This window comes from Neoarius graeffei, chromosome 10 (assembly GCF_027579695.1).
Source record: "Neoarius graeffei isolate fNeoGra1 chromosome 10, fNeoGra1.pri, whole genome shotgun sequence".
Classification (NCBI taxonomy): domain Eukaryota; kingdom Metazoa; phylum Chordata; class Actinopteri; order Siluriformes; family Ariidae; genus Neoarius; species Neoarius graeffei.
This window is the reverse complement of record NC_083578.1, coordinates 47,246,990-47,319,078: the sequence shown is the minus strand read 5'-3', so window position 1 is coordinate 47,319,078 and position 72,089 is coordinate 47,246,990. Positions and strand designations below refer to the sequence as shown.

Sequence of the window (72,089 nt, the reverse complement as noted above, 5' to 3'; positions counted from 1 at the left end):
CTTTGGTTTAAAAGTAGTGTTTTCATCCAATACTGAGTGAGGCAAGTTCGAGGCAAGCCAGGCAATTCTCGGACCACGCGCGGTTTCACTGCTATTCATATGCAAATAGGCTACCCATTGATGCAGCGGTTTCGCTGCTATTCATATGCAAAAAGGCTACCCCGCGAGCACTGGCGGCTCGTTAATAGGGGCGATTTGGGCGACGCATTCCCAAACAGGGAGGGAGATTTTTTTTTTTTTTTTTTTTATCTACTCCTACTACCACAGCAACAGTAATGTCATTGTCCAATCAGGCTAAGGTCGCGCCTGGTGTAGCCACGCCCTTTTGGGGCGATTTCTGTCAGGTTCAGATTTGCCCCCAAATCTCCCATTGACACTAATGGTACGTACATTTTTTTCGAAAATCCTGCTCCCAATGCATTTTCTATTAGGTTTTACGTGTGTGCACAAGCAGCGTGCTTACATCATACGCCTGTTGCGCCGCGCAAGTGTTGCCAGATTGTGCATTTTGGCGGGTTTTGAACTATTTTGGGCTGGAAAACGCAACTTGCGCGGGAAATGTGTGAACATTCTATGAAGAAGATGGCGAGTGTTGAGTGCAGATAGCGTCTCTGAAAGAAGTTCCCTTTAGTCGTCGTACCAATGAGGAGAAAACGGCAATCAAACAGCTAGGACCTCCTAGACCGAATTTAAACATCAAGCAAGTGTCTACGAAGGGGAGAAGACCTACTCAAGAGGTTTTAACAAGAACTGGTACCACCGGAAAACTTGGCTAGCTGGCTGTGATGTAGTCAATGCTCTTTTTTGCTACCCTTGCGTTCTCTTCCACCCTGGAAGTAGCACAGCAGACGGTACAGTGATATTTGATATTTGAATTTACTAGGCAAAAGTTGTTTGTGTGTGTGTGTGTGTGTGTGTGTGTTACCAATGGCAGTTTAACATTGCCATGTTTTTGTTTGACCAATGGCAGTTTAACATTGCCATGCTTGGAATATTTCAGTAGCCTCAAGTTCTCTCTGACTTGGTGTAAATTAAGCATATTTTCAGTTTTTATATATTGTACAGTATGTGTGTTCATTGGAGCCAGCAGCACCTTACCTTTTTTCCAACTTAAGCCAAGTTGCACTGACTACGTAACCTTGTGTGTATATAGCTAAATAACTAAAGCCTTTTGTGTTCATTGACATGCTTGTAATACTTTAAATTTCCTTTTAAGGCATGGCTTTATGGAGGAATTCTTGGGAAAAAAACTGCAGAATTTATTTGGAATTATTATTTGTTAAAATGGTGCAATTCCATATTAAAAAAAACCCACATAATTAAGCTGCACATGTTTGTTTGATGGTTATGCTTTTCTTCATCTTTTTCAAAACTTAAACACTTGTTTTGGATTTATATCCTGCCACTTTAATTGCATTCTTTAGAATTGAAAAATTGGAATATGTTTATAATTAAGAATTTGTGTCTACTTCTTATAGAATACTGGAATATGAGAAAATAAGTGAGTAATGCAATATTAATTGATTGTGATGCCAGATGTTTTGCTTTGAAGGCTTCACAATGAATCTTCCTTAGTTTTAGCCTGGCAAGCCAGACTAAATGTGAATATTTGCCACTCGTAGGCAAAAATATTTTTGGCCGCTAGGCGGGTGGGTCTAGTTTACTAGGCTACCTTAGTTTGCCACCTTTAACTTGTTTAGTGTTGCCACCTAGTGGAGAGAAGAGATATTGTCTGTATTGATATCTGAATTTACCAGGCAAAAACAAGTTCGGCCAATTGATTTGCTACCTACTGTAGGTCAATTTACTTCAGTCCTGTGGACATTTACGGTCCGTGTAGACATAACGGGGGAAAATTGCCCCCCCTGAAAAAAATTCAGGAGCCGCCTCTGCCCGCGAGTAGAGGGGGGCCGGAGGATTTTGCTATCTGGGGCGAGTGCTCCCAAGTGCTACCTGGTGGTCGTTTGGGTACATTGCAGCTCAGTTCAAAACGGATGCGGTACGTACCGCGTCAATGGAGCACTTGCATGTGACGTCACAGCCGATCCAGATTGTGACAGACGCCATCTTGTCGGTCAAACGCCATATTTCCGCCTTCTACTTCTACCTTTTCTTCTGGAAAACCCTACTATATACAATTCTACTACAACGGCTGCGGCTACAAGCTCTCCCTACCTGTGCACGTTTTTTATGTTTTTTGTGTGTATTTTTGCGTGTTGTTCGTCTGTACCGGACTTCAATATCCACTACAACCGTATGGACTTACTGGACATTGGTTTCCAGCACAAAATGATGGTTTGTAGCGATTTCCATCGCATGCACAACATTCCGGATGAGAAAAAAACATTCCAGACGAGATAGCGAGACCAGCGGGGTCTCCGTGGATTGTTATTGGAAGCAAAGCTAAGGAGGCGGCGCCGGGAGAGGAAGCAAAAGTGAGGCTGCAGAGCCGGCCTGTTGACTAAGCTCAGAAAACAGCCACTCAAATCTTCACTGCTAAGCCTCTACCTCTCCAACGCCAGGTAAACAAGACGGACGATTTGGAATTACAGTTGGAATTACCTTATTCTATTCTATAATCGGCTGGTCAGTGCTATACTCAATACTTAAGTGACTTACCCATCCAGTGAGGATCATTTTCTTGTTTACAAGATGCCACATCTGAGTCGCTGACAAATCCTGAATTTCTGTAAAGATAACTGTCCAGAGATTTATAAGCATGCAGTGCTTCACCACTGAACAGCGAGGGAAAGTTAATGAGGTAATTATACACGTCTGGGTATTCCACCTCTGGCAGTTCCATATCCACTGACACGGTCGTGAAAACTCCGTCCGGAAAGCCATAAGGGTCACTAATCTGTAGATCGTTTATTTTAGACATATATCTAGTTATCTGTTCATTAGAAAAATGAGCCGTGTAGTCCGTCGGTTGAAATTGATCCATTCTGTACACAAGTGCAGCAATATTCAGCTGTGCTGTTGACCGACAAGATGGCGGCTGTGTACTTTCCGGTCACATGACTGCAAGATCTCTATACCACGTGCTTGCCTTGTCAATGCGGGCACATTGAACTCGCCAGAACGGTAGATGGCTGTGTTGACTTTGGACTCGATAAAATACAGTGGACCAACACCAGCAGATGACATGGCACCCCAAATCATCACAGACTGTGGAAACTTCACACTGGGCTTCAAACACCTTGGATTCTGTGCCTGTCCACTCTTCCTCCAGACTCTAGAACCATGATTTCCAAATTAAATGCAAAATGTACTTTCATCTGAAAAGAGGACTTTGGACCACTGAGCAACAGTCCATTTCTTTCTCTCCCTTGCCCAGATAAGACACTTCTGACATTGTCTCTGGCTCAGGAGTAGCTTGATATTAGGAATGCGAAAGTTGTATTCCCTTTCTTGAAGATGTCTGTTCGTGATGGGTCTTGATACACTGACACCAGCGTTAGTCCACTCCTCGTGAAGCTCTCCCAAGTTCTTGAATCAACTTTTCTTGACAATCCTCTCAAGACTGCGGCCATCCCTGTTGCTTGTGCACCTTTTCCAGCCACCCTTTTTCGGCAATGACCTTTTGTGGCTTACCCTCCTTGTGGAGGGCATCAGTGATCATCTTCTGGGCAACAGTCAAGTCAGCAGTCTTCCCCATGATTGTGGTTGTGTGTACTGAACTAGACCGAGAGATACACTGTGTTCATACTGTTTTACTCAAACTCGAAATGAAATATTCTAATATTTTGAGATGGGGTTTTTTTATGTTTTTGTACTGTATGCCATACTGATTAAAATTAAAATAGAAAAATGCTTGAAACATTTTAGTTTGTTTAATGAGTCTATAATATATAACATTTTCACTTTCTTAAATAACTGATGGAAAATATTGAACTTTTTCACAATATTCTAATTTTTTGAGATGCACTAGTATATATTGTGTGTGTGTGTGTGTGTGTGTGTGTGTATATATATATATATATATATATATATATATATATATATATATATACACACAAAATGTGTGTGTGTGTATACACAGTGGGGCAAAAAAGTATTTAGTCAGCCACCAATTGTGCAAGTTCTCCCACTTAAAAAGATGAGCGAGGCCTGTAATTTTCATCATAGGTACACTTCAACTATGAGAGACAGAATGGGGGGAAAGAATCCAGGAAATCACATTGTAGGATTTTTAATGAATTAATTGGTAAATTCCTTGGTAAAATAAGTATTTGGTCACCTACAAACAAGCAAGATTTCTGGCTCTCACAGACCTGTAACAACTTCTTTAAGAGGCTCTTCTGTCCTCCACTTGTTACCTGTATTAATGGCACCTGTTTGAACTCGTTATCAGTATAAAAGACACCTGTCCACAACCTCAAACGGTCACACTCCAAACTCCACTATGGCCAAGACCAAAGAGCTGTCAGAGGACACCAGAAACAAAATTGTAGACCTGCACCAGGCTGGGAAGACTGAATCTGCAATAGGTAAGCAGCTTGGTGTGAAGAAATCAACTGTGGGAGCAATTATTAGAAAATGGAAGACATACAAGACCACTGATAATCTCCCTCGATTTGGGGCTCCACGCAATATCTCACCCTGTGGGGTCAAAATAATCACAAGAACGGTGAGCAAAAATCCCAGAACCACACGGGGGGACCTAGTGAATGACCTGCAGAGAGCTGGGATCAAAGTAACAAAAGCTACCATCAGTAACACACTACGCCGCCAGGGACTCAAATCCTGCAGTGCCAGACGTGTCCCCCTGCTTAAGCCAGTACATGTCCAGGCCCATCTGAAGTTTGCTAGAGAGCATTTGGATGATCCAGAAGAGGATTGGGAGAATGTCATACTGTATGGTCAGATGAAACCAAAATAGAACTTTTTGGTAAAAACTCAACTTGTCGTGTTTGGAGGAGAAAGAATGCTGAGTTGCATCCAAAGAACACCATACCTACTGTGAAGCATGGGGATGGAAACATCATGCTTTGGGGCTGTTTTTTCTGCAAAGGGACCAGGACGACTGATCCGTGTAAAGGAAAGAATGAATGGGGCCATGTATCGTGAGATTTTGAGTGAAAACCTCCTTCCATCAGCAAGGGCATTGAAGATGAAACATGGCTGGGTCTTTCAGCATGACAATGATCCCAAACACACCGCCCGAGCAACGAAGGAGTGGCTTCATAAGAAGCATTTCAAGGTCCTGGAGTGGCCTAGCCAGTCTCCAGTTCTCAATCCCATAGAAAATCTTTGGAGGGAGTTGAAAGTCCGTGTTGCCCAGCGACAGCCCTAAAACATCACTGCTCTAGAGGAGATCTGCATGGAGGAATGGGCCAAAATACCAGCAACAGTGTGTGAAAACCTTGTGAAGACTTACAGAAAATGTTTGACCTCTGTCATTGCCAACAAAGGGTATATAACAAAGTATTGAGATGAACTTTTGTTATTGACCTATTGACTTATTTTCCACCATAATTTGCAAATAAATTCTTTAAAAATCAGACAATGTGATTTTCTGGATTTTTTTTTTCTCATTTTGTCTCTCATAGTTGAGGTATACGTATGATGAAAATTACAGGCCTCTCTCATCTTTTTAAGTGGGAGAACTTGCACAATTGGTGACTGACTAAATACTTTTTTGCCCCACTGTGTGTGTGTATCCCTAGCTGCTTTATCCTGTTCTACAGGGTCGCAGGCAAGCTGGAGCCTATCCCAGCTGACTGCGGGCGAAAGGCGGGGTACACCCTGTACAAGTCGCCAGGTCATCACAAGGCTGACACATAGACACAGACAACCATTCACATTCACACCTACAGTCAATTTAGAGTCACCAGTTAACCTAACCTGCATGTCTTTGGACTCTGGGGGAAACCGGAGCACCCGGACACGGGGAGAACATGCAAACTCCACACAGAAAGGCCCTCGCCAGCCACGGGGCTCGAACCCAGGATCTTCTTGCTGTGAGGCGACAGCGCTAACCACTACACCACCGTGCCGCACGCCCCCAGGGCTTTACGTTAACTTTTTTGCTCACCGGCCACCGTGGCGAGTGGTTTTCCCGAGTCACTAGCCATTCAGCCTTTTCACTAGCCACAATTTTGTTGCCAGGAAATCGAAGTTTTTTTCTTCACCATGATACGTTAAAGTTCGGAAGATCTAGATTTAATTATGAATGGCAGCGTATAATGTATCTCTACAGTAGCACTCAAGTATTCAGTGCTGTTAAGGTAGCTCCCTATATGAAAACATGCAACCAATTCAGGCATAAATATAGAGTATTCTGTTTATTGAACTCAAATTCAAGCCCCTTACAATATGAAATATCATATAATATGAAAAATAACATTCAGTATAACTGAACTGATTCTAATATTAAAAGTCCAATTCAAAACACTTATCATTGAAAAACATTTGATGTTTTGTTATGCAAGTATTGTATTATTATGTATTATCTATTCATAGTGTGTGTGTGAGAGAGAGAGAACATGTGTAGAGAGACATTAAATGTCCTCATTACATTCATCATTAGATGAGTCTGAATGGTCCATGAAAAATGGTTTTCGTGACCTGATGCTTCCAGCAGGCCATAAGTTGATAGCTGGGGCGGGATCAACTTCTTTCCAATTGCGTGAACGTTTCTAAACAGCAGCTCCATCCTCTCCAGCTCAGCCGACTTCATGACAGCCAGGGACTGAAAGCAGTGCTGTCCTTTTGTGACCAGCCGTCTTTGCCTGTTTTGATGTTATAGTACCGATGTGTGCATTCGACTTTTCGTGGCCCTTTATAGTTTCGAGTTTAAAATTACTGGTGCCTGTCTTTGCCAGACTTTCTACAGTCTTCGCAGTACATGGTATTTTCGGTTTTGCTATGAATTAGCCAATCTCACCCAAACTTCCATTTGTCATTGAACTGTCTATTAGCGTCTTGTTCATCTCCATGGCCGCAGTCAGCTCTGAGGCCCCTGCGGTCCGGACCTCGGTCATTTTTAAGAGCTGAAAATACATTTGCACACTAAATATTCAACTGGATAAAAAAATAAAGAATAACATTAAAACGTCTCCATAAAAAGTGCATTGTTAATGATGTTAAACGATTCTGTCTCTGTTTGGTGCACGCGGCTCTGAGACCAAGAACACAAAAGCAAATGAGCACATGCGCGACTCAGGGGAGGAACGCAGTGCAGGAGACCTGGGGTTTCCATGGTAACCATCAGCGCACTTTCATGAAGCTGTTAAATTTACATTTTCGAACTTAGTAGTCAGCTGGGATAGGCTCCAGCTTGCCTGCGACCCTGTAGAACAGGATAAAGCGGCTAGAAATAATGAGATGAGATGAAAAAAGATATTATTTACCAGCTTAAGGTTGGTCTGTATCGTGAAATACCGTGACCTCGGCCCAAAGGCCTCGGTCAGTATTTTCAAGACCTCGGTCACGGTATTTCATGATACGGACCCCCCAGCTGGTAAATAATCACACACACACACATGACGGTACTGTTCCATCCCGGGTTATGAGAGATGCGTTACACTGATTCTGACAACATGACATCGTGGCTACAGCCTACAAAAACAAACAAAAAAACTTACGAATGAGTACGCCTTTTCAACCAACAGGGAACAGGTTCTTGAACCAATTCCATTCAGGATTCTTTGAACAAGAACAGAATCCGTTCTCTGTGGGTCGAAAAGGGGTAACGTCCCAGTTCAGTGATACTAAACATAGGCACTAATGGAACGCTGCTCAGCCAATCAAATTAGAGTCTGTATATTACTGAACTGTTGTATAATTAATGAGCTGATTATAGCTGAACCAGGGGAAAATGGTGCATTCCAGGACCACATTCAGGAACCTGTGGTGTAATGTGAACGTGGCCATGTTTTGCCTCTAGTGGCTTTCCATATAGGATGCGCCATCAAAACCCTATATTCAATATCTTTAAAGAGGAGCTCATATGACTCTCTGAGCAGATCGGGTTTACTTTTCAGGTTTACTCCGTACTGCATGTGCAGCAGCGCAGTTGTATCCTGCCTTGTTTGTGATTTTAAAAATAAATCATTCGATAAGCCAAAGCAATAGAGTGGAAAGTTTCAACTTATGTTTGCCTTGGATAACTTTGCCTAAAACATGGTGGTGTATACTGATTTTTTTTCCCAGATTTTTTTTTTGTGTAGGTGTAACGGATGCCAGATTGTTAATGTATCTTAGTTCCATAGGCTACATGGTTAAGGTATCTTTTGTCCTCATTGCTTGGGCTAGATCAATCCATTAAACAAGCTTAAATTATTCTTACTCTTGCCACATACATGATTTTTTTTTTTTCAAAACTGACGATATTCAGTTCAAACACCATTAAAAGTAATTTCAGGAATACACTGTAAATTCTAATAAGTTGACTTTACTTAGAAAAAGTGAAGAAACTGATTGCCTCAATTTCTAAGTAAAGTAATTCGTCACTTTTAAGTGTGTTGCACTTAAAACTGTTAGTACAGACTACTTACTGTTTAGTAGCATCAACTTAAAATTGCTAGTTGGCTTAACTACTAAACTAAAACATTTTAAGTTTTGATAACTCAAAAAAAAAAATCAGTGTTTCTCACAAGACTAAATGTTGACATTACTTGAAAAAAAATCAGGAAACCGATTGCCTCAAAATTTTCCAGTAAACCTAACTTAAATTGACAAGTTAAGTAAAGACAAGAGTTGTTTGATGACAAAACCAGTGTTTATTTGAACACTATGTTCAGTGTAACTTAACTGTTACACTGAACAATGGCATTGTTAAAAATAAAATTAAATAAATAAAAAAAATAAAATAAAAATCTTGTTCTGTTGATACATAAACCCTTAATGGCATATTTTTTAAAACTTCGTTTTGCATCCTTGTTACGAACTGTTTCTTACCCTTAAATGTCTTGATAACAATCAACATATAAAGCCTTTCTGTATAATAACAAAATCAATTTAAAACAAATCAAAATAGGGCGGCACGGTGGTGTAGTGGTTAGCGCTGTCGCCTCACAGCAAGAAGGTCCGGGTTCGAGCCCCATGGCCGGCGAGGGCCTTTCTGTGTGGAGTTTGCATGTTCTCCCCGTGTCCGCGTGGGTTTCCTCCGGGTGCTCCGGTTTCCCCCACATTCCCCCACATTGGGGATAGATTAGGGATAAAATTAGCTCATGTTTTAAGTCGTTCAAATTCTGTAAAGCTGCTTTGCGACAATGTTTATTGTTAAAAGCGCTGTACAAATAAACTTGATTTGATTTGATTCCAAAGACATGCCGGTTAGGTTAACTGGTGACTCTAAATTGACCGTAGGTGTGAGTGTGAATAGTTGTCTGTGTCTATGTGTCAGCCCTGTGATGACCTGGCGACTTGTCCAGGGTGTACCCCGCCTTTCGCCCGTAGTCAGCTGGGATAGGTTCCAGCTTGCCTGCGACCCTGTAGAAGGATAAAGCGGCTAGAGATGATGAGATGAGACAAATCAAAATATTTTTATAAAATGTCTTGTATATTTGACATTTAACATGAAATATGTTTCTAGATACTGCAGTATGTCTTACGAATGTCATATGAAACACAATGTAAATTTTTCTTTCACATACTTTTAAACTTTGTTGTATAATGTTTTTACATGAACTGCTATTTTGTTAGGTAACCTACATTTTTGAGAAGTAAAGCATTATACAATCTTTATAAAAATAAGAGGGTAAATGTGTTTGTGAAGAAGACTCTCCAAAGGAGGAAAAAAAACAAGTCTATGAAACATTGATACCTACAAACTATGCTTACGTTAGAAGAAGGTTCTTCAGTGACTGAATTTTTGGCTTTAAGGATGTGTCCTATTGAGATCGTCACTGTCTGAATAAAATTGAAGGTGTTCCTGAGCTGTGGGGGATACTCTAAATTTAAGGCATATATCAGTCCAAAAATTAGGCACATAGCTTTTGGAAGATCAAGGCAGTCATCATCCATGGTGACTGCTCCTTCCAAGATGATTGCTGTGGTGGAGGCCTCCAGGTGAAGCGAGTTGGGACAGACCGATGTGTCTTCAGGTATGACTGTTAAAATCCCAATGGGCACATCAGAAATACCCTGGCAGTCATCACAATCTAAGGATTGTGATGACTGCCAGGGTATTTCTGATGTGCCCATCAGCACATCAGAAAGCAATTGGTTAGAACTCTAAATGGGTTTGTTGGGTTGAGTTTGTTTCACGTGTCTGTGGTAAAACAAAGAATATTATGTAGTGGATCCCCCCATTATTTGCCTTTTTGGTTGTTCCCTCCAGGATTCTGTGGCTTTTTATTTTCCCATTTAATGTTTTACATGGCGGCATGGTGGTGTAGTGGTTAGCGCCGTCGCCTCACAGCAAGAAGGTCCGGGTTCGAGCCCCGTGGCCGGCGAGGGCCTTTCTGTGCGGAGTTTGCATGTTGTCCATGTGGGTTTCCTCCGGGTGCTCCGGTTTCCCCCACAGTCCAAAGACATGCAGGTTAGGTTAACTGGTGACTCTAAATTGACCGTAGGTGTGAATGTGAGTGTGAATGGTTGTCTGTGTCTATGTGTCAGCCCTGTGATGACCTGGCGACTTGTCCAGGGTGTACCTCGCCTCTCGCCTGTAGTCAGCTGGGATAGGCTCCAGCTTTCCTGCGACCCTGTAGAACAGGATAAAGCGGCTAGAGATGATGAGATGAGATGTTTTACATTGTTCTGACTGGTTTGAATTTTAAAGTGTTTGATTTTCTAAACGAAGATGTTACTGTTTACCACCTCTAGATGGCAATATAAGACCATGAATAATCCTATGGTAGCCTATGTTAGTGTAAAACAGAAGTGAAGCAGTAGCTAACGTTGAACAAAGAAATGCAGTAGTTACGGCAGAACAGAAATGTAAAGCAAGGCAAATGTGTATAAAACAAAAATTACTCTGTATACGGCTGAAGCTCTTTATCCAAATGTGCAACAATTACATGCTAAAACCAGAGGACAATAGGTGTGTAAAGCAGAGTCTTATACAGATATGGGAGTAGATTTAGTTGATTCAATCAGTAGCCTAAATTTAAAAACTGTAGTAAAAGGCTAAGAAGCATGCCTTACAGTGAGACTAACTGTGAAACAGAATAAATGTACAGAAATTAAGGAAATAATGAAGGAAATAAAGAGGAAATCTGATTGGTATACAACCAACAGGTTACAGTTATGCACAATTAAATTAACAGGATAGGTTCACCACATAAATAGAATGAGATACTTACCAAACATGTCTTAAAGTCTGCACTGTCATCTCCAAGGAGGACTGGAAGGCCACGAAGAACCACTGTGCGCCTACCAGTGATGTCTGAGACCTGAAAAGTAATTTAAAAATTAAAGAAGGAAAAATAATAGAAAAAAGCAAACAAATATACAATCCTTATTATGTATTAAATGCCTACATCTGGTTTGAGTTGCTTTAGAAACTCAAAGTGTTTGACCAACTATTCCACGGTTTGACTTGAAAATATCGAGGAAGCGTTGAGTATGCTGATCAAGGGCTGTAAAGAATTCTTGCTTCAGATTTTTGCTTGAGATTCGATTGAACTCTGCGAGAATCTAAAAACGATAATGGGACAAAGGCTAGAAACCAAATTTTGTGATGAATTAAGTACAATACATTTTGATACATGACAAGTTTTAACAGACATGCACCTGAACAGACTAAAAATTACCTGAGACTCTGTGAAGAGAGCAGGCCACCTTTCCATGATCTCACTCACTGGAGGTTCAGAGTGTACCAACTCCTTTCTTCGCAATGCGAACGTAGAGTCCATCAGCTGAGATACGTATCAGAGTAACACTTGGCCAACATTTTTTCATCTCATCTACAAGCTCCTTAGGTTTATACTCCAAAGTATTCTCATCCTCACCTTGAGGGAAATTGGGAAGAAAATTTATTTCAAAACGCTTGGGTCTTCTGAGACTTTTCAAAGAGTCTTCTTTTCCCCTCTTTGCACCAGATATGGCTACATCTGAACATCCAGCACGGTGGAGTTTGGTACGATAATTGCCCATTTTGAACTTTAGGCTGTTTTTCCAGCCATTCACAGAGCTTGGTTCAGTGAGACATGGGTGTTTCTTGATGAGCGCAGATGCAACATCACTGAAGTCTTCATCCTTGGGATATGCTTTGAAGCTGTACATTGTCTCTGTGAGTTTTTGTAGAATTTCATGCTTCATGTCCCTTGACACTTGGAAGTATGTTTGATCTCTCATGTAGATTAGGTTTCCCTGCCGTAATCTGTACTCTGTCAACGGGAAAATTGGGAATCTCAAAAGTCTCTTGCCATGGAGATTGTTGAGCAAGTGGTGTTTTGATCTTGAGAGGACAAAGACAAAATTTCTGTGTCTGCTGTACTTTGTGTGGGAGATGTCACAAGGGAGATAATTTTCAAGGTAGGTTTCTGAGGCAAGTTGTCTATATTAGTAAGGTTGACAAGGGCATTGTCAAAATCAGGGTCCTCATAAGAAAACTTGTATTGTAGCCCTAACTTTTCTTCAAGTTGCTGTACCAATGAGTCCAATGTGTCTGGCTTGTCAAGGAGTGTAATTTTCCGTATGTCATTTTCATGTAAAATTACCCTAAGGACAGTTCTTGTCTCCATTGTGATTTGCAATCTGTGAAAATATAAAGAACTCAGTCAGTGTAACCACCAGGATGAAGTAACAGTAGACCACCACTCATCCAAACATCCTTTTTAGCACATTATGTAATGTCTAAGGGTAATAAACATTCTGCCACTAATTCTGTACGCAAATAGAGGATAAGGGTCATTCAAATCAGAGGGCTTTATGACTGATCTAGATGGGACATGACTGCATAGTTCATAAGAGCTCTACATACCATGCTGTCTGCTGTTTGCAGACAAAAAAACCATCAGTGTTAATGACAATTATTTTCTCAATTTGTTTGAATTCAGGAAGACCTGAGCAAGTGCCAGCAGAAACCACCATATCTGGACTGTACATGATGCCATCAATGCAGACAGATGAGGCAGTAAGCACACAATTTTGGCTGGCATATGTCTGTTTTATAAAGTCCTGAACACTCTGAGGGAAAGTGGAGACCAATGTACTCCTCACCTTCTCCATCTGAATTGATGGCTTGAAAAATGAGGAGGAATCGAGATGGTATGCATTCATTCTTTGATGTCGAACAGCCAAAGTCATTGCAACATTTTTGAAGTTTTTAGCGTGATGAATTACTTGTTTAAAAAACTTGTGCTTTCCTTCAAAGTGCATTGTCCAAACATCTCTGAGTGGTCCATACAGCTTTATGAGCTGCGAATAGTGTTCCACATAGTGATGCTTAGGATGCAATGTAAAATGAGGAAACACAGCTAAAAGTGTGCTCTGTCTATGCTCTGAGATCTTTGCATCAAGAAAGTCAAGCGATTCATCTGTGAATCTGAATGACACTGCCAGTTCCAGGATGTCTTTTACATCTCCTATGCATTAACATCTCCCATGCTTGGTCATTCTTTGGAATTTCAAAACCAATTAACAGTGGGAGCAGTCTCATGAGTGCCCAGTTCTCATGAGCATTGCCACCAATTGTTCCTCTAGCAGCAAAGGTGGCTGGAATGCTCTGGGGCCAATCAGTTTTGTCACTGAATTTATATGGAAACTCTTTGATGGCTTTGTTCAAAAATTCAAGTGAAATGTACTTTTTCAAAATTAGATTACCGAGGCATAACGACATCTCAGTGGGGATGATACCTTCTAAAAGGTCGTGCATTACATCAGGCGGAAAACCACTAACAGTGTGAAAGTGTTCCAACGCATCACTTAAGAGACAATTTCCTTTCATACCATACTGTCTCACCAAACTGTTATTGTGTATAACCTCATCCACTTGTTGGTCATGATTCATTTTGGTTCTCAGCTGAAATGCTCCAAACCTTACCTCTTCCTGTTGAATTTCAGTTTTTGTCACCATACAAAATCGACAGGGTGGCACAGTGGTGTAGTGGTTAGCGCTGTCGCCTCACAGCAAGGAGGTCCGGGTTCGAGCCCCGTGGCCGGCGAGGGCCTTTCTGTGCAGTGTTTGCATGTTCTCCCCGTGTCTGTGTGGGTTTCCTCCGGGTGCTCCGGTTTCCCCCACAGTCCAAAGACATGCAGGTTAGGTTAACTGGCAACTCTAAATTGACCGTAGGTGTGAATGTGAGTGTGAATGGGTGTCTGTGTCAGTCCTGTGATGACCTGGCGACTTGTCCAGGGTGTACCCCGCCTTTCGCCCATAGTCAGCTGGGATAGGCTCCAGCTTGCCTGCGACCCTGTAGAACAGGATAAAGCGGCTAGAGATAATGAGATGACAAAATCGACATGGGTGGTCCACCATAACACTCTCCTGGAATCCTGCCAAGGAATGGGCACCCAGGTTATCAGCTGAGACATAGAGAACAGTTCCTCTAACACACTCTCCCAACTGTTCAAGATAAACACCATCCCTTTCAAGTGTTACTAAGTCTTGAACTAGAGAGTGGAGGACATCTGCATAGCCAAACTGTTTGACTGTACTAGACCTACACAACATTGCTTGCTGAATGGTCTGAAGAGAGGAACAATATTTTGAGGGAAGATTGGCAAGAACCCAGTAAACACCAAATAATTTGTGTTTGTTTCTTGAAGTTCCCAGTGGGTTGGCAATCTCAAACTCGTCAACATGAAGACCAAGCACAATCTTAAGGTTGTCAGACATCAAAAACTCATTGTCACAATAGTGTTTGCCATCTCTGTAAGAATTATATCCAAAGACAGGACCACCCTCAGGTATAAGAACTTTGTCTAGAACATCTGCTCTCTTTAACATCTGCTGTAGCATTCTCAGAACCGGCACATAAGCTATTGACTGGCCTTCTTTGTCAATAGTGTACTCAACTGGCATAATCATGGGAAATTCTGTCTGAAAATATGAAGCTCTTCTACTAACCGTAGAGAGACATCCACCCTCTTTGGTAAATTTCAAGATCATGTTATTCTGTCTAATTGCATCCATGAGCTTTGTTGCAATGGTATTGCTGTGACTAACACCACAGTTATCCAGAATGTGTTTAAATGAGTTATACCACAGTGCCTCTGACAGCATTAAAATCTCACCTAACTGTTCAATTACCTCTTGTATTGCTGTGTCAGATATGTGTAATATGGCCTGCATTTTTAACAAAAGTGAGGCCAACTTGTGTTCAAGTTTCTCTGGTAACTGATCCAAATTTTCATTTTCTGTCTCATTTTCCAGTTCCTCAGTATCTGTGGGGCAATGGCCAAAGCCCTCTTACAACAAGGTGTCTAGATCTGAATTTTGAGGTCCAGTGTGTAAAACTATGTCTGACCTAAACTGCCTCTGACTGAAAAGTTGGTGTTCTTTACATTTATGAGCATTAAAGGTTGAGTATATATTGCTCTCAAAACTGCAGTCTTTGTATGGACATTTAACTATCTCCTGCTTTTTAAGTTGCTGACGCAAATGTGAGAGAAAAACTGATTCTGAGCAGGGTTCTTCAAAGTCACAATGAAGGCAATGAAATGTCACAGTCTCTTCAGCTCCAATTGACTGTCCAACATTTACATGATGTGTGTGATTCCTTGTTAAATGTACCTTAAGAGCATTAAATGACTTAAAAGAGCACAAGCAATCTGAATGGAGGCATGGAATAGGTACTGTTCTAGTATAGCTTTCATGTTTTAAACGGTAATGCTTCAAAAGTTGAGCTCTCTTCTCAGAGAAAAATAAACAATACTTACACTTCCATTGCATTCAATTTAGCATCACCATCCGAAGCTGAACTACAGAACAACTAAAGAGAGAAAACAAATAGGCCTAGTTAGTGTATTCTATGGTGGACGTTCAAAACACATAAACTGGAAAAATATATGGCTGTTCAATTTTCAGTGTGGTTCACTCGTCAAAACTGAATCATGACCATAGCTAATCATCAGCAACTAAAAACTAAAACACACACAACAATTTTGTTTAAGTTAACCTATAAATGATGTCACCATCATTTATAGGTTAACTTAAACAAAATTGTTCTGTGTGTGTTTTAGTTTTCAGCTAACATTACACTGCAAATAATTCTACAATAATAAACGATGAACCCACCTTGACAAAACAATAGGCTAAAACTGTGACATTAAATGTGCTGCTATGGTATTTTGCTAGCTAGCTTAAGTTAAACCAATATCTCTCTAGCCACTTTCAATGGGCTAAAACCATAGACTGTACGGGCTAAAACCAAATGCCGATTTGGAACAATTTTGTTAAGTTAATGAACGTTGAAAGCTGATAAATACCTCTAAAATCCTTGCAGCAGGCACTCCACAGACTTGTTGCTTTGTTCCCACGTCGTTCTTTTCCAGTAATGTCTAAATGGACAACTGCGCATGATCACACGTAGGCTACCTGCTCTCTACTCATGTTTTTAAGTATAGGTTACTAAACATGGATGAGTTTATCAGATTCCGTTACCAAAAAGTTGTCATTACTAGATTAATTAAAGTAAGCTGAGCAAAACGTGTTACTTGAGTTGAAATAACTTAGTTTTATAAGTGAGGAAATCAATTTCTTTTTACAGTGTAGATCTCCTGTGTGATGTGTAATTCACCCCCTCGTTTAAATATGGAGAAATATAAAGATGTATAAATATATATAAATATATCTCATCTCATTATCTCTAGCCACTTTATCCTGTTCTACAGGGTCGCAGGCAAGCTGGAGCCTATCCCAGCTGACTACGGGCAAAAGGCGGGGTACACCCTGGACAAGTCGCCAGGTCATCACAGGGCTGACACATAGACACAGACAACCATTCACACTCACATTCACACCTACGGTCAATTTAGAGTCACCAGTTAACCTCACCTGCCTGTCTTTGGACTGTGGGGGAAACCGGAGCACCCGGAGGAAACCCACGCAGACACGGGGAGAACATGCAAACTCCGCACAGAAAGGCCCTCGCCGGCCACGGGGCTCAAACCCGGACCTTCTTGCTGTGAGGCGACAGCGCTAACCACTACACCACCGTGCCGCCCTCATGAAATTTTTATTTTATTTTTTTAAATTGCCAGATTTTTCCATACCATTATAACATGCATTTACTCATAACACGGTCAGATTTTTTGGATCCCACCTACTGTGTTATAATGGCACGCCACTGTACACTGTGCACATTCCGATGACCTTCATCTGTAGATGTTGCCACAGTGGACTTGTTTATCTTCACCATCCTTAAAAGTCCACCAATACCAGTGTCAGGTGTAGACCTCCCAAGTGACCCACAAAATATCAAAACCAGCTGACCCACCAGGATATGGGGGGACCTGCATCCAAAAAATTTAAAGAGTAATGTCAATGATCTCTCAGGATCCTGAGAGCTTAAACTTGCTGATAAGTCAGCCCTGTACGTATATAGGTTGTATTCAGTCACGTGACTTTTGCTTGCAAGTTTACTTCTGGTGAATGAAGTGGTGGTCAGGCAAACCAATTTGGCTGCCGTTATGCAAAGAGCTAGTGAAACGGTCTCCAATTATTTTTGCAGTTTAGAGATCAATGCATGGTCAAGATACCTTCAGACAGTTGCTCTTTGTAGTGGTCTTTATTAACATGTAAGGATCACTAGGATCATCCTAGTGATCCTTACATGTTAATAAAGAAGGATTTTTCCTATGAGTTGGAAAATCATCCATGAGTTCCCCAATATCTCAAACTACCTGGTGCTGCAGCCATCATTCTACATGGACAAAGAGATAAAAGCCTGGAAAAGTATGGAAGCATACAACTTTTTGTGTGTGTCTGGGTTAAAGAGCTGGGGCTCAAGACACTATGAGCTAAATCCTGTGTCGTTTTTGCTCAGGTAAGTAGCATTTCTGGGCTTAAAGAAAAACACATCTGATGACTTCAGCATTTCTTGAACTTCAAAACATCACAAAATAATGGAAAATGACAAGAAAAGTGATTGGTGAATTCAAACTAAATAAATCGGAGGACTTTACAAACCTTTCATGAAGTGATCACTGCAAACTCGAGTTCTTTGATTCCACTCCCTTCCATCCTAGTGAAAGGTTCCAGAGCAATCATTTGGTCTTCCACCTTTTTTTTTATCAGTTCATGGGGAACCTGAAAGAAACTTATCAGTTTTACGGTTAGTTCGATTCAAGCAGCCCAAAACAATACAAGTGTAGGGCATTTTAACAACTAGCAAGGCACTCCAGCGACGGTCACACTTTGGGAACAGTGAGCTTAGCTGACCACCACTTCATATCTTGCATATCTAATAAGGTGGATGTGATGTTGGATGCAACCCACCTATAACTGCCAGCAGCTGGCATTTTTTGCCACCTATAAATGCTCCATCTGAAGTAATTAACAGTGGACAAGTTTTGCAGTGATTGCTGTTAACATATAACAAATTATGCATGAAAACTTGAGCATGTCAGGATTTTGCAAGATAAATGTGAGCCCATGAGTATAATAGGGGACATTGGGGAGATTTGGGACAGTTTGTATTCCCATAAATTAATTTCAACCAATCAGGCTTTAGGTTACATCAGAAGTTAAATGTTGCCCCTTGGAGTGACCTCCGTCCTTTTGAGCCAGGAAGCTGGACAAGGTATGTGCAGTTCAATATCTTGTCAACCAAAACAATCCACTGAACTGCTGAATTGGTATGCTGCTGAGTTGGGTATTTGTTAGGAATTAAAGTATGTAGTCTTCTCTCTGTGTGTGTGTGTGTGTGTGTGTGTGTGTGTGTGTGTGCATTATTTTATATATTGGTGCTCAGTGTAAATGAGTACACCCCCTTTGAAAAGTAACATTTTAAACAATCTAAATGAACACAATTTCCAAAATGTTGACAAGACAAAGTTTAATGTAACATCTGTTTAACTTATAACGTGAAAGTAAGGTTAATAATATAACATTACACATTTTTTTCAGTTTTACTCAAATTAGGGTGGTGCAAAAATGAGTACACCCCACAACAAAAACTACTACATCTAGTACTTTGTATGGCCTCCATGATTTTTAATGACAGCACCAAGTCATATATATACACTGTAGAATCAGACCAGGTGGGTGGAGCACAGAAGCATGGCAGGCCAGAACTGAGTTCTCAAAACCCCTTTAATTTTAGCTTTTCAGCTTTACATCTACTCTCCTAGGCACACACACAAATGTTCTGGCTGGGGGAGAGCTCCCCTCCTCTGCTCTCTTATAGGGCGCGGTCACTGGGGAAGACACACAAATACAGGTTAATTCCCATCAGGTGCAGTGATATAATTATTATTATTATTATTATTATTATTATTAATTATAATTATTTTATATATATATATATATATATATATATATATATATATATATATATATATATATAATTTTATGGTATGCCATTCAGGAAATTAATCTTTGAATATATGGAATGAAACTTTGTATTCTACCCCCGCTCCCACAGCTCAGCAGATAGACAACAGGTCCCAAGAAAAACTCTGACTCAGAGGAGATATTGAGAAACGCTGTAAAACTCGACAAACAAAATTTACAAATTAGTTTTATATACAGAAAATACTGTTATACAAATATGCATTAGCTTCCAGCTAACGTTAATGGCAAAATTAATGTATATGCTAATGCTAACATTCGCCGCGATCGGTGAATGCACAAGCATAGATTTAGATTTAGACAGACTTTAATGATCCAAGAGGGAAATGACTTTGTCTCCGTAGCTTCGTTGCACATAAAAGAAGTAAACACGAATAAAACCACAAGCATTCGCCAGTGTTAACAATGTCTTTATTGTTTAAAATAGATGCAACCAAATCCCGAGCTGACTGACTCATTTTTGCTGCAGGACGGCGGCAGTGCCTTCATGATGTCAGCCAAGTTTCATTCAATATATTCAGAGTTTCAATCTTTGAATATATTGAATGAAACTCTGAATATATGGAATGAATCCCTGAATATATGGAATGAAACTTTGAATATATGGAATGAAACTAAATATACTGAATGAATCCCCAAATATATTGAATGAAACTTTGAATATATGGAATGAAACTCTGAATATATTGAATGAATCCCCGAATATATGGAATGAAACTTTGAATATATGGAATGAATCCCTGAATATATTGAATGAAACTCTGAATATATTGAATGAATCCCTGGATATATGGAATGAAACTTTGAATATATGGAATGAAACTTTGAATATATGGAATGAAACTTGACTGACGTCATGAAGGCACTGCCGCCATCTCGTATTTGTACCTGCAGCAAAAATGAGTCAGTCGGCTCGGGATTTGGTTGCGACTATTTTAAATAATAAAGATATGCTTAGTACTCTGGCCAATGCTTGTGTGGGACAATGTCCTGAGACCCGTACAAAACAGTACTGTTCCTCTGAGGAAGAGGTGTGGTCCCTTTTTAATCGAGGGCAACCTACTGCAGCAGGCCAGGCAGTTAATCAGGTCAACCTCATGCCTTCAACCTCACAGGACTGCCCCCCAACAGCCCCTGTATACAACCTCCGGCCGTACACAAGAAAGGGCCAAGGACACGAGGTAAGAATAGCTAGGCCTATTGTTAGCTTGGTATCATTTTAAGGTGACTTATTGAAGATAAAGCACAATAAATGGCCGTGCTTAATGGCACTGCGCTCTGACTCGGCACTTCTCCGGGAATGGAGAAGCTGCTGCGGATGCAGAGATTTTGTGAACTGAAAGAGAAGCTTCTCATATATTCTTCGCTCTTGAGTCTCCCGTATTTGATTATTGATCATTACTATGGAATTAAAAATGTGTATTACTGCTGTATTAACCACTGTTACACACTGTGATGTTATACAAGACACAAATGTTGTCTATCAACCACAAAATACATAAATTAATACAGTGTAAAATAAATTCACTGTTAACACTGCCTGTTTCTATGCATAATGATATATTTTCTTTCTAAGGTTTCAAGCACAAGGCAATTCACGTCCTGGGGCTCAGTCCTTTTTCTAAGAGGTGATTCTCCTGCCAGACAACAAAGCTACACATGTGCCAAGGCGTACAAAAAAAGCTTGGGTTTTTGAAAACGGCCATATCAAGTCTGCCTTGGAATTTAGCTGTGACTGGGATTCTGACACAGTAATGCAGGCAATAACAGCAGCTTTCCAACCAGCTGTGGAGGGATGCAGATAAGTTTTGGAATGGTTTTGTCATACCTCTTTTCATAGGATATTTGCAAGAATACCATGACAGACTATACCACAAAAGCTTGGATATGCTGGGATATATAACAAGATGAACACACATTCTGTCAATGCATTGTGGTTGTAAATAGCTCATAGCAATTCCATTTAAGTTTTACTGAACTGAGGTGTCCTGGTAGCTCACCTAGAGTGTGCCCTAAAGGCCAAGTCCTTCCCACAACAGCTGGGGTTCAAGTACAACCTGGGCTCTTTGCTGCATCTCATCTGTTGCTTTCAAATAAAGTTAAATTATGAAATGATATCTTTTAAAAAGTTATCCTCAACTAAATAATTGAAGTTGGTTGAACAGAGAAAATGACACATTGTAAATTTGTGTTCATACAAATGATGTATTGACACTAAATATTTTCCTTGTACTGTAGAGTGCTCTTTTAGCCTCAACAGAAGTTTCATGTACAGTGTGTTTTTCCTTCCCTTAGGTTACAAATCCTGCTGCCATGCTACAACAAACTAGTTGAGCCATCCCTTACCCCCACACAGACTTTGAATGGAGACCTTGTGAAAAAACTGTTTCATCAGAAGTCCATTTATGTCAGGCCTGACAAAATTATTTTAAGTGAGGAAAATGAATATGAAAGTAGTACTGTTAATTTCAAGACATGTTTATGACAGTGGTAGTCACAATGGCAATACTGTATTTTACACTTGATTTAAACAGTTACTTGTAATATGCTCTGATATAATACAAAAGTCTGTAACAATGTTTTGTTGTTAGTACAGTTTATTGGATCCATAAAAGTAATTTTATTTATCTGTTTGCATTGACAGTCATGTTCTGATGGAGAAAGAAGCTGTACAAATGACCCTGGTTTGTCAGAAATATCTGACATTGACAAATGTGGTAAATATTTTTGTGTTAACACTATTTCATCATATGTTGTCCTTTTTTTTAATCAAATTTATTTCAAGTAATATCTTAATATAAAAAATACAACCCCGATTCCAAAAAAGTTGGGACAAAGTGCAAATTGTAAATAAAAATGGAATGCAATAATTTACAAATCTCAAAAACTGATATTGTATTCACAATAGAACATAGACAACATATCAAATGTCGAAAGTGAGACATTTTGAAATTTCATGCAAAATATTGGCTCATTTGAAATTTCATGACATCAACACATCTCAAAAAAGTTGGGACGGGGCAATAAGAGGCTGGAAAAGTTAAAGGTACAAAAAAGGAACAGCTGGAGGACCAAATTGCAACTCATTAGGTCAATTGGCAATAGGTCATTAACATGACTGGGTATAAAAAGAGCATCTTGGAGTGGCAGTGGCTCTCAGAAGTAAAGATGGGAAGAGGATCACCAATCCCCCTAATTCTGCGCCGACAAATAGTGAAGCAATATCAGAAAGGAGTTCGACAGTGTAAAACTGCAAAGAGTTTGAACATATTGTGGCGAAATACATTCTGCCCCTAAGACATGACGTTTTTCCCTGTGACTGTCACCTTCAAAAGCACACTAACACGACACAGCACTCACCTCATTAAGGTGGGGTTTACATTAGACCGTATCAGCGGATCATCAGATTAACGTTTTTAAAACGATTAACATGCACACAGCAACACCAATACACGATTCGCCTGCACACAGCAACGTCAATACACGGATACGCTCTGCTCCGCAGGCATCCTGCGCTCCAAATCACTCCGCCCTGAACAGCAAGTGCCCTCTGGAGGGTGCGCACTCCGGCCCTGCGCAGCTCACAGAGTGCGCGAGTGAAGTGCACGAGCAGTAATTCGGGACTGAGCCGCTGTGTGTGTGCTCTCAGTGCATATCGGGTATGCGCGTCACTTACCACTTCCAAGTGGAAGGATGGCAAGCCTAAAGACAATCATAACTACACAATGGGCAGTATTTGCATCATTATTTGCAGTATTTTCATACTTTTATACTCTTTAATGAAAGGTGATACAAGGCGGAAGTCCGCGCCGTTTTTCAGCAGTCGCGTCACATGACCAACGCCAGCGAATCAGGAAGGTGGATGTCACAGTGACGTTGTCCAATGACGACGCCAGCTAGAGCTCAGCACAGCGTATCCGCGTATCTCAATGTTTACACAGCACCGGACCAGATACGATCTAGATTGAATACGTGGACCCTGGCGGATTCCCGTTTCCCGGCGTTTCCAGGCGGTTTAATGTAAACGGACAGTGCATCCGCGAAGAAAACGAGACAGATACGGTCTAATGTAAACTTGGCCTAACATTGTTTCATCACACAACACGCAACACCTGCGAACACTGATTAGGGGAGTGGCCACGCGTGGTTGACGAAGCACTTGCTTTAAAATGTCACTATGTTGTATCCGTAGCTAGGAGGGAGTGTAGCGCAGCAGAGCAGTGCAGAGCTCCGTTTGGTTCCTGTGCAAGCAAAGCGTGAAGGTGCGATTCTGGAGTAGAGGCTAAACCGAGTGGAAGACTTGTACATTGTTGCCGATGACGGAATTTGTGGCGGAGATTGCAAGCCGACCCAAGCAAGATTTCCGTGACGGAGGAACATCGCAAGCCACAGGTGAGAGGGGCTAATAGCTACTTCAAGCCCAATGCGGGAAGCGGATGGCTAAGGTCTGTTGAAGCTTCGGATCCAGGACAGTCCAGTTTACACAGCCAGCTCCAGAACTGTGAGTTAAACCGTAATCCACACGCCCCTTGCTGCTCGTTTACCAAGCGCTACAACTGACTGGAACTACAAACGCTCTCTCCCTCTACACACGCTAACATTCACAAACATACAAGCCCACACACACACACACATGAACACTGGGTTTACACGACATTTTTGTTTATTTTTCATGCCCCTTTCGGTGTATTGGGAGCATAAGGTTGTTATGGAGTTGTATTGATGCCATTTTTTTTTTTTGTGAATAAGTAAACAGAATATGCACGTTTAAAACCTACTTTTTGTTATTGCTTTTTGTTATTGCTGGCGGTGGTTACTTTTAGTTAAGTGGCAGGATTTTGGGCCTGCCTGGCACCCGAACTAAATTTATACTTGAACCTTGAGTAACACCGTTACAGAATTGGCACCCAAACAGGGACTTGAACTGTAATTTAACTGAAATGAGCGTTTGATTCCCCTGTCGCTTGCTGTGAACTCCTACATTCATATACACTACTCGCACCCACACAAGCGCGTGCACACACTTGCATCACATACAGAAACACACACAAGGAGAAAAATAACATTCTTTGGAACACGAACTCTGTTGTGGACTTAAGTAGTGCTTAGTGACTGCTCTTTGGACTTTTTGGACTTGTGGGACACTTAAAAAAAAAAAAAGTGGAAAAAAAAACTACTGTTGAATTGAGCGCTGTATTGATGGTGGTGTGTATGCTATGCTGTGCCATCACTGCTATGCTGTGTTATCACTGATACTGTGCTGATATTGGTGTTTTAAACCTGTGTTCAGGTCTGTGTTGAATTTTTATCACACTGCTGAATTTTCTTTGTGTGATAATTGCCTGGGTATTTCCTTCCCTATTGTGTTTACATGTCTCTTTGGTAGCTGTGTAACTTGTTACTTTTCAAGTGGGGCACATTTTGCTACAAACATACAGACACACAGAAACACAAACATTTCAAACATAATTTTTTACATCATTTAATAATCAATAACACAACCTTTAGTGCATGGTGAGCTGTCTAAAGCCGCAATGTCAGAACGGGAGAGCCACACAGACGTCCCCACGACTCCTGAAACACAAACTTCACCACCTGACATAAGCACACCCCAAGTTGAGCATCGGGTGTTCCTCCATCCTCCTTGGCATAGCGATGCCTCTTTCATTCTCACTAGCCCTGGACTTCGTGGTACTGCTACTGCAGACCAGCTGCCTACTGTGTCTACAGCGCCCCCTTCATTGACTGCTGAGCTGTCCAACCTGCTAACAGCTGCGCTACAGACTACTGGTTCGGACTACACTCAGGCCGCAGCTGCCTCTCCATTAGATATGGATTTGGACACTTCTCCATCATGGTCTTCAGACACCTCAGTGCAGTGTGACTTGCCTATGGAGCTCCCAACACCAGCACGAAAGCTCGGCGCACTGGCACTAAAAACTCCTGACAACTGGGCCCTGATATTTCAGAAACTGGAACAACAGGACGCTAAACTCGGTAAGGTCACTAAACTAGTGGCCAGGAGCCGCTTTCACTTGGAGGCCAAGTTGGAGGTAGTGTCTGAAACGGCAAAAACAGAATTCGCAAAACTCAGTGCAGCACTCACAGCTAGTACACAGAAAACAGAGAATGAATGGGATAAGTTGCTGAAGGCCATTAAAACCATTATCACAGAAGAAGTTAAAAACCAAAGTATTACACAACTTGGAGAAATCCGCTTCATGGTCGAACAGTTACAGACCGAGGTACAGCAGGAGATCTTGTCCCGGAGGAGGGCTGTTACAGCAGACTGTGGACACCTGTCACAGAACATGGACAGCTGTGTTAGAATTACCAACCAAATAAACACATCTTTAGGACATCTACCAGCACACATAACAAAAGAGTACAACATACTTACCAACAAGATAACAGAGTTAGAGAAAAAGATTGAGCAACACGTCTCAATCACATCTCCTCTTACTGGCATGAGGCCATCCACCCCACACACTACAGCTACAGCCACTCCAGCTTCACTGCCCAGCCACTCCAGCTTCATGCCCACAACGCCACCTACTGGAACAAAGTCTGATCATCTGAAAGTTCTAAAACTGTCACTTCCTACCTTTGGCAAGGCAAGCGACGATCCAGACCCTGTCCTTTACCTCTCTAAGTGCCGTGACTTTCTAGCCATTCACCCTCTGTCTGACACAGAGATTCTGGCTACCTTCCAAACTGTCCTGCACCAGCCAGAGATTGGTGGGAGATTGCCATGACTGAGGTCCTTACCTGGGCCCAGTTCCAGAAAAAGTTTCTGTCAGCGTTCCTGTCTGAGGATTACGAAGAGGAGCTCACGGACCGAGTACAAAACCGACGGCAGAAAGAAAACGAGTCCATCCGTGATTTTGCCTTCTCTCACCGTGCCCTTTGTAAACAATGGAAAGCCACCATCACTGAGGCTGAGATAGTGAAGCTCATTCTAAAAAATGTCAAACCACGGCTGGCTACCTACCTACGGGGTCGGGCTCAGAATGTTGAGTTGGTGAAGCTCGGCCATCAGCTGGAAAAAGACTTAGAACAACAGTCCTTGTATGAAACACAGCATGGTACGCATGACAAAAGTGCACAGAGGGCGAAAACCACTCCCAAATCTACAGACTTGGACACACCTTCTATTACGTGCTGGCGCTGTAAAGGTCAACATCCCCCTGGCTCTTGCCCTCAATACCAACCATCTCCTGGAGGCCGTCAGTCCACACAACACCGTCCCAAGAACACGTCTTGACCATCTAAACCAGCACAGCAGGGCAATGGCAACATCAACCTTACCAAGATTCAAGATTTTTTATTTGTCCTATACACAATAACAGACACAGCGGTTTATTATTGAGTAATGAAATTCTTATTTTGCAACTGCCCGACCAAACTACGCTTACCAAAATAAAAAGAAATATATAAAAAATATAAAATATAAAGTGCATATGGAATGCAAAATATAAAGGTAGAGTGAACAATGAAGATAACATTTAAAAAAAAAGGAGAGACAAACAATGTGCAAATATAGAGGTAGATATACTGTGCAATGTCTTGTGCAAAATTGCTAATATAATCCGTGGCTCAAAGCCTGATGGAAATATAGAGGTAGATGGTAATTATAATCCCTGATTCAAAAGCCTGATGGAAATATAGAGGTAGATGGTGATTATAATCCTTGGTTCAAAAGCCTGATGGCCTGGGGGTAAAAACTGTTTGTCAGTCTAGTAGTCCTTGCTTTCACACTCCTGTAGCGTCTGCCAGATGGTAGGAGCGTGAATAGTCTGTGTTGTGGGTGTGTTTGGTCCCTGATGATGCTCTGTGCCCTTTTTGTGACCCGGGTGTTGTAAATGTCCTGTAGTGGGGGGAGGACAGCTCCACAGATGAACTGTGCCATCTGTGGAGCTGTCCTCCCCCCACTACAGGACATTTACCACTACAAAGAGTTCGAAGAACCAGATCAAAGGTATGTCTACCACAACACCGGGAAGCACCTTCAATATTCCCCGGCAGCTGGTAGTCACAGTCAACATCGGATCTTGGAATGGCAGGGCTATCATCGATACTGGGGCAAGCTACATACTCATCCACGAACAGGTCTGGAAAGCTCTCAAAAGGCCCAAGGAAGACCTGGAGCCTTGGACAAGTGGACCTCTCTTCCTCGCTAATGGGGAGACTGAGACGCCCCTTGGAAAGGCTGAAGTAACCGTCAACTTGGGTGAGGTTTCATGCACATATGAGGTGGCAGTCCTGTCCCCAAAAGCTTTGGCCTACAAAGCAGTTCTTGGCCTCGATTACTTATTTCACAGCGGACTGCAAATCCATGCAGCTGACTGTCAGTACAGTTTCAAGGGGAGACCAGAGAGATATCTGTTCCAGCAGAATGATGAACAAACCACCCTTTACACTGCACCACTCGGGGTTACTCTTATGTCTTGCATACCCCCTCCTTGCTTGCCCCCATAGCCTGTGGCACTCACCGCTCAAGACTACTTGCAGTAGAGAATGCTGAGGTGAAAGAGTGGGAGAAGGCTGGTCTTAGACAGCTTCTGGAGTCCAAACCAGATCTATGTTCTTTGAAGCCAGGAAGGACTGACGTGTTAAAGCACCACATCCATACCACCAGTGAAGTGCCAATCAAGCAAAAACCCTACAGGATGTCTGCGCAAAAACGTCAAGTCATGGAGCAGCATCTGAAGGACATGCTTGATCAAGGTGTGATCGAACCATCTTACTCCGGGTGGACCTCACCAGTCGTTCTTGTCCCAAAGAAATGTGGAACACTTAGGTTCTGTGTTGATTACAGAAAGTTAAATGCAGTCACAGAAACCGATGCATACCCACTGCCCCACATCAATGAACTTCTAGAGTCACTTGCCGGCTCCACTGTCTTCTCCACTCTAGACCTAAACAGTGGCTATTGGCAGGTCACCATGGATGCCGCAAGTGTGGCCAAGACAGCTTTTGTGACCCACATGGGCACTTTCCAGTTCAGAGTCATGCCTTTTGGACTCAAAAACGCCCCAGCCAGTTTCCAACACTTAATGGATCTGGTGTTGGCTGAGCTTAAAGGAAGTGTGTCTAGTGTACCTAGATGATATTGTGATCTACTCACCATCCATCCAATGTCATTTCCAAGACCTTCATGCCATTCTGGAAAAGCTTCAAGCAGCAGGATTCACCTTGAACCTGAAAAAGTCCAAGTTCTGCATGAAGGAGATAAAGTACCTGGGCCATGTCGTCTCCGCCCAAGGAACCACTGCAGACCCCATGAAGGTGGAGGCCTTCAAGGCTTACCCGGCTCCAACAATGATCAAGGAGGTGCAGAGATTCCTTGGCCTTGCAGGATGGTACCACCGGTTTGTACCTGGATTCTCTCAAATCGCAGAACCACTCAACGCTCTCAAGAAGAAAGATCGTGTCTTCCAGTGGGATGAGAAGTGTGAGAAAGCTTTTCAAACCTTAAAAGACCACCTTACGTCTCCTCCTGTCCTTGGTCATCCTGACCTAGAACTTCCTTTCTTCGTCTACACAGACACCAGTGACTTGGGGCTTGGTGCCATCTTGGCACAAAAGAAGGGGATCGGTCATGAAGAGGTCATTGCTTTCGCAAGCAGAAGTTTAAACAAGGCTGAAAGGAACTACTCCATGATGGAGAAGGAATGTCTCACGGTCATCTGGGTGCTGGAAAAATGGCAGCACTACCTGGAACCCAAACTGTTCACAATAGTGACTGACCATGCCTCCTTGCAGTGGGTATTCAGCAGCACCAAGACCTCCAGTCGTCTCTTCTGTTGGGCCCTTTGCCTCCAGAAGTTCAACTTTATCATTGAATACCGCAAAGGGAAACTCAATGTAGCATCGGACGCCCTTTCTCGATGTCCTGTGGGGCCTTCGTGCATGTTGGCTGTGAGCCAAAAGGAACCACAAGATTTTCCCTTCTCCACAATGACCTTGTGGGAGGAACAGCACAAAGACCCCCAGATAGAGAAATCATGAAAGATCTGGCTGAAGGCTGTGAAGACGTCGGAGAGGACTACGCTGTAGTTGATGACCTGCTTTACAGAATGATCAAGCTGGATGACGATGACAGGAAGCATCACTTTTGTGTGTGGATACCAAAGACACTAATACCTCCACTCCTGGCAGCATACCATGACTCCCCCTGGTGTGGACACCAAGGTATGTTCAAGACCTACAAACGTATTCACAACGTGGCTTTCTAGCCTAAGATGTGGGACGAAGTGCGGAGCTATGTTCGTGCCTGTACAGTTTGCCAGACTGGAGACAACCAGAAGCCATGTGGGAAACTCCAACAAACCACTGTGAGCTATCCCAATGAGATGCTTGGAGTTGACCTCATGGGACCTCTACCCCGCAGTCCGGACAGACATGAATATCTACTTGTCCTCGTCGATTATTACATCCGCTGGGTAGAGTTATTTCCCCTCCGTACAGCATCCTCTGCCGTGGTAGCCCGCATCATCCGTGATGAAATACTCAACCGCTGGGGCGTACCCGATTATATCCTGTCTGATAGAGGACCTCAGTTTGTGTCCAGCTTGTTCAAGGAACTCTGTCACACCTGGTCAGTCATCCCCAAACTTACCACAACGTACCATCCACAAACCAACTTGACTGAAAGGGTTAACAGGAATCTGAAATCCATGATTGCATCCTATGTCTCAGATAACCATTGAAAATGGGACCAATACTTACCTGAATTCCGATTTGCCCTCAACTCTGCTGTTCATGAGACGACTGGGACTACTCCTGCCGAGCTGCACCTTGGGAGAAAGCTGCATAGTCCCATGGGCAAACTCCTCAGAGGACAAAACCTTATCCCTGACGACGCCGGATACGATGTTGTGCGACACCTAAAAGACCTGCAAAAGAAAGCACACATTAGCAGTAAGAAAGCAAAGGCAAGACAACTTAGGAACTACAACAAGAACAGAAAAGAAGTTCAGTATGTACCTAAGGACAGAGTGTGGGTGCGCAACCATGCTCAGTCATCTAAGGCCAAACACTTTTCTGCAAAGCTGGCACCAAAGTGGAAGGGACCCTACAGAGTCTTGCAGCAGTTGGGCCCTGTGAACTTTGAGGTGGTACGGGAAGACTCTGGGGAAGACCTGAGCAATGTCCACATCAACAACCTCAAACCCTGCTTTCCCACAGCAGCTGAGATTGAGAGACAGGAAATGGAGGCACTGTCTAAAGTCTTTGAGGATGACTCCGATGATGAAGACTTTCTCTGCTTCACTTAGTCTCATGTCTCTTGCCAACCATGGGTTGTCTTCCCATGGAGGGGGGGAATGTGGTGAAATACATTCTGCCCCTGAGACATGACATTTTCCCCTGTGACTGTCACCTTCAAAAGCACACTAACATGACACAGCACTCACCTCATTAACATTGTTTCATCACACAACACGCAACACCTGCGAACGCTGATTAGGGGAGTGGCCACGCGTGGTTGATGAAGCGCTTGCTTTAAAATGTCACTATGCTGCATCCGTAGCTAGGAGGGAGTGTAGCCCAGCAGAGCAGTGCAGAGTTCCATTTGGTTCCTGTGCGAGCAAAGCGTGAAGGTGCGATTCTGGAGTAGAAGCTAAACCGAGTGGAAGACTTGTACATTGTTGCCGATGACGGAATTTGCGGCGGAGATTGCAAGCCGACCCAAGCAAGATTTCCGTGACGGAGGAACATCGCAAGCCACAGGTGAGAGGGGCTAATAGCTACTTCAAGCCCGATGCGGGAAGTGGATGGCTAAGGTCTGTTGAAGCTTCGGATCCAGGACAGTCCAGTTTACACAGCCAGCTCCAGAACTGTGTGTTAAACCGTAATCCACATGCCCCTTGCTGCTCGTTTACCAAGCGCTACAACTGACTGGAACTACAAACGCTCTCTCCCTCTACACACGCTAACATTCACAAACATACAAGCCCACACACACACACACACACACACACACACACACACATGAACACTGGGTTTACACGACATTTTTGTTTATTTTTCATGCCCCTTTCGGCGTATTGGGAGCATAAGGTTGTTATGGAGTTGTATTGATGCCATTATTTTTTTTTTTGTGCATAAGTAAACAGAATATGCACGTCTAAAACCTACTTTTTGTTATTGTTTTATTATTGCTGGCGGTGGTTACTTTTAGTTAAGTGGCAGGATTTTGGGCCTGCCTGGCACCCGAACTAAATTTATACTTGAACCTTGGGTAGCACCATTACAGTATCATCATCTACAGTGCATAACATCATCAAAAGATTCAGAGAATCTGGAAGAATGTCTGTGCGTAAGGGTCAAGGCCGGAAAACCATACTGGGTGCCCGTGATCTTCGGGCCCTTAGAAGGCACTGCATCACATACAGGCATGCTTCTGTATTGGAAATCACAAAATGGGCTCAGGAATATTTCCAGAGAACATTATCTGTGAACACAATTCACCGTGCCATCCGCCGTTGCCAGCTAAAACTCTATAGTTCAAAGAAGAAGCCGTACCTAAACATGATCCGGAAGCGCAGACGTCTTCTCTGGGCCAAAGCTCATTTAAAATGGACTGTGGCAAAGTGGAAAACTGTTCTGTGGTCAGACGAATCAAAATTTGAAGTTCTTTATGGAAATAAGGGACACCGTGTCATTCGGACTAAAGAGGAGAAGGACGACCCAAGTTGTTATCAGCGCTCAGTTCAGAAGTCTGCATCTCTGATGGTATGGGGTTGCATTAGTGCGTGTGGCATGGGCAGCTTACACATCTGGAAAGACACCATCCAGGTTCTAGAGCAACATATGCTCCCATTCAGACGACGTCTCTTTCAGGGAAGACCTTGCATTTTCCAACATGACAATGCCAAACCACATACTGCATCAATTACAGCATCATGGCTGCGTAGAAGAAGGGTCCGGGTACTGAACTGGCCAGCCTGCAGTCCAGATCTTTCACCCATCGAAAACATTTGGTGCATCATAAAACGGAAGATACGACAAAAAAGACCTAAGACAGTTGAGCAACTAGAATCCTACATTAGACAAGAATGGGTTGACATTCCTATCCCTAAACTTGAGCAACTTGTCTCCTCAGTCCCCAGACGTTTACAGACTGTTGTAAAGAGAAAAGGGGATGTCTCACAGTGGTAAACATGGCCTTGTCCCAACTTTTTTGAGATGTGTTGTTGTCATGAAATTTAAAATCACCTAATTTTTCTCTTTAAATGGTACATTTTCTCAGTTTAAACATTTGATATGTCATCTATGTTCTATTCTGAATAAAATATGGAATTTTGAAACTTCCACATCATTGCATTCCGTTTTTATTTACAATTTGTACTTTGTCCCAGCTTTTTTGGAATCGGGGTTGTCTCATCTCATTATCTCTAGCCGCTTTATCCTGTTCTACAGGGTCGCAGGTAAGCTGGAGCCTATCCCAGCTGACTACGGGCGAAAGGCGGGGTACACCCTGGACAAGTCGCCAGGTCATCACAGGGCTGACACATAGACACAGACAACCATTCACACTCACATTCACACCTACGGTCAATTTAGAGTCACCAGTTAACCTAACCTGCATGTCTTTGGACTGTGGGGGAAACCGGAGCACCCGGAGGAAACCCACACGGACACGGGGAGAACATGCAAACTCCACACAGAAAGGCCCTCGCCGGGCACGGGGCTCGAACCCGGACTTTCTTGCTGTGAGGCGACAGCGCTAACCACTACACCACCGTGCCGCCCCGGAATCGGGGTTGTATATACAATAATATAAATACTTTCTACCACACAATACATATATTGTACAAGCGCTAAATATGCTCACTGTCATACAAGTTAAATGTTACTCAAAAGTTAATTTTCCATGTTACAGTTACAGCCATTGGTAGTGCGGCTGACATTTCCAAAGAAGTTGTCCCAGACATTTCCACTTCTGAGGCCCATTCCCTCCCCAGTCATACCCCTTCCATGTCCAGTGCTGATGAAGTTATACGGTGTTTTGCTACCGAAGAAATTTGCACTGATGCACCTTCTATCCCAGCTGACAACCTCACCATGTCCACTCGTGCTGGCACCATTGATGAGACTCTCACCATGTCCAGTGGAACTCCTGCCATCTCCACTGGCAACACTCATGGCTTGTCGGTTGGCCCGACTGCCAGTGCTAATGCTAACAGGCATTTCACCCTTGCGAAGAAGACCTCTAGTGTGTCCCATGGTCCCACTCAACCCAATGCATTTGGCAACAGTTCATCCAGCATATCCTACAGGTCTATCTTTTCTAAATTTTCATCTCTTTTCGTACAGTATTTGCTATGTAAAGATACTGTGGCATCATGGTGTCTAGAACAGAGAAGAAAGTTGCCCTCCCTCTGGATTTGTTTTGACCTGAACCTCTCTGACAAACAAATGAACCTTTGCTTGCCTATAGATGGGTGTACGTTAGTGAAAACCAGTCCGTGGGTCCGTTCTATTTCATTTCTGTTTTTATCACCCACGTGGTCAAGTAACACACTGTTATCACCACTTCGTTGAGTGGGGCATCAGAGAGAAAGAAAGAGAGAGCAGCAGAGGTAGAGTGACACAGCGCGAACAAGGAAAGTGAGCAGTGGCGAGTGGCGAAACTGGTGAACCACAGAAATATAACATTATTTTCTGATTCATCGTGGTTACATAAGCACAAAATATACACAGCATCACACAACCCTGCAGCTGATTGTGTTGCTATAGTGCTGGCTGAGAGCTTTTTAAATGATGTGTAGCCACCACCTAATCCAAGCACCACCCACTCTCCACAGTTGTTAATAACAGGCGGCAGTCAAATGGCATATATTACACCTTTAAATAATGCACTCCATTCAAGAAAATTCAAGTTATTAAACCATCAAGGAAGTTATTTGTCCAGTGGTAATGGAACTGTCTACGTGAACAAACATCATATTTGTACCTTAATTATAAAATGTTGTTGTTTTATTTTGTAGCACATACCTTGACCTATTTGAGGAAGAATACCTCTCTGATGACCTTGATCTCCAGGAAGCCATTTCCAGATCTTTAGATACCAGCACAAGTGAGAGGTCAGTACAAGATAATATATAAGTGTTGTAATCCAGGATAACAATAATTTATTTTCTAGCCTACAGACAAGTAGCAAAAAGCAAGCTGCAACATACTGTTCTTTATCTGTTATCCAGACATTTCTGGGGTCATTTTGTCAACAATATCCAATAGACCTATATTTTATAATCATGGTGTAAAAAATCTCTTACCCATGCTATAACATGCATTCTATTTCATGTGTATGTATGGGCACCTTGTATTAAAATGTGGGGGTTTTTTGTGATCAGTTTTAATGTACGTCTTCACTGTCCACATCTAGATCCAATTGCTATCTGATCATGCGCCTTCCCAATGACAAACATTTCCAGCAGCAGACTCTTTCAATGTTTTTCTTGTTTTTTTTAGAACATATTTCTGCCTCCAGCATTGTTGCATGTGGATTGGAGATGTGCATTTGCATTTATACTTGTGATCAATGTGGTCACAGTGTGTCCCTGAACATCTTCAGAAGTAGTTTGGCAGATCGAATAACCATCTGTACTTAATTCATTTTGAGGCTTTTTTTCTTTACACCTGTGCTTTAATGAGGTCAAGCACTATCTGACTGCAATCCAATCACAAAAAGTGCATTTTAATACAAGGTGTGAAGTGGGCTGATGTGTGTGAGTTTGTAGTTTCAGTGCCTCTTTGGATTTGCATTTTGCATTTGCATTTTATGTGCAGTATATCAGTAGGTTAAGTACTTCTGGAAAAGCAAGAAAAAAGTAAAACTCTTTACCTTATCCCTTTACCTCATCACAAACATTTTTGGAAAATGTTGTGTTGTGGATTTGTGGATGTTGTGTTATAGTTCAGTATGTGAGTTAATGCCATTGACACTAACAATGACTGTTTTATTGTTTATTATTGTTCCAGTGATTTAAAGATGACTTTAGAGAGAATAATGGAGGATATTTCATCTAGAGTAAATCATGACAGCATCGTACGCTTCAATATCATAAGAAGAAATGTGTGGGATGGAGCATTCAGAGCCATGAGCAGGTCCAATTTTTCACCCCAGAAGGGGGTAGATGTCAAGTTTACTGATGATTATGGAATATCTGAGGGTGCCGTGGATAATGGAGGACCTACTCAGGAGTTTTTCCGACTCTGTCTTCATGAAATCAAGGACAAAATTGGCATCTTTGAAGGTCCATTTGATAGCAAAGTCCTCATATGCAACTCCAGAGGTACTCATCTCATTATCTCTAGCTGCTTTATCCTTCTACAGGGTCGCAGGCAAGCTGGAGCCTATCCCAGCTGACTACGGGCGAAAGGCAGAGTACACCCTGGACAAGTCGCCAGGTCATCACAGGGCTGACACATAGACACAGACAACCATTCACACTCACATTCACACTTACGGTCAATTTAGAGTCACCAGTAAACCTAACCTGCATGTCTTTGGACTGTGGGGGAAACCAGAGCACCCGGAGGAAACCCACGCGGACACGGGGAGAACATGCAAACTCCGCACAGAAAGGCCCTCGCCGGCCACGGGGCTCGAACTTCTTGCTGTGAGGCGACAGCGCTAACCACTACACCACCGTGCCGCCCTCCAGAAGTACTCATGAATAAATTAATTCTCAGTAAGGCCTCTACTGGATTTCTTTGGATCAATAAATACTTTGTACCTGAAATGATTATTATATGATAAATGATAATTCTAATGATTAATAATTGATGTAAGATTAATGTAAGATTTCAGGTTTAAAAGCTATAATACCTTTATGGAAATTTACCAATTACCAACCATGATAAAAAATCAGCCTGAACATTTCTGATGTAACCATTTGACATGTGATGTTTAATTTCATTTGATAACAGCAATGAAAGACAATGGATACTTCGATGCTGGTCAGATTATGGCACTGTCAATTGCCCATGGGGGACAGAGTCCATGTTTCCTGTCTGAACTCTTATGAGTGTCTTCAAAAAGGTCTGGACAATGTAAAGGTCAAAACTGAACATATTACTGATGAAGAAACGAGGTCACAGTTGCAGTCGGTGAGCATATTTTTCTTTGATTCTATTGAATTTATAAACAGATTATTCATTTTGCATGCATTCATTAACATTCAAGTTAATCAGTAAAGCAGTAAAAATATGCTCACCGACTGCAACTGTGACCTCGTTTCTTCATTTCTTGTATATCTTAATTCTAAATAAAAGTCAATAAATATTAACTGTTCCCATATCCTAATGTTATTTAAATATTTTCAGATCTTACAAGCTGAGACAGAATCTCAATTGCAAGATGCAGTTGCACAGGCATCCAGCTTGATTAGTCTTGCAGGTCATAATGTTTGCATTACACTGCAAAACAAGCAAGAGACTGCTTTGGACTTGACTCACTGGTATGTCCTCCAGCGGACTCGTGCACCTTTTGAAAGGTATGATATGTTACCACTGTATACAATCAATTTATAGATGTAGAGTTCTAAAAAAAGAGAGAGAGAGAGAGAGAGAGAGAAAAGAAATTCCTCACTAAATTGAACATTAAAGAAAACCTGAACAACACATTCCAATTTGGTTCCATTTTAATAGGTTCAGAGATGGCTTAATGTCTTTAGGTGTCCTAGATGCTCTCCAGAGATACCCTCTACAGATGAAGTGCCTTTTTGTGAAGGCTGAAAAGAGATTAACAGCAGCTGAAATAGAGAATCTCTTCCGGATCATTCAATCTGAAAGAGGGAGTAATGTATTCGAAGAAGAGTGCTGTACCCTGGCTTTCTGGCAAGACTACCTTCAGGATGCTGAATGTAAGTTTGGTATTTCATTGTTTCAATAAGACATTATTTGTTAAACTGTTTTGCCTGCATCATAGTAGTACATGACATTGCTAAAAAATCCTTTTAATTGAGATGCTCCACTATGTAAGACCATTTATATGAATTCTAAATACATTAATTGGTGCAGCAGTAGTGTTTGTCAGCAGTTTGAATCCAGCTCAGACAAAATATCAGTGTAGACTAGTAGCTGGAGAGGTGCCAGTTCGCCTTATGGGTACTGCCAAAGTACTCTTGTTGCTCAAGAGCACTGGGGTGCAAGTGGTGCTTATGGCAGAGCCAATGGAGATGCAGACAGCTGGAGCTTGCCCTAGTCCAGCTCCATTTCTCTGGACCAATTAGGGTTTGGGTAAGAATATCTGGGGAAGCCAGTCAAAGACAGTGAGGTGGGTCATGCCTTGACAGGTCCAAGGAGGTGGAGTTGGAGTAGGTCATTGGCTCTGCAGTGAGCAGTCTCTCATACATAGAGAGAGCCCCCTTCACTCAGTTTAGTTAAGTTAGTTAAAGTCCTTCCCACGCCGTGTGGCGCATCGGGCGGCGCCGATCTCCGTTTCCACAGTCCTTGGCCTCTCGCCTATTACAAAGCTAGGGTTACAGTGGGGGGCTAGTCCTCTGGTAACCACGAGAGTTTAACTCCCCACTCGCATCTGTATTGCAGCGTGCCTTGCCAGATGGCAGTAGGTACCATTTTTATGATGGTCTTTGGTATGACCCGACCGTGAATAGAACTCCTGATCGCGAGGCGGACACGCTACCACTAGGCCACTAGCCAGTTCTTCACTCGTTTTATGTGCAATATATTTGGAACTTTACTTTTCCACAGCCTAGCTCAAAACACAGGTGTTCTCAGGGATACCAGGGCCACCTAGCTGCTCTAAAACATTCCAAACCTGATTTTACACATTTTACATTAGGTTATATAGAGTGTATGATTGAATACATAGTGTATGATTTGAAGTTTATAATTTTACACAACACTAGTCTGTAGCATTATGAGCTGTCCTTTCAGATTACTAAAAAATAAAAACCAATGCCTAATGCTGGGTTAGGGGAATTTAACTACTCATCTCTCTTACATCACTTTGCATCACTTCAGTGGTATACTACTTAATGACTTCATGAAAATGCTGGTAGATGTAGTCATCATTTAATTGTGTTATTCTTTTTTATATCTTACAGTTGAAAACAATGTCTCTCTGGAGGATATTCTTGTTTTCCTCACTGGATGTGACTGTGTTCCAGCACTGGGCTTCTCTCCAAAGCCAAGCCTTGAGTTCATTACTCATTCCCGATTTCCACAGGCAAATACTTGTGAAAATATTCTTCGCATTCCGGTTCATGCTGAATACACTGCTTTCAAATCTGACATGGATTTTGCCATACGCAATTCACCAGGGTTTGGAAGAGCGTGAGATGAAGGGCTTTTAGAGCTTGAGTTATGATGATGTTTGCTTGTTTTTCAAAAATAATTGCTGCTATTTCATTTTGTTTTACCTATAGACAGTATTTGAATGAGGGCATGAAGAAATATAAGTAGAAATGTTCTTTGTTACTTTCAAAGATATATTTCAAACCATAGTTTTGTGTTTTCACATTTAATAATGTGCACTTGGTGAACTTTTATGTTGACAGTGTCATTTACCTACAGCCTCTGATATGACACAAAACAGGTTATGGTAAGGCCTTCTTAATAAATGGCTCTGTGTTCCTACTGGTGGACTGGTTCATTGTCATTTTAGTGTCTACGGGATATGTGCTTCACAGACTTTTTTTCGGTTTGAAAAACTGTACGCAAAACAACACAAGTTCATCTTCATCAATAGGGTTAAATTAATACATTATGTATAATAATATGTAACATAATCATGTGTGGACAGTAACAGAGTACATTCACCCAAGGATTGTTCTTAAATACAGATTTCAGGTCCTTTACTTGAGTATTTGCATTGTATGACACTTATATACTTAACTAAAATAACTGAATACTTCATCCACAACTGAATATAATACACATGCCACATATCTACTGTATATGGTGATACATCACATTTTGTTATGAAAGAAAAGTATATTATAAGCATTTTTCCTAGTCCTAGGACCTGTAGACTTTTGTCCATTAGCATCCCTTAAATGGTACAACTGAAAGATTAGTAATTTCAAACTAAGATTTGAAACCAAATAACAGTGTTCAATTTTGCGATATTTCTCAAAATGACTTGTTAATTTCTGAGTCTATACGTGACAATGTATGACACCACAATAGTATAACAACTGAATTGCTCAAGCTAGCAGACTCTCTCTCAAGCAGGTGACAAAAAGTTCAATTCCGTGACTTCCATCATCAGTGAAGGGGTTCATCTCATCTCATTATCTCTAGCCGCTTTATCCTTCTACAGGGTCGCAGGCAAGCTGGAGCCTATCCCAGCTGACTATGGGCGAAAGGCGGAGTACACCCTGGACAAGTCGCCAGGTCATCACAGGGCTGACACATAGACACAGACAACCATTCACACTCACATTCACACCTACGGTCAATTTAGAGTCACCAGTTAACCTAATCTGCATGTCTTTGGACTGTGGGGGAAACCGGAGCACCCGGAGGAAACCCACGCGGACACGGGGAGAACATGCAAACTCCACACAGAAAGGCCCTCACCAGCCCCGGGGCTCGAACCCAGGACCTTCTTGCTGTGAGGCGACAGCGCTAACCACTACACCACCGTGCCGCCCAGTGAAGGGGTTGATTAGCCTTATCTCCACGTTCCACTAGTGATCATAAGGGGGTTGCACAGGCACATGATTGAGTGGCCTTTGATGCTGAGGAAGTTGGAGCATTCCAAATGTCCACAGTTGCAGTGGGGACCGACTCTCCATTGTTCTCAAGCTGTGGTTATTCCACTGGTTCACAAACTCATCCACAGATCTGTTTATTCTAGGATGATAAACATGGTGAAGAGCTGTAATGTGAAGAGGGTTAGTGCTGTCTAAAAGTCCAGAATTTTCCATAAAGAGGAAAAGGTCTTTATAGTATCCTGACACAACCCTATTTACTTCTGCCCACAATCTTTCGATTCTTTGATTATGCACGCTACGTCCAACCATGAAACTTCCTCTGTTTGTTCCTCGATTCTGAATTATGAACCGTGCAACATGCTGGTTCTCGCTACCAGCATCTCCCCTGACATGATGTGGCAGTCCAAATACATCGACAGCACCCTGGAAAAGATGCAAGGCAGTCGATGCTCGGTTGTCTGTGCAACATCTCAGGAAGGTAATGCAGCGACTGTAGCCATCAACTGCTCCGTGATACACAAATCCCCATGGATTTAACTTGTGGTTTGTGTCAATATGCCTTAAATAAGAAGAAATGTGTTATTATTATTGTAATAAACCACAATGGATGTACATAAAAATGTAACTTCATTTACTTTGCTGTACGACTATTTCTACTTGGTAATAATGGTGTTCCAACCCCCCCCCCCCCCCACACACACACACACAAGGAGGCACAGGTTCGACTCCTGTGGCCCTTTGCTGTGCGTCTCACCCTCTTCCTGTCTCCTCTACAGCTGCCCTATCAAGTAAAAGCAAAAAGCCCCACCCCAAAAAAAAATTAAAAAGAAAAAAATATTCCAACCCCAGAGATTGTGGAAATGTTTACATTTTTAAACATTACTGCACATTTTCATGTATATTTTACATACATAATGTAGTTTTGGCCCTCCTAAATGCTTGTATCAATCTTAATGAATTGCGTCACTGACCAGCTAAAACAACACATACCACACTTGATTTGGGGCAGAGACATTGTGGACCCTCCGTTGAATTGCCCTCCGTCCTCTCAAGGCTCGCCCCACTGGATCTACTGTTCTTAAACGCTCTCGTACCCGCCAACGCTAAACTTTGATTCCTCTCAAACTACCAGTGACATAGGTCAATCCAGAACCGGGGGTTTGTCTGAGAATCTCAGCAATAAGTCGATCTAGATCAACATTTGCAATGTCAGTGAAACTCCCATAGTCCACCAGACCAAGTTGTGTCCTGTGGTTGGACAGTGTTCGGATGTTTACAGACAGCATCTGAGATATGGCCATCCAGCTAAATCCTAGGTCCCGCATGTGAATCAGCTGAGCAGCTGGTATGTTGTACCTTCAAAGAGAAACAATGAAATAAAAAACAAATCTGTTACTGTGTCATTTCACATAGTGTGAATAAATTGTCTTATTACTTTGCAGCCTATAATCATATTTAGGTAATAATCAATTATAATAAGCTTGTAACATGTATTGAGTAGAGATTACTCTTGGCCTGCATCAGCCTCCATCCCCATACATTTTTTTTTTAAATTTTAACATTACTGACCTTGGCCTTCCTCTCTGAGATGCAGAATGTGTGCCCATGCCATGCACTTGTCCATTAGCGTTCAGTTATATCCACCAACATCTCCCTTAGAGACTCGTAAATTCCTTCCAGAATGACGCATAATGTTCTTTCAGCAAAGTTTTGTTGAAAATTATTACTCACAAGCTCTACAGTATGAATGTCGCAATAATGTACATATGATCCTCAAGGTGACGCAATACAGTCTCCAAACTGTTAGTGTCATTTGGAGTACAACCCCGATTCCAAAAAAGTTGGGACAAAGTACAAATTGTAAATAAAACAGAATGCAATAATTTACAAATCTCAAAAACTGATATTGTATTCACAATAGAACATAGACAACATATCAAATGTCGAAAGTGAGACATTTTGAAAGTTCATGCCAAATATTGGCTCATTTGAAATTTCATGACAGCAACACATCTCAAAAAAGTTGGGACAGGGGCAATAAGAGGCTGGAAAAGTTGAAGGTACAAAAAAGGAACAGCTGGAGGACCAAACTGCAACTCATTAGGTCAACTGGCAATAGGTCATTAACATGACTGGGTATAAAAAAGAGCATCTTGGAGTGGCAGCGGCTCTCAGAAGTAAAGATGGGAAGAGGATCACCAATCCCCTTAATTCTGCCCCGACAAATAGTGGAGCAATATCAGAAAGGAGTTCAACAGTGTAAAATTGCAAAGAGTTTGAACATATCATCATCTACAGTGCATAATATCATCAAAAGATTCAGAGAATCTGGAAGAATCTCTGTGCATAAGGGTCAAGGCTGGAAAACCATACTGGGTGCCTGTGATCTTCGGACACTTAGACGGCACTGCATCACATACAGGCATGCTTCTGTATTGGAAATCATAAAATGGGCTCAGGAAGATTTCCAGAGAACATTATCTGTGAACACAATTCACCGTGCCATCCGCCGTTGCCAGCTAAAACTCTATAGTTCAAAGGAGAAGCCATATCTAAACATGATCCAGAAGCGCAGACGTCTTCTCTGGGCCAAGGCTCATTTAAAATGGACTGTGGCAAAGTGGAAAACTGTTCTGTGGTCAGACGAATCAAAATTTGAAGTTCTTTATGGAAATCAGGGATGCCGTGTAATTCGGACTAAAGAGGAGAAGGACGACCCAAGTTGTTATCAGCGCTCAGTTCAGAAGCCTGCATCTCTGATGGTATGGGGTTGCATTAGTGCGTGTGGCATGGGCAGCTTACACATCTGGAAAGACACCATCAATGCTGAAAGGTATATCCAGGTTCTAGAGCAACATATGCTCCCATCCAGACGACGTCTCTTTCAGGGAAGACCTTGCATTTTCCAACATGACAATGCCAAACCACATACTGCATCAATTGCAGCATCATAGCTGCGTAGAAGAAGGGTCCGGGTACTGAACTGGCCAGCCTGCAGTCCAGATCTTTCACCCATAGAAAACATTTGGCGCATCATAAAACGGAAGTTATGACAAAAAAGACCTAAGACAGTTGAGCAACTAGAATCCTGCATTAGACAAGAATGGGTTAACATTCCTATCCCTAAACTTGAGCAACTTGTCTCCTCAGTCCCCAGACATTTACAGACTGTTGTAAAGAGAAAAGGGGATGTCTCACAGTGGTAAACATGGCCTTGTCCCAACTTTTTTGAGATGTGTTGTTGTCATGAAATTTAAAATCACCTAATTTTTCTCTTTAAATGATACATTTTCTCAGTTTAAACATTTGATATGTCATCTATGTTTTATTCTGAATAAAATATGGAATTTCGAAACTTCCACATCATTGCATTCCGTTTTTATTTACAATTTGTACTTTGTCCCAACTTTTTTGGAATCGGGGTTGTACAACCTATAGCAAAAAAGTTTTCTAGTTCAGCAAAATACTGGAAAATTTCTATTGATGCCATTTTGTAAAGCCAGTGAATTCAGAAGGCTAACACTTTGATGAAAAGGATACAAGATATTCAAAGTTTCATTCAATATATTCAAAGTTTCATTCCATATATTCAGGGTTTCATTCCATATATCCAAGTGTTTCCCAGCTGAGCGTACGACACACCTGTCAACCCTCCCGTTTTTCCCGGGAAATCCCTTATTTTGACTTATTTCCCGCTGTCTTCCCGTTTTTTTTTTTCCCCGAAAATATCCCGTATTTTGACATTATATAAAAGTCCCGTATTTTCACAATATAAAAAAGTCGGTAGGTCCAGAATTCATGACACGCCTCTGACAGGAGTTTACAGCAGGAAGTCGGGCCATGAATTCACGTCCCCGCCCTCTCAGGCATCAGTAATTACAGAACTCCGTCCGGAGGCGAGGCTGAACAAGTGATTCGGTCCAGTGTTGCCAGATTGGGAGGTTTCCCGCCCAAGTTGGGCGGTTTCAAGTGCATTTTGGCGGGTTTTGAACATAATTTGGGCTGGAAAACGTCAGCAGTATCTGGCAACACTGATTAGGTCTGAGGTGAAGATGGCGATGGGCGGCACGGTGGTGTAGTGGTTAGCGCTGTCGCCTCACAGCAAGAAGGTCCGGGTTCGAGCCCCATGGCCAGCGAGGGCCTTTCTGTGCGGAGTTTGCATGTTCTCCCCGTGTCCGCGTGGGTTTCCTCCGGGTGCTCCGGTTTCCCCCACAGTCCAAAGACATGCAGGTTAGGTTAACTGGTGACTCTAAATTGACCGTAGGTGTGAATGTGAGCGTGAATGGTTGTCTGTGTCTATGTGTCAGCCCTGTGATGACCTGGCGACTTGTCCAGGGTGTACCCCGCCTTTCGCCCGTAGTCAGCTGGGATAGGCTCCAGCTTGCCTGCGACCCTGTAGAAGGATAAAGCGGCTAGAGATAATGAGATGAGATGAAGTTGGCAATGCTAATAGCTAAGAAAAACATTAGCCTCTCTTTCTTTGATTATTTCAACAAGTGCGTGGCTGGAATGTTCCCAGACTCTTCCATCGCAAAGAAATTTTCCATGGGGAAAACGAAAGCCTCCCAAATAATCAAAGGTAAGCTACACGTTTACATTATGTCCTGGCTAAGACCTCATAAATAGCCTAGTGTAAACTAATTGGTGTATTAACTGTTTTATCCACTCATTGTCTATTTTATTTTCTATCTGAAACTTACCCATTTTAAATCACTCTTGGTTTAATATCTTATATTACTCTTTATCTCTTTATTACTCTATCTATCTATCTATCTATCTATCTATCTATCTATCTATCTATCTATCTATCTATCTATCTATCTATCTATCTATCTATCTAGTGTTCCGAGGCCATGACTATGGTAAAACCATAATAAATTGCAATGGAATTGAATTTACTGACTGGTTATATAATGACCTTTCTTATTTTAACATAAGATACGTATTTTAGCCCTTAATTTGGGAAATAACTGGTACCACTGAAAGCAAATAAAAATAATTGTATAGTTTATTCACAAATGCACTCTATAAACCATAAGCATATTGAGTTTGTGTCTTGGCTATCACCAACATGCACCAGAGTACAGGAAATCACAAATACTAGAGAGAAAATTGCCCCCCATTCAACTACACACCCACTTTTGGTGAAGGGTATGACTTTCCGAAATTTTCCCTTATTTTGAGTTAAAAATCTGGGAAATATCCCTTTTTTTCAAACCTCAAAGTTGACAGGTATGGCGTACGACAGTTTCTGCCCCAGCTCCCGGCAGCGCCTCTCGCCACGTACGACAGTTTCCGCCCCAGCTCCCGGCAGCGCCTCTCACCGCGTACAACAGTTTCCGCCCCAGCTCCAGGCACATGCGCAGTCTCTCTAGCCCGCCCTCGCACATACAGTTTCCGCCCCAGCTCCTGGTTTATGAAACGACCAAATGCTCCCGCCCATAGACATCCTAATACATAGACGGAGCATCCAATGTAAATTCTAAAAGCGCTGACGAGACGCGGGGCCGCCATCTTGGAGTGGTGATCCGCTGCACTCAGTGTAATACTAAATACATTAGATATAAACAGCTTAACGTTTTTCTATCGGTTACAACCACCAATCTGTTGCAAATAAAATGCGGTTTTAACAATCTAAATCCATTATAATGATTCAAATGTGTGTATGTTTTCTTTAAATAGATTGTTAAGAACATATCAAAGGGGAAATTAATCTAGTCAGTGAATTTATAAGAGCCTTTTACATCCTTCAACACAATCTGACACTCCCTTTAGCAAAGCTGATGTATTCAGAGTGAGTGGGGCACTTTGTTTGGTATGTAGGACAATGTGTGATGACCATATATTGACCACAAACATTTTTTTTTGTTTTAAAGCATATAAAAACATTTATTTATAACAAATTAATGTCAAACATAAAAAATATAACAATGTAGTAAATAAATAAAAAAGGTAGTATATGAATAAACATTTAATAACAATATATTAGCATACAACATTAAAACATCACTCGTGAAACCACTTATCACATTTACAGCAGGCCACCCATTCCTCCATTGCCTTTCGGTCACTTGCATCCCCCATACACCCCCTTGCAGACAGTATAGGAGCCACTTTCCTGTACTCTCTGCAAATGAGGGGTGCAACCTTTTTTGGCTTTTGTGGCAGAGGAGCATGCTGTCTGTGGTGGTGGTCAGACAGAGTGGTGGCAGAGGGGCATGCTGTCTGTGGTGGTGGTCACATAGAGTGGTGGCAGAGGAGCTGTGGTGGTGGTCAGACAGAGTGGTGGACTAAAAGCCCTGAAAGAGCACTGTTCCGCACAGCCTCTTCCTCGTGCTTTTTTCTGAAGCTCGATAGAGGCGAGCTTAGCGATGTGGTGCAGCCTTATCTTTAAAAATGCAGACACTACCAGGGCTATAAAATCATAGTGGTGGTTGTCTATGCCAAACTGTGTCTCGTCAATGTGTGACCCCAGCATGAAGACATCCTCTGACCCAATTTCCCCTCTGACGATGTGAAGGACTCCTTCCACCTTAGGAGCCCGAACTTGCATTGAAGTAGCTTAGATCACCCTCTCTGCAGCTCTTAGCACCTTATAATAATTAAAATAGTAATTATCATAATGCTTAAAGACATTTTACAGAACAGAGAACATAATAATTTTAGTATTCAAAGACTAACAGAGGCGGCACGGTGGTGTAGTGGTTAGCGCTGTCGCCTCACAGCAAGAAGGTCCTGGGTTCGAGCCCCGTGGCCGGCGAGGGCCTTTCTGTGCGGAGTTTGCATGTTCTCCCCGTGTCCACGTGGGTTTCCTCCGGGTGCTCCGGTTTCCCCCACAGTCCAAAGACATGCAGGTTAGGTTAACTGGTGACTCTAAATTGACCGTAGGTGTGAATGTGAGTGTGAATGGTTGTCTGTGTCTATGTGTCAGCCCTGTGATGACCTGGCGACTTGTCCAGGGTGTACCCCGCCTTTCGCCCGTAGTCAGCTGGGATAGGCTCCAGCTTGCCTGTGACCCTGTAGAACAGGATAAAGCGGCTAGAGATAATGAGATGAGATGAGATGAGAAGACTAACAGGTACAAAAAAAAAGATAAAATCAAACCTTCACTGTGCCTAATGACGGAATCACTAGTCTGCCGTTGTTCTTCAGTGTTAGAAGATGGAAGTTCTTGTCAAACGAAGCTGGCACAGCATCTCTAACCAAGCTCCATCAGCACACATTACAGGACAGCCTGTGAAGAACCTTCCTTACAACAAATCCTGCTACATACAACACAGCATTTTCCACCAGTCCACCAAAACGAGTGGGAAGATAGCTATGGTCGGAAACAAGGGCTGAAATGTTAGCAAATGGAGATGGAAACTCTTCAACACTTTCCACAGTGGACATCTCCACAGCAGACAGGGACATGGTCTCGTCAAGGGCTGCCACATTTCCAGTCTCACTGGGTGAGACTCCACACCGAACCATGAGGCGACGGAAGATGGCCTGGAACTGGTGTGCAGTGGGATTGTTGTTACATCCACCTTGTAAGGAAAACAATCACAACATACATACATTATTCATAAAACATAAAGATATTCATTTGGCATATCTGAAAAAGATCAACCCTACCCGACGCTCTGATGGAATTAAATAGTAGCTCCAAGTGGTCCTGGCTAAACCTGTACGTAAGCACGTAGCGCTGAACCTGGAGCAGTTCCGGAATCATCTGCATGAGAGTGTCAATATTGATGACGAATCCTATGACTGACAAGTACCTGCAAGTGAATATAGTTGCATTACTCTGACAATAGTGAAACAAGACACTCCTTGGAAGCACCATGTGATTTTGTTCATACAAAGGAGCATCTTACGAACACGATGCATAATAGAACAATGGCGCATCTTACGAACTCGATGCATACGGGAACAACAGAGCATCTGAGGAACTTGATGCATAAGGAAACAACAGAGCATCCAAGGAACTCGATGCATATGCGAACTGTGCAGTGAACTTAACACACACTACTTAATTGACCTCTTAGACCGGTGAAGGGGAACTCCATCTTTTGTCACCAAAGTGAGCAAGTACTCCCTAGCTCTTGACAAAAATGCTTTCCGCTCCATCCAATTAACAGCACTCAAAGGAGCTTTGTATCCTTTGGCACGAGGATTATGTCCATTCAATGTGTCAAAGAGCCTGTCAATAATCTACAAAAACATATCGGTAACCATAAGGTATCAGGTACATTGTTTAAACACACACTATACTGACTTTACACACATTCACTCCTCTACACTCGCACACACACATAGCTTTTGGCCTTTAATGTAGTATTTGCTTGACTTCCTTCTTTCCTGTACTACAGTTACACCGGATGGATGGGCATGCACTAATTAAAAAACAAACAAACAAAAAGGTACTTGGTTCTAGTATTAGTAATTGTATTACCTCAATGAATTCTGCTGTTGCCTCACAGTCTTTAAACTGAGGGTAGCCAAGATCCCTCATTGTGCAGAGAGCCACTGACACAGAGCGACTCAGTGCTTGTGCAGCCAGGTTCACCCTCATTTTGCTTTTTTCAAAGTAGATATGCTTGTCTGTAAGCTTATTGGCAGCATGCAGTCCATCCTTTTTTTGCAATTCATGGAGATGATTGATGTACCTCCAATGGATCTGCCCGGTGGATTTGCCAATTGGACTGTATGCCTGTAGAATAAGAATCGGTCACTGGACTGCACTGTACAAACTGCAAAATAAAAACTTCATCTTTTTAAAGTTATCAAGATATTGCGGTCTGTCCATTTCACAGTTATGGCTGGATGTGATGATCACATCACATCCAGCCATAACTGTGAAATGGACAGACTGCAATATCTTGATAACTTTTAGCAGCAGAGGCATAACTTGTGCAAATAGGTCTACAACAATCCTCATTTACCTGCAACATATTACGTGTCAACTTGAGCATGTGGCAAGCATCCATGATTACAAATACTTTCTCGCCAGTCACCGGGTGTGGGAAACTGGTTTGAAGTGGCTCTCGTGGGTCCCCCTTCAGGTCACACCCAAGTTGGTTGCACATGCTGACATTCGAGGCATGCCCATCCATTGTAACGCATACCACCCGAATACCACGTGCATGCAGCTCCTCCAAAGCCTGACTGAGAGAACCCCTTGTGGTTCTGGAGAGAGAGACTTGGTCAGGAAGTATGCAATGGGAGCCTTCCAATATCCTTGTAGGCCAACCACCATGAACACAAGGGCCTCCGTAGCAACATCAGTCTCACTGTTTCCATCACCCATGTCTACAAAACCAGACATTGACTCCATATGTGGATTATACTGCACATGTTTTTTGATGGACATGGCATCCAACATGAGAGAAACGCATCCATATGTAGCCGGGTCTTCCTGACATCGTCTCTCCAGCATATCCATCATCAGTTTGTTCAGGCCAGGCTTGGCATCCACTGAGCGCAACCACCTGTTAAAATAATGATAAAAAGCTTTAACGTGTTATATCAGTATGCAAGGGATAATGGACACACCATTCAAATATCTAAAAATGAATTCATATTCGAGTTTGTACCTACCTTTGCAATGTTTTTGGATGTGGGAGGGGGAAATGTCGAATCTCTCTGAGATATCGGTATGCTTTTGGACCATGAAGATGGAGTGTCAGAGCAAACTCTCTGCAGACCTCTCATGGCCCTGCTTTGGAACGAAGTCCAACTTAAGATCTGAAATGTTTTGAGCAAAGTAGAATTAGTCCCCTTCAGATATAAACCAAGTATATTCTAGTTTAAAAATGTGCATGATTTTCTAAGTGCTCATCTTTTCTTACCCGAGTAGAATGAAAGCTTCTCACTGAGCTCTTCATTAATGAGGTTCTTTTCCCTCAAATCCCCCAAAAGACTCTTCACTGTCATCTTTGCCCTCTTTTCTCTGGAGATGGCATTCTTTCGCTCTCGCTCCAGACTTTCTACTCTTGCCAAGGCTTCATTGAGTTTGGTCTTAAGAGCAGGAGGAGACGCAGGCAAGGAATAGCTATGGTCCTAGAAGAAAGAGGGATGAACATGGTATGAGTAATTTTTCACTTCACAAATATCACCTTGATACCACTAGTTTATGGCTCACATCCACATTCTTTCTAGTAGTCATCACATATAAAAACAAGTTATTTTTGAGTGTGCCAAATGAGTTGTGGCAAAACAAGTGAGATTTTAATATGTCCAGAAACATTAAGATATGACATTTAAATTAGAAATACTCACATCATTAGGCTGAGGTTGTGGGTGTGAGGTTGCCATTTCTGGGGAATCTTCAAAGGCCACATACAGGCTTTCTTCAGCTCTTCTGGCGGTAGATGTAGCCCTGCCCTTCACCAACTGAATTGAAGAAACATCATGAATAATACAATATATAAAAGGATAGGTTTGTTTGACAATATAATGTTTACATGTATGAATGCTAAGAGCCTTATGGTGATACATCCACTTTTTGGAGGTGAACCGGGAAGCTGAAAAGGGATGGAATAGCTCCATGACGTAGTCGGACAATCTGACCTGTCCGGTCAAAATCAGCCTGCTTAAAATGTTGACTGCAGACTATTGAATGGTCACTTGCAGTAAATCCTTCTCTCCTCAAAGCCACTTCCCACTTCTTCCTCAAGTCTTTGTCCTTGGGAAACCTTCAAAAGTGTCAAGAGCTTGATGACGATGTAAGTGCTAGTTCATTGTGCTGTGGTTTAGTAAAAACAAAGTTGTGGTGTTACGTGGTAGTAAACTCAATCTCCCATGTATGAGAAACAATTTGTTCGCTCACTTCTACTCGAAAAGATCATGGAATGAGATGGCGAAGTGTAATCTTGTAGCATTTCCTCTACTGTTATTTACAGGTTACTTTAACCGACAAACTATTTTTTTTGAAACCGAGAAAAATTTGACAGGTTAACGTAGGTTAACAGCTCTACCCCTAACACAATCTAGACTGTACATTTATACCCGTTGGCGTTCACAATCATCATAATTTCTTCATCATTTATTTCGACTTTATCATATTTAATTTCATTCATGTCTATTATTGTCATACTCTTATGTATTAGACTACTGCTACCTGATGACGATTTAAGTCTCTTAGCTCCTTCTTAGCTCTGGTAATATACTATTAAAAAAAAAAAAAAAACTATTTAAAAAAAACAACAAATAGTACGGTAATGTTAAATCTTACTTGTGAAAAGTAATCCCCCTGCTTCTGTTTGAAACGGTTCGCTCGTTTGAGCAGGAGTATGCTGAGCACCAGCCTGGCATCTTGTCTCTTGTCTTCTTCTTCAGTCGTGCAGTAATAGATGGTACTTTTTTTTAAATTATTTCCCAAAACATTCAAAATACAAACAAATAGAGCACCATATATATACAGATCCAAAAACATCAAAATAGTAAAATACACACATAGCAATAAATTAAAAAATATGAACAAGAAAGGAGTTACTTAACTATCTTTACATATGTTAATCGAGTAAATCAAAGTCATCCAAAAAAGATATAAAATAACCAACATCCTTATTTTCAACTAACTTTAGAGATTTGGCAAAAAGCTTGAGGTCATTCTTCCAGTGTGTAACATAAGGTTTAGTTTTTAAAAAAACGACATTTGTGAATAAAGTGTTTACCTAAAAGTAGTAAATTATTAATACCATATTCAATTTTGTTATTATTTAAAAACACTCCAAATTTAATTTCTTTAATGGATAAAGGGGCAAACTGAATCCCCCTAGACTAATAGACGGTACCTTGATATCTCGCGCTTTCTCACCACTCCAAGATGGCGACCGTATTTCTCGCGTCAGAACAGCCAACTCTCCGTCTATGTATTAGGATGGCTATGCTCCCGCCAGCCCGAGCGCTGCAACAGCTGATGATGACGTAGACGACCCACAGCCAAGCACCAGTGATGTCAGCGGTCACTAAATTTTGCATTTTGCTATGTTTTACATTTGTATTTTGGTATGTTTCAAACTAAAATGTTTTCTATTTTTCATACCTGTATTTTGTATTTTTTGTTTTGCACATATTAAACGAATTGTACTGTACGCAGTGTAGTATGCAGTGTTTGACCAAATAATGAGCCAAGGTAATGAAATAAGAAAATGTTGATAAAATAAGACTTTAAGATAATTACAATATCATTACACATCACAATATACTTACATTATATACATCCATTCCTTGTGTTCCTTGGCCCAAGCTATTCTCTTCCTCTTGTTGTTCTTCCTTAGAAGTGGCTTCTTTGCAGCAATTCGACCATAAAGTTCAGATTCACGCAGTCTTCTCTGAACAGTTGATGTTGAGATGTGTGTGATACTTGAACTCTGTGAAGCATTTAGGTGGGCTCTTATCTGGGGTGCTGTTAACTTGCGGTTTCTGAGGCTGGTAACTCTGATGAACTTATCCTGTGCAACAGAGGTAACCCTAGTTACCTCTATAATCCTTTCCTGGGGTGGTCCTGATGAGAGCCAGTTTCATCATAACATTTGATGGTCTTTGTGACTGCACCTGGGGATACTTTCAAAGTTCTTGAAATTTTTCGGACTGACTGACCTTCATTTCTTAAAGTAATGATGGACTGTCGTTTTTCTTTACTTAGTTGAGTAGTTCTTGGCATAATATGGATGAGAACAGGACTCAAATAGGACCACTCACTGTATACCAACTCTACCTCTTCATAACACAACTGATGGTCTCAAACACATTAAGAGGTCAAGAAATTAAAGAAATTAACTCTTGACAAGGCACAGCTGTAAACTGAAAGCCATTCCAGGTGACTACCTCGTAAAGCTGACTGAGAAAATGCCAAGATGTGCAAAGCTGTCATCTAAGCAAAAGGTGCCTACTTTGAATAATCTAAAATATAAAACATATTCTGATTTGATTAACACTTTTGTTCACCAAATAATTCCATATATTTCTTCATAATCTCGATGACTTTAGTATTAATCTACAATTCAGAAAATTTTAAAATAATGAAAAAACACTAAATTAGAGGGCGTTTCCAAACTTATATATAAAAATAAAAAGCCAGTATTTCACTGGGCTGCAACAAATTGCGAACGTCATTCGCGAGAGAGTTTCAAAAGTGTCTTGAAACATTTGTGGGGATTCTCAATTTCCTCGCATGAGTCGCAAAGTGTCGCTCCTTCATTGCTGAAATTTTGAATATGTTCAAAAAATTTGTGCAACAAAATTTCTCTCAAAATAGCTGCAAATGCGTTGCTGGTGTCGCAAAGCCATCACAAACCCTTCTCAAGTCAGGAAGTGAGGCTTCCTCTACTTCCCTGCCTGCCAAGGGAAAGTCGGGCTGTGACAGCCTGTGACTAGTTGGAGACACAATTGCTGTAAAATATGCGACTATCAATTCAGTGTGATTCCAAGTGAAAATTGTCGCTAATTCACATATTTTATCGCAATTGTTGTGTCTCCAACTAGTTGCGGGCTGTCACAGCCCAGTGAGATACTACCCTTATCCTGTCTTACTGGGTCGCAGGCAGCTATCTATGGGCGAGAGGCAGGGTACACCCTGGACAAATCGCCAGGTCATCGCAGGGCTGACACAGACAACCATTCACACTCACATTCACACCTACAGTCAATTTAGAGCCACCAATTAGCCTAACCTGCATGCCTTTGGACTGTGGGGGAAACCGGAGCATCCGGAGGAAACCCATGCAGACACAGGGAGAGCATGCAAACTCCACACAGAAAGGCCCTCAATGACTCACTGTGAGGCGACAGTGCTAACCACTACACCACCGTGCCACCCTGTGTGTGTGTCTGTCTGTGTATAAATAATGTATGTAGATACATGATGAAAAAGTCATTTCTGACATGATTGTTCATGTGAATGAGTGGTCTGATAAGTAGGGTGTGGAGCAGAATTGTGTGCAGGTTTTGTATTCTACAAGATGGAAGTGAGCATGCACTGCAGCATGGAGCTTCAACAGTAACAAGCCTGCTGTTCTTGTGTTAGGAAAAATAAGTGTTTGTTCCATGGGTACCTTGTTTCTGTTAGCTAATATTACTTTCTTTTGTTATGGGTGAACTGTGTTTATGGCCACTGTTTTGTAGCATGTATAATTTTCCTTTCAAATAGTGTTAATTTGGCGGCAAATTCCTTTCATCCCACTTGATGGGGCCGAATGTTCACTTTTTTAAAAAAATAAACTGGTCAGTGCCAGAGTTTGAATGACGACTGGCGCCATCATGTCAGTTTTAATGAGGAAGAACTCGCTGGGGGAACTATAGTCATTTGGATTTCATTGTAAAAGAGGGAAACTGACTGGAAGTGGGGTTTGCAGGAGAATTGTGTGCACGTTGTTTCATGTATTTTAGAAGATGAAGTGAACATAGAATGTGATTGTTTGGTGCGGAGTACTGACTGTGTTCAGTGCAGTCTGTCTGAGCAGCACACGCAACAGACTTCGGTTGTTTATTTCCCTTTAGTCTCTCAACATTCTCATGACAATGGCAGGAAAGCAGCAATCAATGATTGCATATCACATTCATAATGCTAACAAAGGCCAATGCTGGCAGTGTCCAGAATGACTCAAGTAGCAGTCGACGTTCTATTGAGGTATTTCACCTGACGTCACAGGGTCACGTGACGCCCCGGTGTCCACCATTTTGGACAGCAAGCTAGCTAATGTCAACAACAGTAGCTGGTATGTTACTGTAGCAATGTTTACGTTCAGTCATTTGGATGACTGTTAAAACCTTTCAGTCTCAAGTTTTTCCCTTTACTGGATTTACTAGTTTACTGAGCCAGCCGGCCCCGGAGCGCTAGCTAGCTAGCCAGCCAGCCAGCCGGCCCCGGAGCGCTAGCTAGCTAGCCAGCCGGCCCCGGAGCGCTAGCTAGCCAGCCAGCCAGCCGGCCCCGGAGCGCTAGCTAGCCAGCCAGCCAGCCGGCCCCGGAGCGCTAGCTAGTTAGCCAGCCAGCCGGCCGGCTCCGGAGCGCTAGCCAGCCATCCAGCCGGCTCCGGAGCGCTAGCCAGCCATCCAGCCGGCCCCGGAGCGCTAGCCAGCCAGCCGGCTCCGGAGCGCTAGCCAGCCAGCCAGCCGGCCCCGGAGCGCTAGCTAGCTAGCTAGCCAGCCAGCCAGCCGGCCCCGGAGCGCTAGCTAGCTAGCCAGCCAGCCAGCCGGCTCCGGAGTGTTAGCCATCCAGCCGGCCCCGGAGCGCTAGCTAGCTAGCCATCCAGCCGGCTCCGGAGCGCTAGCTAGCTAGCCAGCCATCCAGCCGGCTCCGGAGCGCTAGCCATCCAGCCGGCCCCGGAGCGCTAGCTAGCTAGCCATCCAGCCGGCTCCGGAGCGCTAGCCAGCCATCCAGCCGGCTCCGGAGCGGTAGCCAGCCATCCAGCCAGCTCCGGAGCGCTAGCCAGCCATCCAGCCGGCTCCGGAGCGCTAGCCAGCCATCCAGCCGGCTCCGGAGCGCTAGCTAGCCAGCCAGCCAGCCGGCTCCGGAGCGCTAGCTAGCCAGCCAGCCGGCTCCGGAGCGCTAGCTAGCCATCCAGCCGGCTCCGGAGCGCTAGCCAGCCATCCAGCCGGCTCCGGAGCGCTAGCCATCCATCCAGCCGGCTCCGGAGCGCTAGCCAGCCAGCCAGCCGGCTCCGGAGCGCTAGCCAGCCAGCCAGCCGGCTCCGGAGCGCTATAGCTAGCCAGCCAGCCCACCCCGGAGCGCGCTCAGTAAACTAGTAAATACAGTAAAGGAAAAACTTATAACGGGCCATGTCTCAACAGACTAAGAAGTTATTTCAATGACATTTAATAACATTTTGTTTATCCTGAGGACCGAAAGTAAATGAAAATGTGAACAAACCTTAGCTGTCAGTGAACAATCCTGGTGGAAGCAGGTAAACGTCGTTCTCTAAGCCTGCTAACCTCAATTTTTGCAAATACCTCTCCCTCTGCTCGCCCTGTAAATGCCCTACGTCGCTGGATAGTGAAGGTGTTTTCTGCATCTCGCTCCTTTTTCTTTTATGTTTTTCGTTTGTCGCCTTCCTCGCATTCAAACTGATTCGAGCCATGCCGTCCAAAATGGCAGTGTCACATGACTTGGTCACGTGAGTGAAATACCTCAATAAGAAGGGAGGGAGTTGAAGAGCGAGTCTGATTCCAAAATAAACTTACAGAAGGAAGACTGTATTTTTTGCCTTTTTTTATGAAGGAAGAATTTTGCCTGTAAATAAAGTTCACCACATATTCCAGTGATGATTGTTTTTTTTTGGGGGGGGGGGGGGGGTTCATAATAAAAAATAAAATCTTTATCACTAAGGGAGTACAGTGTGTCAGCATGCAATTACCATTTATTTATTTTTACTAAAATCACTGCATCTCTGTAACCATAAAATATTTTTTCAAAATTCCAAAATCTATGATCTACTTGTGGTGTCCCTTTACAGAGAGCCGATTTTAAGGTGAATTGAACCTATTTGAAATTTTATTGTAAAGTCCCTACAATAATCACAGAAAAGGCCATTGCAAGATTAATTTATCATTTATAATTTATCATTCTGTGATAAACTTCTGTGTATTTCTAAATCTTGTCATTGCTTTTTTGTCCATTGAAACACGTGTGATGTTATATTGCAACTAAAAACATGATTTCAATATCAAATGAATGGACATGCTGTCCTGTTCATCTCATCTCATTACCTCTAGCCGCTTTATCCTGTTCTACAGTGTTGCAGGCAAGCTGGAGCCTATCCTAGCTGACTATGGGCGAAAGGCGGGGTACACCCTGGACAAGTCGCCAGGTCATGACAGGGATGCTGTCCTGTTATCTCTCTCAATTAGCTCATTTTTTTCTTCTATATTTGTAGGCTCTGAAAGAGATTCTCTTAAAACATAAGCAAAAGGTACACTGTTCAATTAATACTATATCTTCAGGTACACATCATATCCATCTTCCATCAAATACTGCCTGTAAACAAAATAAACTGTCTACACAACCACTCTCTTCTCCTTTCACCATTTCATCCAAGTGTGCTGTAGCCAAAACAGCCAAAGCATCTGTCTACTGTAGTACAAATAGCAGCTCCTCTTTCTTCAAATACTGCATCACTGGCACAAACAGAAACGGCCTTTCCACCCTCTCCTTCAACTACAGCATCAGAATTTTAGTAAAAAATGACAAGCAAGGTCACAATTTTAGCCACAGACTATAATGTTTGAGGCGGCACGGTGGTGTAGTGGTTAGCGCTGTCGCCTCACAGCAAGAAGGTCCTGGGTTCGAGCCCCGGGGCCGGCGAGGGCCTTTCTGTGTGGAGTTTGCATGTTCTCCCCGTGTCCGCGTGGGTTTCCTCCGGGTGCTCCGGTTTCCCCCACAGTCCAAAGACATGCAGGTTAGGTTAACTGGTGACTCTAAATTGACTGTAGGTGTGAATGTGAGTGTGAATGGTTGTCTGTGTCTATGTGTCAGCCCTGTGATGACCTGGCGACTTGTCCAGGGTGTACCCCGCCTTTCGCCCGTAGTCAGCTGGGATAGGCTCCAGCTTGCCTGCGACCCTGTAGAAGGATAAAGCGGCTAGAGATAATGAGATGAGATGAGACTATAATGTTTGAATGTTGTTGCTCTTTGGATCGACAGGAGGATTGCCTGACTTTGGAAAAATACTGATTGTGCATGAAAGCCCTGTATTTGTTCTGAAGTTGCTAAGTGGGTGGTACCATGAGCACATGAGGAGCTTCAAAGTAGAGCTGAATCCTTCAGCATTCAGAAATGAAAGATACGCACCCCTTGGCTGCATATAATCCTGCAGATGGTCGAATGGTGCCCATTAAACATTTCATTTGCAGATCAGAATAGGCATACTTCAGTTTTTAATTATTCTGTTATCATGCCATATCAATTGTGTTTGTGTGTGTTAGATTAGATAAAACTTTATTGATCCCTTTGGGAGGGTTCCCTCAGGGAAATTAAGATTCCAGCATGTTAGGTCAGAGATTCACCATCTCTTCCTCTTGCTCCAACCCTCTCGCAGATCGGTCCCTTCGTGTCACCCAGAGCTCTGGGGCGAATCGCAAAGAAAGACAAGAACTATCAATAGTTTCACAGTCTTTATTTACAAGTCACCAAAGACGAGAGAATACAGAAAGCTTTTATACGTGTGTGTGTGTGTGTGTGTGTGTGTGTGTGTGTGTGTGTGTGTGTGAGTGAGTGTGTGTGTAGACCTTGGAATGTTCTTACACATTTCATATCAATAATAAGCAGAATGTTCTGATAGAATGTTCAGACAGATATCAAAGATATCAATATTATGCTCAGCCTATTCTTGATAGCACAGGGCAATATGTTCTTATGATAGTAATGGAATTTGAAACAAAAATACTGTTTCTAGCTGAACAGAGAGTCACAAAATAGATTAATGCCTTCTTGGTCAAGAATAAATCCTTACAATTAAGAATAAATCCTTACAATTCCCCTCTTTGATACTAGATTACAACTAGTATCACACACCAGTATTCTGATGTGATTACATCGAGAATTAGGAATTTGTCCCAAATACACGCTACTTCCTTCAGAGTAATTTGTTCTAAAACAGTGAGGGAAAATGAAATTAGAGGGCATATCGACCTGCAGAGTAGTGAGAACAGAGTCCTGTAAGACAATGGCAGGGGTTTCCGTGCTAGATACTGAAGAGGTCTGGTTTAACATTGCTTCAGAGCATAGAGGCAAAGGTGGATGTGTAATAATAGTAGAAGGCAGCATCAGATGACAGACATAACAACTTTCATTTGTGTGCGCTCGTGCAGTCCAGTTAGCGAATTGCCAAAAGATGTTGTCTCGAGGTCCAGCTCGAGCGGGTAACCCTGCTCCGAGCAATAGTAGAATGGCCACGAAGCTCGTGATGAGGATTTTCATGGTTGTAGTGAGGGTGATTGATTCCAGATGGGGCGCGAGATCTCTTCCCCTCTTTGTTCACGGCTTCTTGCAGGAAGTGATCTGAAGATCCTCAGCTCCTACTTAGTCCCTGTACAGAGTTTAGAGAGGAGAGAGACTAGAGAGGGACAAAGAGAAAACGTTAGTGGCAAACATATCATTCTGACATGGCTTTGTTATGGAGCCTTCAGTGGCATGGATCCACTGTGGAAAAAGGTCAGTTAGAACAGCAGTAAGAGTAATGGCAACTATTTCTGCAGGCCCATTATATCTACCGCTAGTGACATACTCAGAATGCTCGCCTGTCTGCCGCAGAACGGTAGGGGCCCTCGCGGTAAGCTGCGGTAAGGGTGCAGTTACAACTTGCAGCCATGGGGGCAGCATAACACTGAAGTAGGCTTTGTCAGTGGCCGCCAAAACATGTGCGCCCGCCATCTCTCCCTCTCCTTTCGTTGATAATCGGCGATTTGGTGATAGCAAATTACCTCTATTGCTAACTAATAACAGAGACAATTGAACGCATACGAGTTGATAATTGCACGCCACAAACTTGAGCAGATGCGCCAATTTCTCCTCTCACCTCCTTTCCTCCATGCAGCTGTTACAAAAAAAATTGCAATTGCACAGTTTGTTTGGCATGCCCCGTCACTTAATTTTTTGTACAGACACTGCTGTTGTTTTGTAGGTGAAGACAGTTCGTCTGGTTATGTTATGGCCCTTTTCCACTACCCTTTTTCAGCTCACTTCAGCTCGCTTCAGCTCACTTCAGCCCGACACGGCTCGCGTTTCGACTACCAAAAACCAGCACGACTCAGCTCGTTTCAGCCCTGCTTAGCCCCTAAAACTCGCACCGTTTTGGAGTGGGGCTGAAGCGAGCCAAACCGTGCTGACTGAGGTTGGGGGCGTGAGCAGACACTCCCCTGTGCACTGATTGGTGAGGAGGAGTGTCCTCACATGCCCACACACGCCCCGCGAGCGCGCTGGGATCTGTAAACACCGCAAACCCGGAAGAAGAAGAATTACGAATTACGAGAATTTCTGAAGCCTTATGCGCCTCGCCTCATCTATACACTCTTGCCAGTATCTGTTGGGGTTGTCAAGCCACAGCACCAAGACCAGCAACACTAACGACTCCATGTCCTCCATGTTTATTGTTTACTATTCGGGTCGTGAGACTACTGCTTAAAAGCTCACTGAATCAGTGACATACAGAGCATCGTGGACGAGTTCGCGGAGCGCAAGGCTCATCGTATGCCCTTCAAATAATGCGCGCAGTAGGCTATTGATGTTTTATTATGAGCCATGTACAGTATGTCGCCTAATGTTTTTTGTTTGAGTTACATGTTCGTTTGAAGGACTTAATGTACAAAATAACATAGTTGCACCCCGTAGTGTTGAAATTGGTAAACACAGTGCATTCAGTGAGGTTTGCACCGCCCTCCTTTTATTTCTGACTCTTCCTGTCACTGCTGCAACCTCTGAGCGCTCATTCGTATGCCCTTCAAATAATGTGCGCAGTATAGGCTATTGATGTTTTATTATGAGCCATGTACAGTATCCTAATGTTTTTTGTTTCTGAGTTACATGTTCGTTTGAAGGACTTAATGTACTAAATAACATAGTTGCACCCGGTAGTGTTGAAATTGGTAAACACCGCAGTTGCGGACATTTTGTAGCCTAAAATGATGTTATGATAAGCTTTAATAAAGGGTCCGGTCATTTGCCCCGGCCCGGCTCTGACTTGTTCCGCCACTGTCACTGATGTCACTGTTTGCGCTGCTTAACGACATCACATGACGTCCACCCACTTTCGCTAACTCCACCCAATGTGTCCACCCACTTCCAGCCAGCACGGTTCAGCGCGGTTGTAGTCGAAATGCAACTCCAACAGCCCCGCTCAGCCCGACTCAGCTCGACTCGGCACGGCACGGCTCAGCCGCGTTTGTAGTGGAAAAGCGGCATTAGTTATTAATAAATATCCCAACTTAATTTATAACAATATTCTAGCGCATGCCGATTCAGCTGATAACGAGATCATTAAACTGCACAGTATTCTCTAGCACACTTCCAGGATTTAAGTTAGAGAGGTGAAGTGGCTGTGCGTGATTTCGGTATTTAAAATAAATGTTGTTTGTATAAACGTAGTTTGGGAGGAAGCCTGCGGAGTGATTGACAGCTGTCATTACCTGCTCCCGCCTTCCCGGAGATTTAAGCCTTGTCCACACGGTAACGGATTCAGGTGACTCCGATACAATTGCTTATCGTTTAGGCCTGGCGTCCACACGGCACCGGAGTTTTGGGTGCCCAAAATGCAATCTTTTTGAGAACGGGTTCCAGAGTGGAAAGATCTGGCAACGTTGCCGTTGTGAAGTCGTCTGGATGAGTAGAACGGATTTGTTTACAATGACGTCACAACCACATGACTGTGAGTGCTTCACGCCGGGTAGAAGTGTAACGAATATCACCAGGAAAAAGCCTTACAGAGCACTAGTGAGAGTGAAACACGAGCTTGGATATTATTATTATTATTATTATTATTATTATGTTCAGTGTTAGTTCACAGTAGTAATGCAAGAAGCAGAATAGTGACAGTAATAGTGAAGCAAAAACATGCAATTGTACAAACACTGCAGCTCTACAGCAAAATATTAATTTATAAAATGGTTTGATTCTTAACACCAGTAGTGCCAATGATCTTCTCATTGCGATGCGAGTTGTCAACAAATCCTATAACTTGGTTCATGAAATGCGCTTACAAAATATTTTCACTGTGAATATTTATTGTGTAATGGTGCAATCCCGCCAGCAAAAATAGAGGAAAAAAGGAGCGATCTCACCTCTTCAGATGTTGATTTAAATCCGACAATACATTCCTTAAAAAGGGCGTAGAGGAGCAAATTAATCCAATTTATTCCGGACCATTAAAGACGCCGCCTTCCGCGTAGAATCATACGTCATCCTCGCCGCCATATTGGAGAGGTCAAAGCGGAGAATAAAGATTAGCTGCGTTTAACTGTACCAACAGGTTTACCGTCCAAACGAGATCACATGGGATTACCTTTCACATGTGAGAAACAACAAATTAATTCCATCAACGTGTATCATTCACTTTATTCTGGACCATTAAAGACGCCGCCTTCCGCGTAGAATCATACGTCATCCTCGCCGCCATTTTGGAAAGGTCAAAGTGGAGAATAAAGATTAGCTGCGTTTAACTGTACCAACAGGTTTTCTGTCCAAACGAGATCACATGGGATTACCTTTCACAGGTGAGACTGGAAAAATACTTTTCATTGTATTTGGTCATTATAATGTAATTTTACAAACAGATTTTCCTGACTTTGTGGCTAATATGAAGTCTTGCGCATAATAGTTTATGCGCATGCGTCGTTACTTCTTCTATTGTTCTGGTGTCTCCGAAGGGACCGTCTTACAGTGCCCCTAGAGGTGTGGCATGTGTATTGCATCGTTTTCAGCAAGCGTTGCGTTGCCATATGGACCTGATATTTTACTGATTGTTGCCCATTTGGACACGATATATTTTTAAATAACATCTCGTTGCTATTGTCGTGTGGATGTAGCCTTAATCCCTCCTGCTCCTTTCACCTGTCATGCGCGAAGGCTTCTCGAATTGTCCCACCACCTCCCCCTTCTCCTCCATTTCACTAGAGCACCCAGCTGCAATTCCTCTATAGGGGGTGTGTGAAGCGGATTTCATCCCGTATGATCTCCACTGAAAGCATCCAGGTACCGAGGCCAGCTGACATGCCAAACATGCTTACTGTACACCAAGCACTCAAGGGCGAACTAGTGAAACTTGGTTTATAATTTACGCTATTTTACGCATCTAATGACAAAAGTTAAGATAGGCTACTAAACTGTTGGGACGAAGGCTGAGCATTTTTGCACAAGTGGAATTTAATTTATCATGCAGTGACGTTTCATTTAATTTCTCAGCATTCCAGCTTAATGCGCGGCAGAAATGACACTGCATGAAAAGTGGGATTTACGGGAGCAAACGGGACTGTAGATTTCTGTGGAATTTCAGATTTATGACAATTTACAGCAATTTGCAGGCAACACTGAAAACTGCCGTGAATTGTCGGAAATGGACGTGTAACTTGCTTTGGCAGTTGTCCCCCATGACCCCCCTTCCCCTAAGCCTAGGGAAGGCTATACAAATGCAAATCAGGATAGCAGGGGGAGTTCCCAGGTAACATTTTACTAAAAGGTATTAACTTAATTGTAAGAATTGTAGAATTGTAAGCTTTTTAAAACTGAGTTGCTGCACACAAGTCAAGTCAAGAAGATTTATTGTCATTTAAGCCATACATAGTACACAGTGAGATGAAAAACTTTTACTAGTACTAAAAATAGCAAAGACATGAATGCAACAATAATGTGTTTCAACAGTGTACTGTGAAAGTAGCAGCCAAGGGTATATGTCTATCAATAATAGCAACAGTACAAAACCTGTATATTGCTGGAATATTGCTGGAAAAGGCAGTGAGGGAATTAACACAGAGAACATTTCCAAGTATCCACACAAACTGTTTGATGCACAGAAGAAGCGATGTGATGGCGTTATCAGAAATCTTGAAGGCTGATTGCCATGACAAAAGCATCATGGCCAGAAATTTCATCAAGTCTTCTGGTTTTTCACTTCTGGACTGATCACTTCCATGCCCCTCTCCATCTTGTATGTCTGGACAGGCTTCACTCTGCTCCTCAGCAAGGCTTTCCCCCTCTTCAGTCACATACTCATCCTATGCAAATGTAAAACACATTTAAATTCATATCCATGCAATAAATTACAATGCATGCAAATGCCCACATTCGACACCTCAAATGACCATACTCAGTGCATGAATATGTCCATGTCAGAGTGAATAGGCCATCATTAGCATGGCCATTTTAGTATGAGACCAGTCAAATGACCACAGCCAGTGCATGAATATGTCCATGGCAGAGTGAATAGGCACCGTTCGAACTACGGGGGTACTCGGGGGATCCGAGATCCCCTGAAACAGACATGAGATCCCTTGAAAACATGATTTGGGAAATGTTGGGGGGGGTCTCTAAAATATTGGCAAAATGATGTTTATTGACATAGCAATCGTGTGTAATGGGAAGCATTTGCATATCCGAAGTGTTGTGTTCACATCAAAGATAAAATAAACCGATATGACAACGACTGCTGCTGCCAGGTTGGGGACACAAACTAGTAGAAAGGAAGTGTGCCAACAGTGCCAACACACTTCCTTTCTACTAGTTTGTGTCCCCAGAATTTTCCCATTGTTACCATTGGTAATGTTCCCATTGATATCATTGTTGATGCGAGGTTGTTTTTTGAACATGCCAATGCGGACATGATTTCCCCTGATGAGTTATGACTTCAGACGCGATGCGTGTGTGGAGGTGTGGAGTCCGCGTGATATGTGCGTAAGATAGGCTTCTCATGTGTTTGGAGATCCGCACTCTGAGACAAGCGCAAGCACAAGCACCCCCCCAAGGGAAAAAAAGGGACCCCCCGAAAATATCGGCATAGTTTGAACACTGTGAATAGGCCATCGTTAACATGACCATTTGAGTATGAAAAGATTGTGAAACTATAGTTTAAAAAAATCATATGCATCTCAAACTGCTGTTAAAAGAAGCCTAATCTGTGGCCTCTGTGTTTATTTCAGGGGAATCTTGAAATTACTTATAATTGAATTGTTTAATTCAGTCAGTAAGCAGGAACTTCATACTTCTATTTTCAAAAATATCCAAAATGGTTTATATCACAAACATGCGAGCATGTACCGTATAACAATAACCTCGCATGTGATTGGACCAGGAGGTCATGGGCATGGCTCATACAGTATAAACAGGTGTACTGTAGCTTACCAGGTACTGTAGTTTTCATGTGCTCCGGAACTTTCTCTTGGTTTCTGGGATTTTTGCTGCTTGGTGATCTTCAATGGCTGGACGGCGCCTCGCGTTCTACTCTCCGTCGACTCCTGTGTCTGGACGCGATGGACCTGTGTCGGGAAGTCCGCAGACCGATGAGAGAAAACTGCTGTCTGCTCTCAGTGGGTTGTCTCGTCAGATTGCAGAGCTGACTACGTTCGTAACCGACAGATTCAACTCTATGGACGACAGATTCAACACCGTGGAAGACAGATTGACTGCTTTGGAGGGATGTAACTTTGGGGAAAATGCAAACTCCAGGAAGAAAAGACGGGTGCAGAGTCCCATGATTGCGGTAAGAATTTGTCCGGTGTCTGCTAGCTAAGCTAAATAACCTAAAAGTAAGCATAGCAGCTAGCCCAAGCTAAAAGTAGCCAGTAGCTAGCTATGAGGGACAAGTGACTTAAAAACGTTGTTTTGTTCTTTTCACAGGAAACAGTACGCCGTCTTCACAACTCTGAGACAAACACTAGGCGATACGAGCTGGCGCAAGGGTAAGATTTAAAGAATATGCTTTCATTCTGTATGAGATACGTTAATAGATGCAGATCCTAGCCTGATCCTAACTGTAGCCATCTTGTTTTCACAGACTAACTTTGCCTCATAACGAAGCCGTGACAAGCTATTTAGTGCGGGCTTTGTTGACAAATCCAAATCTTCATGATGCTGACAAAGACAACATTGTGTGTAAGTAACAACTATTTCACTAAATATTATGGTAGCCTATACTGTCCTTTCTCTGCTGTCTACACTTCCCTTCTTCCTTTCCCTTATTAAGCTTAGCCTACTGCTACGTTGTTAATCGTACTCTCATTTGTTTTTCTAGCTGCCTGCAAGACGTATTACGAAACCTTATGCAGGAGCTACAGGTACCAGCAGCCTGATCTTTCATTGCAGGCAGAAGCAATGAAGTAGCCGGCTCGTAGTCGCGCCAGAAGAAAGAGGGTAAGATTTTTCAGTTTTGGTCAATGTGACTTTTTTTTCAGTGTTTTTCATGTGTTGTGTCCATACGCAGTGCATTGCTCAGTACTTATTCTCTTTATCGATCGTTTTTACAGCTGTTTGACGCGAGACGAGGTGTCCTTGCTATGGACGAGATGGATGTATGGCAGTGTGCTACTGTAGACCTGATGTCGGATGAGGAAAATGGGGTAGTGGATGGGGTGTCTGGGTGGATCGTTAAGCCTCTGCCATCCCGTAACCTGGAGCTCAGCGAACTATTGCCGCTTTTCCACTACAAACGCGGCTGAGCCGTGCTGTGCTGAGTTGGGCTGAGTCGAGCTGAGCGGGGCTGTTGGAGTTGCATTTCAACTACAACCGCGCTGAACCGTGCTGGCTGGAAGTGGGTGGACACATTGGGTGGAGTTTAGCGACAGTGGGTGGACGTCACGTGATGTTGTTAAGCGGCGCAAACAGTGACATCAGTGATCTTTTAAGCGGTAGTCTCACAGCCCTGATAGTAAACAATTAACATGGAGGACATGGTGTCATTAGTGTTGCTGGTCTTGGTGCTGTGGCTTGTTGTCACCGACAACGCCAACAGATACTGGCAAGAGCGTATAGATGAGATGAGGCGCATAAGGCTTCAGAAATTCTCGTAATTCGTAATTCTCCTTCTTCCGGGTTTACAGATCTCAGCGTGCTCACGGGGCGTGTGAGGACACTCCTCCTCACCAATCAGTGCACAGGGGAGTGTCTGCTCATGCCCCCAGCCTCACTCAGCTCGGTTTGGTTTGCTTCAGCCCCACTCCAAAACCGTGCGAGTTTTGGGGGCTAAGCAGGGCTGAAGCGAGCTGAGTCGTGCTGTTTTAAGGTAGTCGAAATGCGAGCCATGTCGGGCTGAAGTGAGCTGAAGCGAGCTGAAGTGAGCTGAAAAAGGGTAGTGGAAAAGGGCCATATGTGCTACGCTGCAATCAAGGCTTGAGGCAGATCCAAAGTACAGGGCAACCCACCACAGACGACTGCATGTCGGTCCGATGCCGCCTGCTCCCCACAGCTCAGAGACCACAAGCATGCACTTCATGGAGCTGTAGGACTAAAATACGGTGCTTATTTGCTTTTGTTTAGTTTTGTATCCTGCACATCTCTCTTGCACTAGAGAATGTATAGGCAACTACTGTTTGTCTTTGACTGAATGCTGCCATTTTGTTTATTTTTTAACATCTTGTACTTACTCTGATTTTGAAAATAAAGCTCTTGTTTGATACAACATTCCTTGCAAATTTTCCTTCCTCAATAAATGTGTGTCATTGATAGAATAACAATGACATGAATATACAGCATCATAGCTAATCATAACCACAACAGATATATATACCGTATATATATATATATATATATATATATATATATATATATATATAGGTTGTGGTTATGATGACCCAGGGTAACCAATAGCCTAGGCCTAGTGGCATCTGCCAACCAATCACGAGTGATTTCTTTGGTTTAAAAGTAGTGTTTTCATCCAATACTGAGTGAGGAAATTCGAGGCAAGCCAGGCAATTCTCGGACCACGCGCGGTTTCGCTGCTATTCATATGCAAATAGGCTACCCATTGATGCAGCAGTTTCGCTGCTATTCATATGCAAATAGGCTACCCCGCGAGTAGAGGGGGGCCAGAGGATTTTGCTATCTGGGGCGAGTGCTCCCAAGTGCTACCTGGTGGTCGTTTGGGTACATTGCAGCTCAGTTCAAATCAGATGCGGTATGTACCGCGTCTATACAGCGTGCTTGCCGCGTCAATGCGAGCACATTGGCCTGCCCCCGACGGTAGGTTCTCTCAATTGCCCAAATCATTTAAAAAGTTGCACCAGCACCTTGTCTCCCACGTGAAAGGGGTGTGTGGGTACTGCTGGTGGAGACGATATTGTACTATTGACCTTGGTACAAATTTTATGCAACTTATCTATAAGGGCTGCAGAATACTCGTCCATATGTGTTTTCAAATCAGAGGTACCCAGAGCCAGAGTTCCCTTCTTCCAGGGGAGAGGGAAAGGTCTTCCAAAAATAATTTCGTAGGGGGAGTATCCCCCTAGGCTAGGTCTTGGTGTCATACGAATTTCAGCCAGAGTGGCTGGCAATAAGTCTACCCAATTCTTCGAACCTGTGGCCTGCATGGCCTTAGTTAGTTTGTCTTTCAATATTCGATTAGTACATTCTATGATACCAGAGGATTGAGGGTGGTACGGAATGTGAAAATGCCAGTTTAGTGAGAGATACTTACAAAGGTTTTGTGTGACTTTTGAGGTGAAAGGGGGTACCTTTGTCTGAGTCTATGGCGTCTGGAACCCCATAACGATTCTTATTTCTTTTGCCAGAATATGAGTAACTACCTTCGTGTTCTCTCGAGAACAGGGAAAGGCTTCTACCCATTTAGAGAATTTGTAGTATGTACAATTTCAGACAGACAATCATGATCAATGTCATCCAGAGTGTCATCCTGAGAATTAAGGAGGCGTGCGAGAGCATGACCTACAGTATCGAAAGAGGATGTGGCACAAATTTCGAGATTGTTAGTAGAACAGAGAATGGTTTCGTATCTGGAGCGGTACTGCGCAGTCATATGTTGGGTCTGTAAATTTTGCAACACCTGTTTAACTTGATGTGACAAGTGCAAGATCAGTGGGTGAGACAAAACCAATTTTTCTGCGTCTAAAACCATCAGCACACATGCGGCGACAGCCCTTAGACACGCAGGTAAGCCTTGAGCAACAGTGTCTAATGTTTTAGATAAAAATGCACAAGGACGCATCCCCCCCCATGCTCCTGGGCCAACACTGCAGAGGGTGTGCCTTGGTGTTCACAGGCATAGAGATGGAAGGGCTTGGAGTAATCAGGTAAACCCAGGGCCAGGGTGGAACAAAGGGCACTTTTGAGGGAGTGATAAGCATCCACCAGAGCATCAGTCCAGGTCAAAGGGTGCTGCAGTGGATCGTGATGAGAGATTGCAGAACAGAGAATCTTGTCATATAAAGAGCAGTCAGGGATCCATTGTCTACAGTAATTGATAAGACCCAGGAAAGCCATCAGTGCATGTTTAGTTGCAGGGCACTTTGTGTCTAGAATCACCCGCACCCGGTCAGATGTCAGTTTACGACATCCTTGTGAAAGTTCAAACCCCAAATACTTAACAGTGTCCATGCAATATTGCAGCTTGGTCCTGGAAACCTTAAAGCCCTGCGCACCAGATGTTGGAGCAGGCGTAAGGAAGCGTCTTGGCAGAGTTCTGGTGACTCAGCAGATACCAGAAGATTGTCTGCGTATTGCAGGACCACAGAGCCCTGGGGGAGGGAGAGGTCACGGAGTGCATCCTGAACTACGGCTGAGAAAACAGCAGGAGAGTCAATGAAACCTTGAGGCAAATGTGTCCAAGTATACTGTCTCCCCCTGTGCATGAAGGCAAACAAAGGCTGTGTCTGCTCTTCAACAGGAACACTGAAAAAGGCAGAACAGAGATCAATAACGGAAAAACAGCAGTGATGAGCAGGAACCTGTGACATTACAGAGGAAACGTCAGGTACAATGGGTGCAACACGGACAATCAGTGCATTAATCTTACGTAAATCCTGCGTAAAACGCCAGGTACCATCAGGTTTAGGTACTGGATTGACAGGTGTATTGTACGAGCTGGTACACGGTCTCACCACACCTCGCTCGAGAAGAGACTGTAGGATGCCATCAATTCCCTGAGCCTTAGCTTCAGAGAGAGGGTACTGTTTAACATAAACAGGATGCACATGAATATTGAATCATATTTTGTGTAGTTTCATGTCAATTCCATTTCAGTTCCAGGTTGCAGTGCAACAAAATGCGGAAAGGTTCAAGGACAATGAATACTTATACAAGCCAATGTATCATAATAAATTGTGATTTATTTATAATTTATGACGTTTTTCTTAATGGTTAAATAAAGATAAACCCAAGTCTCCGATTTATAAACACCACTGGAAAGACAATTTTTTTCAACATTCTTCAAGTAAACGTTTGTTAACTCTGTTTCATGCTGAATTAAAACATTTCCTAAACTATACTTACTCTTCTACTGTAAGTATAAGTAAGAGTAAATAGCATAAGCTACTTACTACATGGCACTGCAGAGACATGGCACTGCAACTTCAATGCAGCTTCATCATATCTGTCACCTAGGATGGCATGAAGGATAAAACAGTAATCTGCTCCTACCAGCTGACTGTGTTGTGACATTTTTACGAGCATGTCTACGAAGTTAAGTGGTTTGTTTAATGGAGGCAACATTTTAATAATATCTTTCAGGTCTGATGCAGAAGGCGGAGTGATTTTCAGCCCTCTACCCTTCTGAACCCATACACCAGTGTTTCTCAAACTTTTTCAGACCAAGGACCACTTTGTCCCAAAAAAAAAAATTTCAGGGACCACCTGTCAACACCCCCCCCCCCACACACACACACACACATCATACAGAGATGTGTATTAGGTGTTTTTAATTGAAAAAATTATGGTTAACTAAATACATTAAAGGCCTATCCATTTCATATCCTCCATGGTTTTTAAAGGCAAAAGTATGGAGGTTTAAAATTCAGCAAACAGTTAATCAGAACATTTCATATCAATAGTTCAAAAATTGTTCAAAATTAGGAGGAACATGAATGAACTGAAATGAACAAAACAAAAATTTTAGATTTAACAGATTACACTTACTTGTCTTCTGCTCAAAACTGACTCTTTTTTTTCTTAATGGGAGGAGTGGTGCTGATGCATACTAACTGAACCTGTCAGCCACTTCTCCATCCTTGTTGTTTCACTTTCAGTAAATTAAAAAAATCGCCACAAACATGAACTAGTTAGGATTAGCCTATTATATGTTCAGAATTTTCGTTTGCTTGTTTTCGGGTCTGCCTGCCTGTTTGCCTGTGAGGCAGAAATTTGTGAGGTGACTGTTGCCTAGAGACGAGAGGCAGAATAAGAGCACACTAAGTTTTATGTGGTGCAAATTCAGATGCAGAACGCTTTTTAAATACCGTATTTTTCAGGCGATAAGGCGCACCGGATTATATGGCGCACTGTGAATTAACGTGTCTATGTTCACACATAAGGCGCACCAGATTGTAAGGCGCATTAAACAAAACAACACAGTCCGGTAAATCAAACTTTATTCCACTCAGTTGTAACAACAAATACCGGTACAGAAAAATACACTCACGTATTGATTCATTCCTCTTCCAACCTCCTTGAAACACACTTCGTAAGCATGCCTCTTAACAGGTGCCATTTTGGGGGTCCTTTTACGTACACACAAATGTACTGTAATATAATGTTGAAGCACAGTATGTATTACGTATAAAAAGTGGCGGGGGTAAACGTACTAAATACTATTCTCTGATTGGTTTATTGTTGCTAGCATGTACTCCGGGCCCGGGCTGCCTTACATGAATGCATTTCTAGTTTAGACATTACAGTCAGGCAGTCTTGTAGACTGCTCAGGGGTCCTGTTACGAGGCCGATCAGGTAGTGACACAGCGTACTGTAATGCTCCGAATATCCATTGAGTGGAGCGGCTTCGTTGCTTACCAAAGTTGTACTTACACATTTTGACAAATTTTTGAGCGCATTGTACCACATAAAATTGGTCAGTAAGCACAACAAGTAATCATACATAAGGCACGCTGGATTATAAGGCGCACTGTCAATTTTTGAGAAAATTTAAGGATTTTAAGTGTGCCTTATAGTCCCAAAAATATGGTAATAATAATGATGAAATTACAGGCCCGTCTGATTGCCGTTAAAAACAAGATTGGATAAATTTAAGTTTCTAATAATGTTGCAAAGCATACGCTAGCTTATCTTGAAAACGCTGACTACATTTGTAGATCACCTCGTGGACCACCAGTGGTCCGCGGACCACACTTTGTGAAACACTGCCATATACAAGCAGCATTCACGGGGGGAGGCGGTGGTGGAAGGGAACCTCTATCTGGTCCCACATCATCATCGTCATCCTCATCAGAGTCGTCATCTGTATTAGAGTCGTCAGTCTCATTTTTTAGTACTGGCATATTTGAGCTTACAGAGAGATTTTTTTTACCTACTTTGGGTTTCTTAGGTTTAGCACCTGTCTCAAGAGATGCAGGCGCACTGG

The 72,089-nt window shown here is 42.6% G+C and overlaps 2 long non-coding RNA genes across 6 annotated transcripts in view; both read left to right on the top strand.

The window, feature by feature from the left end:
• The window catches only part of LOC132893072 (uncharacterized), a 3,730-nt gene extending 2,409 nt beyond the window's left edge, over positions 1-1,321 (top strand). For both annotated transcript variants that reach the window (XR_009655515.1, XR_009655514.1), the window contains one exon: positions 1-1,321. This exon is cut by the window's left edge and continues 654 nt beyond it. This is a non-coding gene — a long non-coding RNA (uncharacterized LOC132893072).
• An 18,992-nt stretch (positions 1,322-20,313) lies between these two features.
• On the top strand, positions 20,314-39,022 carry LOC132892512 (uncharacterized). Of its 4 annotated transcripts, XR_009655448.1 has the most exons (9): positions 20,314-21,036; positions 21,704-21,840; positions 22,053-22,125; positions 34,405-34,500; positions 35,399-36,111; positions 36,350-36,529; positions 36,746-36,915; positions 37,070-37,284; positions 38,491-39,022. It is a non-coding gene; the product is annotated as an uncharacterized LOC132892512 (long non-coding RNA). The 4 variants fall into 4 exon arrangements; XR_009655449.1 differs by having other exon boundaries at positions 20,314-21,840; positions 36,350-36,461; XR_009655450.1 differs by having other exon boundaries at positions 20,314-21,840; positions 37,096-37,284.
• Positions 39,023-72,089: the final 33,067 nt, after the last annotated feature.